This window comes from Moschus berezovskii, chromosome 18 (genome assembly GCF_049115385.1).
Source record: "Moschus berezovskii isolate FMDL1 chromosome 18, NW_MosBer_1.0, whole genome shotgun sequence".
In the NCBI taxonomy this organism is placed as follows: domain Eukaryota; kingdom Metazoa; phylum Chordata; class Mammalia; order Artiodactyla; family Moschidae; genus Moschus; species Moschus berezovskii.
In genome coordinates this window covers 7,673,230-7,745,318 of record NC_142477.1, presented here as the reverse complement: position 1 = coordinate 7,745,318, position 72,089 = coordinate 7,673,230, and positions in this window count along the sequence as shown.

The window sequence follows — 72,089 nt, the reverse complement described above, 5'->3', positions numbered from 1 at the left end:
AAATATTTGATGTATGTATAATGTATATTATTATATGTAGCAATATACATAACATGAATAATATACATACATAAGATATTTATATTAATATAAGCATAGACCTCATTTACATATAATGATTGATGGAAAATTGTGCAAACGATTTCCTCTGCAAGATGCTGGGCTAGTCCATGAAGGGCCTTGCCCACTCATCTGACATCTTAGTGAAGGACAGGCCCACATCGTCTGCAGAGGGAAGAACTGACTCCTAACAAGCAGTTGGAGGCAAACCCTGTTGGCCTGGAGACAGAGAAGGGAAGTGACCCCAGTGTGGAGTGACGCCAAACCAAGCTTCAAAGCTTCAAGCTTCTGATCCAGGAGTCTGAGAGTCTGCCCCCTGCCTCCCAGCAAGAAACTCCAGAAGCTTCTTGTTCTAAAAGCAGATGATCAGACCTCGTGCTCCTCGTGGTCCAACCTCACAACAGCTCCTAACTGGAAACTTGACAGCCATAAAGAAACACCCAACCCTGACACCAGCTCGGCCCCTGAGACTTCACGTCAAGCCCGGAGTTGCAGGATCCACAGGTGGAGGCCTCCAATCTCAAAGGTCCCTGCAGAAGCAGCAGAGAGCCCTGCTGGCCAGGTGCCACCCAGAAGGCCACTGTTTCTCTCCAGTTTTGTGTGTCACAAGGCATTCTTGCACACAATTCCTACAGCCTCATGATTCCTTGCATGCTTTCATGTAAATCTGTATTGACGCTACACTCATCTCAGATACTTTAACGTTGGTGAAAAGCAGTTCTAAAATGATCTTTAGAATTATAAGAAGTGTCTTCCCGTGGTTCACCCATCTAGTCTTTTCTGCATAGTTTTCTCACACCATTTTCTGAGCGGTATAAATAAAAAAATATTAATGAACCTAGTTCATCAACCCGCAAGTCAGGCTGATAGAAACACACCCCCAACCCTCGCCCGTCACACCCAGTCATGCACTTTACCATGGACAGAGCTCCACAGCTGATATCCCACTGGAGTCCAGAATTAGATGAGGCTTCCCTGATGGCTCAGAGGGTAAGAATCCAGCTGCAATGCGGGAGACCCGGCTTCGACCCCTGGGTTGGGAAGATTTCCTATAGGAAGGCAGGCCACTCCAGTATTCTTGCCTGAGAAATCCCATGGACAGAGGAGCCTGGCAGGCTACAGTCCATGGGGTGGCAGAGAGCCAGACATAACTGAGTGACTAACACACACATATGCCCCTTGAGAGAGGCCCAGGGGAGTGCTGTTCAGAGGGATGAAGAGTGCAGAGGGGCAGGCATAACGTGGCCCTGTCTTTCCTGCACAGATACATGCTCACATATTCACAGAATGTTCTGGAAAAGAATCAATACCTTATCAGGGCTTAGGAAGATCTTTCACTTGTGCCTTCAATTCTTCTATTTACATCTTCATCAACAGCACTTAATATAGCCCCCTCAAATAAAAACTGGCTAATGAAAAAGCTATATTCCAAATTTGCTAGCCAACAGCAAACAAACAAAGCTTACTGGCTTTGGGTTCTACTTGGGAAGCATGGGTCCCGAGACCCGGGCGCTTCCCCAGACCCGGGCGCTTCCCCGTGCCTGAATCTCCATGCACACCACAGCCCCACGCCGCTCCTCACCCTTCGGTGAACCAGGCGGCAGCACGTGACTTAAAGTCATTTGACAAATGAACTACAACCCAGTATTCTGTGCTATTCAAATAACGTGAAACAGAGCAGGAACTTGGTCTAACTTCCCTCCCCCGAGCTGTCACGCCCAATAGATTTCAACCATCTTATTAAAACCCGGGACTGTTGCTGTGATTTACGCCAGGCAGGCTGATGGAGCTTGTCACCTGGGGGACACGGGGTCGTGTTTAGCTGGAGAAAACCCCGGGGGCGCTCTCGAGAAGGCAGGTGTGATGTGGGGGTGCAAGGGGTCACCCTGTACCCCTGGGAAAGGGGTGCAAGAAACACAACGCCGGTCCAGCCAAGGGGCCAGAGGCTGACCCAAGGATCTTTACACACTGATCTCCGTGCCCGCGCTGGTGTGGCATAAATAATAAACATGTGGTTGGTGGAATGCAATTCTTCCTTTCATTCCCCTGGAATAGAGCTGCTTCTGAATTACGTTATCATTTATTACGAGGCCCAGTGGTGTACAGTCTCCCTTTCTCCTCCCGGCTCCGAAAGTGCGTGCACTTAGCATGGAGAGCGCAGCACATTTTTAATCACGCACTTAAAAAACTTGGTGCTGCCAGCATGCACGCAAGTGGACACACAATTCCGGATAATGCCTGGGAACCATGGTTGGTTTCAGGAATGACCTGAAGCCGCCAAATCAAATGCATTCTGCGATTGACCTACTTAGAGGAAAGAAGAGTCACTGAGCAGCAGCGAGCTCCGTCAAGGGTTAATAATTTTACGTGCTATTCTCTTTTGAAAAGGCTTATTTAAATGTTTATCAGTTGTGCGAAGTGGAGCCGTGCCGGTGACTCGCTGGGGAAGGCTCATCATTGCCTATGCATGGAAGCGTTGTAGGAAGATTAAAATAACATTGAGTATATTCTGTAAATGAAGGAGAGAACTAACAGAAGCCTCTGGAGTCCATTATAAATTTTAATAATACATCAAGGTAATGTAACTGAATAACCGATCTCTAAGGGAAGAAACACAACATTTGGCTAATATTACAATTTAAATTATGAAAACAAAAAGAGCTTTTAGTTAATCTTGTCTTTCTGCTTTTATTCTTCGGGCTCTTTTTTATTTTCCCTGAATCCAAAACACCATGTAAACAAATAAAAGTCGGGAGAAAATAAACAGTTTGGCATCTCAGTAGATTAATTAATGCGCTTCAGCCTTGGCACCAGTAGGCGAAAATTATGTGCATAAATAATATCACTAATTAAAAAGATGCAGATTAACATGCAAATAATGTTAATGAGAACCTGCCATTCCAGAGTGGATTCGCATAACATCAACAATTTAATGGGTTGGAAGGCTTGTGTTTGCATTACATTAATAAATTTCAAAGACCTTGCATAAAAAAGTTCTGTCTGGGCCTCTGTTTCCCACTTGTGAGTTGTAAATTCTGTGGGCAGTAGCAAGCGCGCGTCGGCAGATGCCAAAGTCATTATCTAAAAGACTGTTGAGAGGATGCCACGTGCCAGCGTGACCAGCTGTTGGGAACTGGGCAGTAGGTGCTCTTCCGTGCCAATTATTCATATTATTTGGGCAGTCTTGATATTTATTTAAACTGATTAATATTTTGTGCTCTGCATCTTGATCTGGAGGGAAATCATTTTAAGCAAGCAAAATTAAAAAAAAAAAAAGACATTATCGGCCTTTGATGTGTTGTGGAAGTTGACGGCATAAAAATGGGATTGATTAGGCAGACATCATTCTGAACCACAGACAAAAACAACAGCAAGTGTCTCTAATGATGTCATATGATGTTGAAATGGAGTGTTATGCCATTAAATTCCAAGTGGGCCATAGCGCGTCGGGCTCTTTGAAAATGAAAAGGCATGTGCGCCGCAAAATGCCGCGGCCCTGCTCCCGGCTGCGAGCGTGATGGTGTTTCTGCGGGTGGATTTCTACGAGTGAAAGCCAACAGTGAGGGAGCCCACGGCAAATGTCTTCCTAAGTGCCCACTGCCCTCACTGGTCTCCGCCAAGGTCCCGGTCCCCGGTCCTCGGCTGAGGCCCCCGGACTGATATGGCCGTATCGTGGTCGTGGCACGCATGCAGAGAGGAATCCCAGTTCAAACAGATGTTCATCTTCTGCCAGCGAGCTGCCATCCACACCCACTCTTGTCTAGAGGGTGGGGAAATGTCCTTTCCCTGGACTAGCCCAGGTTGCGTGGGAACAGCCTGGGTGCTGGGTAGCTGGGTCAGTGTCTGTGTGGCTGGATCGGGAGAGCATTAACCGAGGGAAGTCTCCTCGGCAGGCCAGTGTGGGGAGAGGAGCAGCTGGTGATGCTCTGAGCACAGCTCTGCAAGCCCAGCCCGTGAAGGCGGAAAACCTGACCTGCCTGCACTTACGTGGCCTGTCCCTAGAGCAGGACCAGGCCCACGTGGGGCCAAGCCTGTGAAGGATCACTCTCAGACACGCATGTCCAGGGATCTTGTGCATGTTCCCGGGAGGACACACAGGTCTGGTGCCAGGACTCCCCGTCCTACAGAGGGCTCCCTCCCCGCCTCTGCTGCAGCCATCAGTCCAGTTCCGCGCATCTGTGAGTGTGTGCAGGCTTCCTTAGGAGACCGGGAAGCCTCCTTAGTTGCAGATGTCATCTCTGCTCTCCATCCTGCTGATTAGACACCCTCAGGGAGAAACAAACTCAAAGCTAGCACTTCTGCAGCTTGAAATGCAGGGTAGTGTGGCCCCCTCCTCCCCGCTGCCCCCAGGACACTGTGGTCCCCCCAGTCAGCCCACACCCTGCCTGAGACGTGGGCACCAAGAGGGGTCCCCACACCCGGGACCTCGGCCCAGCTGAACACAGCTCTGCCTGCGGGCACCACTGATGAAGTCCCTTCTGGAAGCAGCGATGTTCACATCTCTGCGAGGCCATGGCTGTGCCATTACCTCTCCCTGGACAGTGAGCACTGGGCCAGGAAACACAGCTTCTTCACTTCGGATCCACAGGATCAAACAACAGCCAGGCTCTTAGCACGTGCTCAGGGCGCTGATGGCTGGCAAAAAGGGTCCAGCCAGACCATCGTACCCGGGACACAGCAGTCAATATCTGTAAGTCTTGACCATCTCGGCCACTCACTGAGTGTGTGCTGTGGGCCGGGCACTGGATGGGAACCTCTGAAGCATCAGCTCACAATTCCCACAGCAACGTCGGGGGTGGGGTGGGGGGCACGTTTTCCCAGGACCCACAAAAAGACTCGCTTACCTGGACAACCTGCTCCCTTCTCCAGGCCACACAAGCTGCTGTGACGTGGAACCTGATGGCAAAAGCAAGAGGGGTTAAGAGCTCAAGGACATAGTCCCATGCCAGTTCCAGGTAAATGTTATCCCCATGGCTGGCTAGTAGAGCTGCACAGTCAGCCGTTTCCTAAACTTGATTAAGAGAGATGCTCATTTACCTTCCATGCCCCAGATTATCAACCTGGATTTACAATTTCACACCTAATGTTGAGGGAATCCTGGGCCTTTTGTCATTGCTTCCAACTGAACATACATAAAAGAGCCACAAATCTATAAGGGAAAAGAATCTGAAAAAAATATCAGTTCAGTTCAGTTGCTCAGTTGTGTCTGACTCTTTGTGACCCCATGGACTGCAGCACACCAAGCCTCCCTGTCCATCACCAACGCCTGGAGTTCACGCAAACTCATGTTCATTGAGCTGGTGATGCCATCCAACCATCTCATCCTCTGTCATCCCCTTCTCCTCCCACCTTCGGTCTTTGCCAGCATCAGGATCTTTTCCAGTGAGTCAGTTCTTCGCATCAGGTGGCCAAAGTATTGGAGTTTCAGCTTCAACATCAGTCCTTCCAATGAATATTCAGGTCTGGTTTCCTTTAGGATGGACTGGTTGGATCTCCTTGCAGTCCCAAGGACTCTCAAGAGTCTTCTCCAGCACCACAGTTCAAACGCATCAATTCAGTTACATGTGTATATAACTGAGTCACTGCACACCTGAAACTAACAGAACCTTGTAAATCAACCCTACTTCTACAAAATGAAAGTTAAAAAGCCTAAGCAAGGAAAAGAAAAGTACACGCTTTTCTGAGGTACATGTTTTGTTTACCCTGGTAGAAAGTCCCACACTGTTCTAAAGTCTGGAGTTGAATGGTTGAGGGCTTCTCTTTGTGCTCAGCAAAGGCGGACTGATGAGATAAAGACGGACACCGTGTACATCTACAGCCCTTCGGAAGACAGCCCTTGTCCATCCTGCTGCGCATGCAGGTAGGTTTCCATCGCACCCTGTGAGCATCTGGGGAGATGGGAGAAAGCAGGCAATCCTCGTGAAAGAGCTGCTTTGTATGGGGGGGCAGGGACAAACCCGGGTGAGGAGAGGGGACCGCAGAGCCAGGCGGGGCAGGAGGGACAGGGTGTGGGGCAGTGTCGGGGGCACCGCTCCCAGCTGCATCACAGTGGGAGGCACGTGTGTCACGGGACGGCCAGCTGGTCTCTCTGTGGCTCCAGTGTCTTGCCACTTGTGATGACCTGATCGATGGCTCTGCCCTTTGTACTCTGAGACTGTTGAGGGCAGCTGTGCTGCCCGAGCATCTCGTGCCTGGGAAGGATGAAGATGAGGAAGGGACCCCTGGGCACGGCCCTGAGAGCACCAGCTCCCTGGCCCTTGACCTGCACCGGCCTCCAGTGTGGCCAGACTCCTACTTCACAGGGTGCTGCCCCTGGAGGCCCCAGAGCAGGTGCAGGAGAAACCGGTTACTGGCCCTTCCATCCCCACGGCCTCCGCTCACCGTTCCTCACAGGTGTCTTCGGCCCTTCCCAACTCAGCACTGCACGTCCAGGCGATCATGGTATGCGGACAGATGGATCCCATGGCAGAACTGCTCCCAGGAAGGCCCTTTGGTCATCTGAGAGCCCATTCTGTCTGCCCTCTGTCTGGGGCAGGGTCCCCGCAATGGGAGCAGTGGCCACACCTTCCTCAGCTGTCCCCAGGGGAGCCGGGTGCCAGCACTCACAGGCATTGCCCTGCCCTGCACATTCTGTCTTGGGTTTTCTTCAGTAGTTCAGGAACCATGTCATCAGACTTTTGGATCTGATGTCGAAAACACTCACTAACCATATGTGTTTGGAAACACAGATGCCTCGTTTTCATCCAGAAAACCCAACCAACTGGGGCAGTGATGAAACAGTCAGAGACTGTTCAAGTCAATGTCAATGACTTGACAACCTGTCAATGGGGAGAGGTCGAGGAACGCTCTTCCCGCTTCAAAAACGAGTGGATGTGATGAGGTCCTGACTAAGGACTCTCGTTTATCCTGAGTGGGTTTCTGTCCATGAATCTACCTTCCAGGCTGCCCAGAAATGCCACCTCCTCAGGGAAGCCTTCCCTAGCCACCCTCCTAGACCAGGTGGCCATGCTGTGGATGCCCATCCTGTTGCACTTCCTACCTGGGGACTGGAGTGATGATTCCCCAAAACAATGCCCCTGAGGCTCATACCATTTTCCTGAAACTCATCTTTCCTTATACACTTTTCTAAAAATAAAAACAATGAAAAAAACCCTCAGAGTAGAAAACTTCTACTGCAAATTTTGTCTATTTTGTAGTTATCATCATCCTGCTTCCGTGTGTGCCGGCAGTGGAAAAACAAAGTTGGAAATGATCTGCTGGTCTTGAACATGAAGTGATTCAGGGTAATTAAGGACTGAAATTTCCCTTAAAAATTTCAATTATCTCAATTGGCCATCAACACATCCCGAGTCAGCTAGATAATTCTCAACACTTCATTTCACTACCTACTTTCCAATAGGGCTTAATAAGGTTGGAGCTCTCCAAACCAGGCACTCCCCTCAATGCCAGCACCAGGCAGTGCTTCTGGGCACTGTCCCCTGCCCAGCACTCCTGGGTCATGGGTACCATCCACACCATGAGCCACTGAAACTGCTGCCAACATCCACTACTGCTGGATGGCCGGGAACTCATCCGCTGAGAGATCGCCTCCCTAGGGCTCCTCTGCCTGCTTTCTGGGGAGCCAAGTGAGACCAGTAAGGATCTGAGACAATCCCAGCCTGACTGGAGAAACAATTCCAGACGTAAAGAGTGATGTTCGAAGGCCTGCTCTCTTGGTGCCATGTTAGTTCTGCTGACTGTATTTTTCCACTCCTGCTCTTGCTGCCCAGCACTGAAAGGTTGGAGGTCCTGGCAGCGTACTTATAGTTCATATTAGACAATCCTGAGTTGCAGTTTGTCATAAATTGCACTTGAAGTTAATATTCTTAATGTTAACACAACTAGCTACCATTTGCTAGCATTTCCCATGTTCCAGCTGTGCACTAAGCATCACAGAGCCGTTGATAGTAAACCTCTGAGGGTGGAGGGGTTGACTGCCTTTTAGAGATGAGAAAACATGACAGAGAGTTTCAAGGGCCCCCCAGGGAGGGTTGTGAATGGTACCTGAGGGACAGCTGGTGCTGGAAGTGACATCAGGAGGAGACAACCAGGGACTCAGTCCCAGCAAGGCTGGACTCCCATCATTGGCTCAAGCCCTTCTGAAGCCAGCGGGCTCCAGGCAGCCACAGAGAACATGCGTTCTGCAGAGTGTAGAGAGGAGCCCCGGGTGTGCGTGTCACCAAGGCATCTCCGGCGCCGGCCCACGCCTGCCCCTTGACCCTCTGCCTGGAGTCAGTGCTGGTTCCACCTGGAGATGTTCTCCAAGTCTCTGCTCATGGCATCCACTTCAGCCAAAGCTCACAAGTCCCAGCCCCTCCAGTCCCCATCCTCTCCAGCAGATGTGCCCTCATCAAAGGCCAGCCCTCCCCTGAGGCCTCAGAGGCACCTGGACGTCTGTGTCCTGGGACTCAGCGCCTCCTCCATCACTCTGGGGCCCCTGGACCGCAGTGTCTCATGTCATCATTGCTGTCCTTCTCTCAATCCATCGCAGCAGGTGTGTCCCGGGTGCCGTGGGGACAAAGGATGGAGGAAAAAGCAAATCCAGTCGCCCAGGGACCTCGACTGTGAGACGGGTCATTCCGGCACACACCTGTGGTCACAGATGGCACCCCTGACAAGTCCTGCCACTCGTCCTCCAGATGTGTGATGGGCAGAGCTTCCCTGGAGTGCCAGCATCCCAAGAAAGGTTTGGCTGAGGGAGGCGGAGAGTCTGCCCTAAGTACACCAGGAAAAAGCCAGGAGCCGGGGACTTGAGGGTGCTGGAGAAGGGTGCAGAACTCAGGGCTCCTGTTATCGGCCCCAGAGGCATCCTGAGGGTGATAAAAGCCCTGGGAACTTTGGGGGTGTCGTTCCCAAGTCAGATTTCCATTGAAAAGGTTCCCCAGTCCCGCCTTCGGCGGGGAGCCTGGGTGACTCACCTGATGGGTCTACCAGTCCCACCCGGGGAGGAATGACACCCTTCTCGCCTCAGCTGTGACTGCAGCCTCCGTCCCCGCGCCATCCAGTTTGGTCAAAGAGTCTGGAAAAGTGCCGCGGAGGATTGTGGGTGACGGAGGTGCCGCGGAAGATTGTGGGTGACGGAGGTGCCCCGGAGGATTGTGGGTGACGGAGGTGCCGCGGAGGATTGTGGGTGACGGAGGTGCCCCGGAGGATTGTGGGTGACGGAGGTGCCGCGGAGGATTGTGGGTGACGGAGGTGGCCCGGAGGATTGTGGGTGACGGAGGTGCCGCGGAGGATTGTGGGTGATGGAGGTCACCGTCTGGGCTCCCTGAAGGTCGGGAGCTCCCGGCTTGCACACGACCCCCCGAAGCCCATGTTAAGCTCCCCAGCGTGGTTCTCACAGGTGAACCTCACCCCTGCCCCTCGTCCTGGAGCCGGGGGACCCCAGCCCTGCGACAGCATCTCCTCGGAGCAGCCTGGTGAGGAGCAGCAGCCCCTCCCCGGGGGTCCCGGGCGACAGACCTCGGCCTGCAGTTGGTGTCCGGCTCCACCCCCTGGTCCGGGGCCTTTGATCTCCCTTCCCCTCTTCCCCGTCACTGTTTCACCATCTGCCCCAAGACCGGGCGTTTCCACTCCACTTAGCCCGGCCATCCCCTTCCTGAGCTTCACTACCCATATGGCAGCACATCAGCGCTGTCACTCTGGGGTCTTTGTCAGGGTGTTCAACGCCACTTTGTGAGACAAAGCCCGTATTTAGGCAAAAATCCTCCCCCCACCCAAGTACATATTCTGCGGTAGTTGATGAGGCCCCTGGGGACCCAGCTGCTGCTCAGGCTGTGTGTGCAATTGGGTCCTGCAGGGCCTTCACCCCACCACCCCAGGCTGGCTGAGCTCACCCCAGCGGGTGATGAGGTAGGGGGCACCTAAGGTTGGGAGCGCGTTTGTGTGTTTCACAGGGGAGCCTTCTCCACTTCATTGTTGTCGGGGTGAGGGCTGCTCTGAGTCAGTTTAGTTCAGTTCAGTAGCTCAGTCGTGTCCAACTCCTCGCAACTCCATGGACCACAGCACACCAGGCCTCCCTGTCCATCACCAACTCCCAGAGCTTATTCAAACTCATCTCCATTGAGTAAGTGATGCCATCCAGCCATCTCATCCTCTGTTCCCCGTCTCCTCCCACCTTCAGTCTTTCCCAGCATCAGGGTCTTTTCCAGTGAGTCAGCCCTTCACATCAGGAGGCCAAAGTATTGGAGTTTCAGCTTCAGCATCAATCCTTCCAATGAACACTCAGGACTGATCTCCTTTAGGATGGACTGGTTGGATCTCCTTGCAGTCCAAGGGACTCTCAAGAGTCTTCTCCAATACCACAGTTCAAAAGCATCTGAGTCAGGGGTTTATTTAAAATGGTAAAATAGGGTCACGTGATAGCCATGGATGGATGACACCTGGACCTCCTGGGACTCCAGGAAGGAGTTGGGGAGGAGGCTCACTGCCCACCCAATGTCTGCCCAACCAGGAGAACTCCTGGAGCCTGGGGTCCGTGTGGAATAGGACTTCTGGTCTGCAATCCCCCACAGAACCCCGATAAAGTCTTTTCTGCCCCCTCACCCAGGATTAGAATACTAGAAACACCCCAGAATTGATGCTGTGAGGGCCACCGGCAGGTCTGGGAGCGCCCGCCAGCTCAGGCAGGTGGTCTCCATGGAGGATGCATGCGGTCACTGGGAGCCTCGAATGGCCATTCTGGAGCCAGAGGCACGTTGCCGCTATGTCACCCAGACACTCCTGGGAGAACAATTCACAACTTCCAGGTGCCCTGGGAAAAAATCTGTCTCCAAGCCTTCTGTTTAAAAACTACATCATCCAGGACACTGTTTCATAGCAAGTGCACAATTTCAGACTTCTTTCGTACAGGAAAAGTCGCTCAGTCGTGTCCGACTCTTTGCGACTCCATGGACGATACAGCCCATGGAAGTCTCCAGGCCAGATACTGGAGTGAGTAGCCTTGCCCTTCTCCAGGGTATCTTCCCAGCTCAGGGATCAAACCCAGGTCTCCCACACTGTAGGCGGATTCTTTACAAGCTGAGCCTCCAGGGAAGCCCAAGTCTTGCAGTACTCCTTATAATAATTCTGCACGAACAACCCAGACCTTTGAACTCTTAAAGTCATGTAAGTAGGAAAAAAGGTATTCAGAGGAGCACCACATAAGCAAGTAAAATAATAATAATAATAGTATTCACATTTGAAATAAAACTAAACAATCACATAGGCAAAAAATGATAGTATTCACATTTAAAATAAAAGTAAACAATCACATAAGCAGGCAAAAAATAATAATATTGACATTTAAAATAAACACAAGCAGAAAAGGTGTGTATACTTAAAGGTTGCCACATTAAAGGTAGAGAACACAGCCCTGAAAACCAGAAATCCTAACTTTTTGTCTTCATGCTTCCAATGACCTTCCCTGGCACTTCCCGAAAGCCAAGTTGGTCATCTGATGCATAAATTAAACAATGCATAAAATTCACTTTTTTATTAATTTATATTCCTTAAGTGATACAAATATTTGGAAAAAATTTCCATAGAACCCAAGCCTCTTTTCCTCTTTGTCCAGTTTTTATAAAATAAAGTTCTACTCTCATCATCTTCGTAATTTGTTCTGATTAATCAACAAGTTTTATTTGGACCACGGATCCCATAATCTACAGCATGACACAACTGGAGTAATCCTCTTTGAAAAGAGATTAAAGCTCAGACTTACGTTTGATCAAGCACACCACACAACACTTTATGTAAACCTGTTTTAGGGCTCACCACTTTGAAGTTGAATTAGAGGTAAAGATTTGCCCCTGAACCCAGTGTTGGGTGCCCACCGTTGTGTGGCTGAAGCGGGCGGTCATGCCATGGCCAGGGCGTACTTAGCCACTTACTCCCGAGGAGCACAGGGATCACCTCCTAGGCTGCTGGTCAGAGTCTGCGTGTGTCCGTGTCCTTGCGTTGCTCCTGCTGAGCAGAGCGGCTTCGAAGGCAAGGTCCGAGGAAGCTTTGTGCAGATGGATCTACGTGAAACCACACTGGAGTCCTGTTCACCAGCTTCCTTCCAGTGGGGCCTCTGATGTCATCTGGCCGAGATCGCAGCCTCCCTGAGGTTCTCCCGGGGTGTGATGGGACAGGGGACGGACCGCGGCTTTCTCTCGAGCTACCCCTGCTCCCTTGTAGCTTAGTCGGTAAAGAATCTGCCTGCAGTGCAGGAGACCTGGGTTCAGTTCCCAGGTGGGGAAGATCCCCTGGAGAAGGAAATGGCAACCCACTCCAGTATTCCTGCCTGGAGAATCCCATGGACAGCAGAGCCTGGCGGGCTGCAGTCCATGGGATTGTAAGAGTCAGACATGACTTAGCCACTAAACCACCACCACCACCCTGGCCCCAGAATCCAGGGGAAGGGAGGGGGTCCCCCAGGTAGCCTGGGAAGAAGTGTTTGGGAAGGAGGCACAGTGAGCAAGGCAAGCATCCTCACGCCTGAGACGTGTTGCCCCAGGAAGCTTCACACACATTCCCAGGACCCTCCGCTCCGTTGGTAAGAGAGGAAAAAGGGAGCCCTTCTGTCACCTGCTCTGCTCTTGTGACAGCGTGGTGCTCAACCAGCAGAACTTTCCCCTCTGCTGCTTGGAATGGAATCTGCTCAGAGGCTGGAGAGGATGCCGTTCGTGATGAGTGGCACTGTGGGGTCTTTCCTTTCCGTGCCAACCCCTCCCAAACTGGGCAGGACCCAGTGACAGATGATGGCAGGCGTGAGACCTGACCCCTGGTTCCTGGAGCCATTTCCGGGACCCGTCTCTCTTCCTCTGCTGCCAAGCCAGTGGGGCTCAGAGGACCGGTGTCTGCAGGGACCCCACAGCAGGGCTGGGGCCGCGCACCAGGAGCCTCGGCCTTCTGCCCATGGCCCAGCTTGCCATCCTGTCTGAGCATCACGGGGAGGGAAAGGGGCTGTCCTCAGGGGGCAGGTGGGCCGAGAGGCAGGGGTCGAGGGGGCACTGCTTCGGCTCCCAAAGGACAGAGGCGCTGGCTGGGGAGGACATGGTGTCTCCCGTTTCAGGAAGAGTGGACACCAGGGTCGACAGCCGTGCATTCCGCAGGAGGCTGCACCCACAGACAGGGTGCCGAGAAGCCTGGCCCTCAGTGGACGGGGACCTGTATGACTCCCCTGCCGGCAGGGACAGCAAGGGGACCCTGGTGGAGGTGGAGAAGGGACCATTTGCGAGCAGGTGGAGGATGTGTTGGAGGTTGGCCATGGGCACTCAGGGAGAGTCTTAGAGAAAACAGAGACCCCGGGTGATGCCCGGAGCAGCAAGAGTCAGAACATGGCATGCTGTCTTCGCGTGGCCTTGGGACCCCCAGCCATGGAAATCAAGGAGGCTTCGGAGGCCAGCTGGGTCCCTGGTCCCCAGGTCTCTCAGAAGAGATCCTTCAAGGGGCACATGCCCCTGAGAGGTAGCAAACCAACGTCGGGCTCCCTTGCCCCCAGAGACCACCTCCTGGGTCAGCAGGTTGGGGCCAGGTGATGGTTGGATGGAGCAGACGTGGAAAGGCAGTGGACTGGCTGAAGGGTCGGGGGATCCATCAGCCACCTTGTTGGTCCGTCCTGAACTGTGATCAGGAGGAGAGAGGAGACCCCTGGGAGGGAGACCCCCGCGACCCGGACATGTGCCACGGGTGCGGTTCCAGGCAAGCCTCACCTCAGTTCTGAGCCCACAGATGCCAGGGGAGCCCCGAGCTTCTGTCCGGTGAGCCCAGGGTTGCAAGGCATCTGCCCATCACCGCACAAGTGCTGCCTAGACCGACGCTCCTGCGGCCCCTGCCTCACCCCTGGGGGCTCAGAGAGGAGACGGCTCTGCCTAGGGAATCTGAGACCCTGGCCACGAGACAGTGAACTGAGCAGAGTGAGGGCTTCTTCCTTGTCCTCCCAACCATGCCAGCCAGCCGGGCTATCTCTTTTAGGGCCTTCTTTTAAAAAATCAGCTCTGGAGCTAAAAATAACGAACTCAAAAACCACTCACAGTTGTTTGTCATCACATGATAAACCCTGAAACTGAAGTGAAGTCGCTCAGTTATTTTTGACTCTTTGCGACCCCATGGACTGTAGCCCACCAGGCTCCTCCATCCATGAGATTTTCCAGGCAAGAGTAATGGAGTGGATTGTCGTGCCCCTATCCAGGGGATCTTCCCGACTCAGGGACTGAACTCAGGTCTGCCATGTTGTAGGCAGATGCTTTACCCTCTGAGCCACCAGGGAGGCCAGACGTGGCTCATGATTCTTCAGCGGTCCCCAAGAAAAGGGGGTTTATTGTCCAAAGTCGGGTGAACTCTGAGCCACCATCACATTATATTCCACACGGCGCAGGATTTATTATGAGACAGAGGATGAGATGGTTGGATGGCATCACCGACTCAGTGGACGTGAGTTTGAGCAGGCTCCAGAGATGGCGAAGGACAGGGAAGCCTGGCGTGCTGCAGTTCATGGGGTCGCCAAGAGTTGGACGCAACTTAGCAGCTGAACAACAGCAACAAGACAGAAAGCATTCCAGCAATGTTTCCAGTCCTGACATAAAACGAGATCAGCGTCCTTAGCACACGTGGAGCTGCCCTGGCCGCTCACCGTTTCCTCCAGGCTGCTCTCACCGGGCTCTCCTCCCAGCTGCCGGGATTGGGGTGGTCTCGGGACAACACCTGCTAGAAAAGTTAGGAGTGCAAGGCAAGGGAAACTGGGGACGCCAGTTCGTGTTGTGCTTGGCTGGGAGGCAGGGGGCCGTTGGAAGCATCCAGAAAAAGCACAACAACCTCCTCAGTGGGACACCTCCGCAGCTGGTGGAGACTTGCTCCAAGGTCCTGGGGACTGAGCAGACAGCACTCAGAAGGATGACAGGATGGTGATGCACTGTGGCCACACGTCTCATTCCAGCCATACCGAGAATGAGTATCGAGTTCGTGTGTCAGCATAATCCACCAGTGGAAGGGTGAGCAGGTGGGGTACATTCTAGAACACACCACGTACTTACCCAGAGCGTGCAAGAGTGAGGTGCAAACAGCGACCTGAGAGTCATCTCTGGAAGCCATAAGGATGGACCTCAAGGCACAAAACCTCTGAAAAAAGATGAGGCCAACCATCGGCTTTATTATAGCAGGACCACTTGGTCAAAGGTAAACTCTAAAATAGGAGAAATAATTTCTTTTCGTTTATGTTGAATAGTCACATTCTTTCCTTTCTTTTCCAGGTAACACTTGTTAAAATAATCTGGTGGTTGGTCCTTCTTACAATAAAAGTGCGACGTGCGGCGCGGCACGAGTGAGGGGATAACGCTCTGCGTAACGCACTGCCACACTTAGCGGGGGCGGAAAGACTTAAAAGGCAGGTTTAAAAAGGCCAAAAAGGGGAAATGGGTGGGATGGCTCATACTGTTGAGAATGCTGAACATCATGGAAGCCTTTACAGGATGTGCTGGCATTTGCTTTTTCATCCAGGTGGTAATTACTATGGCCCAACTGTTGAGCTGAGAAGTGAGGCCATGGTGATGACTGTGTCAGCGGCTTCTGCCTCTGAGCATCAGAGCTGCTGGTGAGGACCGAGGAGGTGGGCCTGAGGACCCAGCCCCCAGCAGAGGAGACGGAAGCAGCGAGCAGCGTCACTGGGGCGCCGTGAGCCACGTCAGGGACCACAGGACTCGAGCTCCAGGAGGCCACCCGTCACGGCAGCCAGGCTTCATGGCAACTGTGTCAGCAGGTAACTGCGCCCGATGTGCTGGTCACCTGCCTGCAGAAGACACGCGCCAGGAGGGTCATGGGTGAGGAGGCCTGGGCCATCACCCGGGTGAGAGGAGTGTGAGGGCCAGGGCGATGCTGAGGATAAGATAAGCACACGTGTGGGCCTCCAGGGTCCGAGGCATCTGGCTGGGCGTTATTCTGGGGTGCTTGCGGGGCTGTTTCCAGATGAGATTGGTTTGAATCAATGGACCCAGTAAAGCTGGTGGCCCTCCTGATGCGCACAAAGCCTTCCCGTCCGCTGGGGCCGGAGAGGAGAAAAGACAGAGGGCGCGGGAGCTCACTCCTCTCTCCTGCTGACTGAGAGCTGGGACGTCAGCACGTCCGTCTCCCATCCCAGACTTGGAGGACAACAGCACCAGCGGCCCTGGCTCTCCACCTGAGTGTCAGATCGGGGGACCATTGTGACTGTGTGAGCCAGCTCCTCACAATCAGTAAGGTAACATGACGTACGCGATCTGCAGATCTGCATCTGCACGCTTGTGATAAGTCATTTCAGTGCCGTCCGACTCTCTGTGATTCTAGGGACTGTAGCCTGTCAGGCTCCTCTGTCCGTGGGATCCTCCAGGTAAGAATCCTGGAGTGGGATGCCGTGCCCTCCTCCAGGGGACCTTCCCGACCCGGGGGCCAAACCCGTCTCTCACGTCTCCTGCGCTGGCAGCTGGGTTCTTGCTCACCAGCGCCCCCTGGGAAGCCCCTCTACCTCTGTACCGACATGTGTGCACGACTCTCGTTAGTACCAGTACTATTATGTCTCATATCAGTAAGCTCATTTGATGTACATATAAATACATCCTTTATTATGTATAGATAGACTTGTGTACACTATTCTCCCATTGGTTCTGTTGCTCAGGACCCTCCTGACCGTCCCAGGCACCGTCTTTCTCTGCTGTCTGGGGACACACAGCACACAAAGCACTTCCTGCCATAGACCAGTTTCAGTCAATGAAAGCAGTTAGCGCTGTGCAGATGGAAGAGACGGGCTTGTGCAGAGCCCCGTGCTGTGGACACTGCTGGGAGGTGAACTGCAAAGAGCAGGGAGGGGAACGCCAGGGAAGGGAGTGATCGGGTCAGGATGCACGAGGGAGCGGAGTCATCGTCTGCTGCCTGGGTCAGGGGGTCCCTACACCTGGTGCAGGTGCAGGCCTGGAGGAGGAGCTGGGAAACTCATCTGCCAAAACTCACGCTCCAAACCACCATCCTGAGATGGGCACATGCTGTAAGGACCAAAGGGGCTCAGGGGAGAAGGTGGGGAGGGCTGAGGTTTTGCTGTTTGCAATTAAAATTTCCTCTGTTGCTGTTCGTTTGCTAAGTTGTATCTGACTCTTTGCAACTCCATGGATTGCAGCACGTCAGGCTTCCCTGACCTTCACTGTCTCCTGCATTTGCTCAAACTCATGTCCATTGAGTCAGTGATGACATCTAAGCATCTCATCCTTTGCTGCCTCCTTCTCCTTTTGCCTTCATTCTTTCCCAGCATCAGAATCTTGGTTTGCTTTCCTTGCAGTCCAAGGGACTCTGAAGAGTCTTCTCCAGCACTCCAGCACTGCACTTGGAAAGCATCGATTCTTTGGTGCTCAGCCTTCTTTATGGTCCAACTCTTACATCTGAAAAGCCATAACTCTGACAATATGGAACTTTGTTTTCAAAGTGATGTCTCTGCTTTTTACTATGCTGTCTAGATTTGTCATAGGGTTTCCCTGGTGGCTCAGATGGAAAAGAGACTGCCTGCAATGCAAGAGACCCAGGTTGGATCCAAGGGTTGGGAAGATCCCCTGGAGAAGAGAATGTCAACCCACTCTAGCATTCTTGCCTGGAGAATTCCATAGACAGAGGAGCCTGGCAGGCTACAGTCCATGGAGTGGCAGAGAGTCAGAGTAGACTGAGGGACTAACGCTTCGACTTTCACTTTCGGACTTGTCATAGCTTTCCTTCCAAGGACCAAGCATCTTTTCATTAAAATTTCTTACTTGAAGCTTAGTCATCAGTGTCTTGCCTGGGCTGGTGACAGTGTAGCCCCAGGCACTGAGTAGGTGAGCTGGTCAGGTGCCAAGGTGGTCTGTGGAGAGGCGCCTGAGGCACTTGTGGGTGTGGGCCTACCCCGAGCAGCGTCTGCACGAAGGGATATCAAGGAGCCCAGGTCCAAGGGTAAGCAAAGGAGAAAGCCCAGCCCATGCCGTGCTGGATGCCAGCTGGGGAAATGCCTGCCCTTCGTTCTGGCCACCAGCTGAGCCTCTATGGGTGATGCCCTCATTCACAAACAGGGGTTCCAGGGCCCCCCTGCCTCACCTGACCTCGGTTCAAGGACATCCAGCACTGCCTGGCTTCCAGGTGGCTGGAGGTAGGGCTGGGGCACTTCCCACTTCCACACAGATCTTTCAGATCTCCCCACGGGATGAATAGGAAAGCAGCCATTTAAATACTCTTACTTAATCTGCAATGGATCCACTAAGTCATCAGGATCCAGCTGAGTGCCTCTTACTTCCAAAATGATGTAACATTGTTTTTCTGAAAACTGGTTTACTCAATTTTGTTTTCTAAACCCAGTAATTTTCTTTTCAGGTCACTCAAGCTTACGTTCGGTCACATGCCAGGTTTTCTATGAGATCAATTCAATGTCGTAAAGACAAAAAATACTTCTCCAATGCTCACACTATATTCTTCTTCAAGAAAACGGCATGTGAATTCTAGTCAGATCATGGGTGGGAATTCTGGTGTCAGTTATTTCAGGGAGGCACAGCTCACAGGTAACAGTGACAACAAGCGATGGCTTACTCCTCATCGGATAGAAGAAAAGCTTTTCTCTTTCTGCCATTAGGGCTTAGTTTGCAAACAACAGCAATATCTGTTTATCATATGATGTCCTACAGAAATCATAATATTGGTGATTTTAAATCAATATATTAAAACTAAATTGCATTGTGTAGGTTTTAGGAAATATTTTGCTTCTGAAAGTGTAGTTATTTAAAAATTCAATCCCCATCCCAGATCTACGTGCTCATGTAGTATTTTTCCCCAGTTTTACTGCTTCATTATATGTCACTCCTATGATGGGAACCTCCGCTAACCCCATTTAGGGTTTCTTTTCTCATGGTTGACACTATATGGTCATCAAAATCATACTCATAAAAAAAGTGGTGATTAAACATCTTTCTGTACAAGTATTACATACTGTCACATACCTATTACTAAGAAGGCCTCCTTCCTATGACCAAAGAGAATAACCTAATTTGAACTAGAAGAACGGAACAGAATCGTTACACAATCCTTTGCATTTTAAGCTACATTTAATTAGAAACACACTTTAACCACCAAAATGATAAAAATCCAAGAGATTAAAATTTGAGTGTCAATTATCATAAAATTCATCATTGTAATTCTTATTAAAACTCGGTGTTTAGATAGGTAATGATTTTATAATATGCCAATTTGCATAAGGAGCCCGGAGATGGCTTATTATTTCGAGCCTACACAATTACAATTCTAGCTCCATACATCAGAGCTCTTAGCAATGTAACACCATGGCGCTAATTAATAAGCCATTTCCTGACTGCAGCTAGTTACCGTGGTCCTGACGCTGACCTCTCGGAAGACGAGCCATCTCTGAAGTGCCTCTGTGTAGCGACAAACATAATGATGTGCCAGGAGGGAATCATTAAAAATAATTTACACAAGCCTTCATTCACAAGATCTTTTGATAGCACGCTTCCCCCGGAGTTTAGATCCACAGTGCAACCCCTACCATTTGGAAAGTGCCACGCAGGGGAGTGAAGGAGGGGACCTAAGTGGTTAATTAAGAGCCATTCGGACGCCACGAGAGCCTCCTGAAAAATCCCTCTGATGTCTGTTGTGTCAAATGTCTCTCACAGGCAGAGCCACAAGAGGCAGCAGCCATCACAGGCTAATTACTGGGGACGAGGAGCAGCTGAGAGTGGTCGTCTCCGCAAGCACCCAAGCTCAAGATTGAGCAAAGCAGCCTTTTGTGTGGCCGGATGGAGTGCGAGCCCGGTGAGACGAGCTGAGCGAGGCAGAATCGCAAATGATCCGCTCTCCAGAGAGACAATGGCCGAGCACGGGGACAACATTTGCCTCTCAACTTCCTGACTGTCCCCCTACTTCCTTAAGAAAGTAAATGTGGGGAAGGAAATCACCTCTCAGAACAGGGTATTCTTCAGATTCATCCTTAAGGAAATCAAGTGGACCCAACACCAAATAATGAACAAAAGCCATTGAGAATATCAGAGGCAGAGCCTTGGTGATGTATGCATGCGTGCGCGTGCACACACACACACACACACACACACACGGCACAGCAGAACAAAACAAAACAGAAAATAAAGCTCTAAAGCCCTTATGTCGGGTAAAATATGCACCAGCTGATGTACAAGATAATCACAGAGGACAGCTATGCAATATTGTACAAGAGACAGGACCTGATTAGCAAAACCAGCCAAAGGAGTGTCTTAGAGAACAAGGCATGCATGAGTACTAAATCGGCTCGGTCGTGTCCAACTCTTTGCGACCCATGGACCGTAGCCTGGGAGGCTCCTCCTCCATTGGATTCTCCAGGCAAGAATACTGGAGTGGGCTGCCATGCCCTTCTCTAGGGGATTTTCCCCACCCAGGGATCAAACCAGCATCTCATTATGCTTCCTGCAATGGCAGTAGGGTTCTTTGCCACTAGCACCGCCTGGAAACCCTAGAAAACAATGAGGAGCCGTAAAAAATAGAAAGTGGTTCTTAAGAAGCATGAAGATGGAGGCCAGGGCATCAGACTAGTTAGGATGAAGGTGCTTACACTTAGAAACCATCAGGAATGGTGATAAGACCGTGTCTGGCCATACGAGTTATACATAAATCACCAAATATCTTCATCCTTCGCTTTAGTCTATTTACCCATGTATGAACCAGAGAGTGTAAAAGCATCACTCCTAAAAGATGCATCCCGAAATGGATAAACATTTTCATCTGATTCAGGGACTGTGTTGGGAGCCAATGTGTGGGTTTAGACAGAAGGCCGATCCATAACCACAAAGCTCCATGTGGATGGTGGACTTCAGTCAACATGACACCAAGTTTCAGAAGCAACACTGTTGGGATGGGGAAACCTGGGCCTCCAGAGGCTTTTAGGGTGAGGAAATAAAAAGAGTGTTGTAATAGTCTTTAAATAATGTGTGTGGACTTCTCACGCTAAACTCTAAAAGAAGGTTGTCTTGAAAACGTTGATAGCTTTACATACGTCATTAGCTGTTGTGAAGTTTGTGCAAAGAATAGCTTGGGTATTTAGCTGCAGAACCTTTATTGTAATCCCAGTCTTTTAACACTGGCTTTTGCTGTGGAGAAGCGATTCAGTTTTAAAGCATCCTTTGAAGTCCAGGCAATCACCTCTAAGACAAAAAGAAACAAGACACAAACCAGCCCGTAGCACGGGGGTGATTAGTGCCTCCCCAACCTGGGACAGACTTCACAGGTGGACCCTTTGTTCCTCTGCGGGCCCTGAGAGGTACAGTGGATAGTGGCGCAGTTAATCAATTAGTTGTGTATTCCTCCTCTGAGATAACTGATAGCTGCTCACCTACCTGAAGAATTTTGGGGGTGTGATACCACTTGGGTCTGGTATCAGTTTTGGAATTAAGAAATGGAGGGAAAAAATGGGAACGTTGAGAAATGCTCTCAACTCTGTACCACTTGCCACCCAATACAGAGGATGCTGAGGGAAACACTGCTGAAAGAGACAGTCTTGACTTGAGATGTTGTCCAAGAGTTAAGACAGCCCGCCAGCCCCTCCTGACCTCGCCTGCATGATTTCTAACACAGGAGAATGGAGAGGTGGTTCCCTCAGAAAGGCAGGTTACATAAGGCAAACACCTAGTGAGTGGATTCACACTTTATGTGTGTCAAAGCCACGCTCAATCCAGGGAAAGACTTGAACAGAAACGATTCATCCAGAAACCCAACAAAAGTAAGCAAAGCCAAAGAATTGGAAATTTATGGCAGCTCATGTAAATAATTTTAATTAAGATAATTCCCAAACCAATGGACCCCCTAAGCTATGTGTCTTCTGAGAAAAACACGTTCACACTTAAAAAAAAATTACATACTGTTTTGCTTCAAAGAGCAAATAAAATATTTAACACATTAAGGCTTCTGTCATAATCCTAGATATCAAGCCTTCATGCTTGTACTCAAAAACTATATTTGCTGGTCATCTGATCTACAGTGTTCAGTGACTTTCACAGGCCAAATCTCACTAAATTCACCCACATACTTTGATATTCTTGACAAGAATTTGTAGGCCCACACTGCAGTGTATTTTCATTACATTGAGAAATGAGTTATTGCATATAAATATGAGGGGTTTCCAGGTGTCACTAAAGGTAAAAGATCTACCTGTTACTGTCGGAGATGTAAGAGATGCAGGTTCAATCCCTGGGTTGGGAAGAACCCCTAGAGGAGAGCATGGCAACCCACAGCAGTATTCCCTGGAGAATCCCACGGACAGAGGAGCCCGGTGGGCTACAGACCACGGGGTCACAAAGAGTCAGACACAACTGAAGCGACTTGACATACATACATAGAAACATGAAACCGACCTACGAAATTTTGAGAAAAGCTCAGTGACCGGTGGCTCTCTTCATTGGCGGGCGATTTTACCGATTGGGTTGGAAAAGCTCAGTTCGACACTTATGCGTGTATTTTGAGCAGTTATGGGCCATGAAGACTGCTTCTATGTCATCAAAACAGAGAGGACACCAGCAATGTTTGTTCAGGGGTTTATTTACGGAGCCTAGTAGGGAAATCCAGTCTGGATGAGCTGGGAGGCGCAGAACGGCGCACCTCCCCCTGGGGTCAGAGGTGAGGCCAGCCCTGAGAAGGACACTCTCTGAGACAAACTTTCTGGTTAAAGAAAATGCATGAAACCCTCCCCTCTGTCCCCATCTTCCCCTCTCTCCCCACTCCCCACCACCACCCCACACAGGCCAGCCAGCTGCTCACTGCACGGCTCTCTCTCACAGGAAAAAGTGTTTCAACTCTTTTATTGGCGTTTCCAGACAAGTCCACACTGAACTGTGTATTTTTTCAAAAGCTGAGGTTTTGGGTTTAAAAAAAAATGTCTTTTCCTTTATGACAGCCCACACCCATGCCCAGGCCCTCCCCAGAGGTGGTCTTCCCCAGGGGGCAGCTAACGAGCAGCTGCCCTGAGTGCCAGGCCACTCCCTGGACCGGGATCCCTGGGCAGGCGACCCCTGCCTCCTGGGGAGCCGGGACCACCTGAACAGCGCCTAAGACCAGGGATCCGCCATCCTCAAAGGGGTGTAGACAGACTTCAAAACGTTGCAATTAAGTGGGAGCTGCCAAGCTTACAGGGCGATATTAACTGTCATTAAGCGATTTCTGTGTGAAGGAGGCGAGCGGGCCTTCCCACGTTGCCTGAAAGGGCCTCAGCCCCGCGCATCTTCAGGCACTCGGATAAACGCTGGTCCTTGTTGGGTGTCTGTCTGACAGACTGGCCACATGTATCACCTTTAGGGAGACATAGAGTGGCTACCGCAGGGTCCTCAGGGACGGGCGTCGGCCTGTCTCTCAAAACTTCCGGGTTCACCCCAGGGGAGACAGGCGGCGCCCCCGCGGCCCGACTGCCCAGGAATTATCTCATTTCCCTAAAACAATACACAGAGGCTCCTGGGCTTCAAACTCCTGTTCACTAACAGGGGAGGAGAGCGTTTGATCTGTTGCCTCTTAGGCCCGACTCGACCCAGCAGGGGGACGGGAGGTGCCCCCGGGGCAGGCCCTGCAGAGGGCACCGCGCCTGGTCCGCAGGGAGGGCCGCCGGGAGGGCCCCCCTGCCCTCTCCAGCCCTCACCTGGGCTTGGGTGGGGGCACCATCCCCGGCTGGCAGCCTCATGGAGCACTCAGCACCCAGCCGGCCGTCAGATGCACCCCAGACTCCCCGGGATGCCCGTCTGGGGCCAAGGACACACGCTTATCCCTGCACTGATGTCCAGCGTCCTCCGAAACGATTCGATTCCACTTTTGAGAGAAAAGCAATCTATTTGCAGAACTGCGCGACTTGCCGCAATTGTTTGGGGATTTAGATAGCTGGCTTCACGACTGGCGCAAGGCACTCCTGAAACTCTTCACAGCCACGAGCTCTCCTAAGTGCGGTCTCGGGATAAGGCACGGTCCCCATCCTCGCACGGAGTCGTTTCAGCCAGCCACTAGCAGGGTACTCACTAAACCCATGTCCTGAAATCCTTGCTTTTGGGAGGAACGCGGCCAAAGAGGAACCGGCTTCACTGGACCACCAGGAGAAGCCGTTTTTACTTTAGGTCTGTGTTCTCATTAGTATTCGACCCATGCCCTCCTAATGAGATGAAAATGAAAGTTTCCACGGTGAATACTGTGTTCTCATGCTCGCCACGCCTCAGGAGCTTCGGTGAATAAACAGCGCTATCAATGGGCCTCCAGGAAGGGCTACCTTCGGGGGCACGGGGTTTGTTGACAAAGGTCCTCTTGCGGCCCGTCCCTGGAGACGGGAGGAGAGGCAGCCGGGCCTCAAGAGGGCCCCTGGCAGCCCCACTGCCTCCCGAAGCAAACCCAGAGCAGTCGGGGCACAGTCATCAGTCGCAGCCCCAGACTGGCTCCTTCTGCGATTTTCACTGAAAATTGATGAAGTGTATTTTCAGTCCCTTAATAGCCCCGTTTTCACTGAAGAAAAGCTCTAACCCAGAAGCACCAACATTACCCTGTAAATCCATGATTGATTCTGGAAAAGGCACCCTTCCTCCTTGGGCTCTGCTGCTGCTGCTGCTGCTAAGTCACTTAAGTCGTGTCCGACTCTGTGCGACCGCATAGACGGCAGCCCACCAGGCTCCTCCGTCCCTGGGATTCTCCAGGCAAGAACACTGGAGTGGGTTGCCATTTCCTTCTCCCCTTGGCCTCTGAGTCCCCATAAACAGACACGCTTGCTTTGACATCTGCGAAAAGAGGCACACAACCCCCTTCCAGGACTCCCCCCACCCCGCCATGGTGGGAAAGCTATCGTTCTTGGAATTGTGTGAGTAAACCAAACCAACTTTAAAACTATTTTCTTCCTCTTCAAGTCTACATAAAATCTGTATGTAGTTGAAGGAAACAGAGCTGCCCGGCCGCGTAAACTCAGACAAGACTTGAGATTCTGTGGTTTCATTTTCCAGGCAAGAGCTCCCGTGGGAGGCCGAGAGGGAGCCGGACACAGGGACGATGGTCTGGAAGCACAAGGTTGAGCGCGGGCAGGTGGTGGGGGTGCTTTTCTCCCTAATGAGCAGGAAGCACGCTCTCATTTTCGGGAGCCAGCCTCTTGCCCGGAGGCCCCGGCCGTGCTCAAGCCAGCCTCACTCACCCAGCTTCCCGTTTGCTCCCGGCTTGAGAAAACCGAAAAGGTCACATCCAATTATCTCAAACCTGTTTCGAACATCCCGTCTGTCAGTAAGACAGCCGTGCAGACAGCTCTCCGTCCGTGCTCTGGTGGGGACGGGCCAGGCCTCCCTCCTCAGTTCCAGGTCCCTCCTGTCTGTCCTGAGCTGCCTTGGCCACGACACAGCAAGAAAAGCAAGAAGGGACACATGGGACAGCCGTGTCGGTGACAGTTTTGCTAAAGACGAGTCTTCCTTCACTGTAAGTTGTAACAGCATCGCCAGGGTCCTCCTGAGCCCCGACAACGCCCTTTGTGCACGTTTTCATGGCAGAGGCACCTTCTCTTCTTCATACAGTTGCTGAGTGAACAGTTACTGATGGGGGTGCTGTCTCAGGAGATTAATTCAAAGATGATGTTCTAAACTGCTCTCAGTCACAGCACCATGTGAAAAAATACGCTAGATGTTTCTCTTGTGATAAGTATTTTAAGAAATGAAACTTTCAATTCTTCATGCAGATAAAAGGCATTTCTTCATCTCGGGGAGAGATGCAAAGCTAACCCAGCCACGAGGGGATGATTGCAAAGGCAGGTGAGTTTATTTAGACATGTGACGAGCTTGCGTGCTCAGTCGCATCAGACTCTGCAACCCCATGGACTGTAACCCACCGGGCTCCTCTCTCCATGGAACTTCCCATGGAAGGAGGCCAGAATACTGGAGTGGATTGCCATTTCCTCTTCCAGGGGATCTTCCTGACCCAGGAATTGAACCCACGTCTCTTGCGTCTCCTCTATTACAAGGATTTCTTTACTGCTTGAGTCGTGAGGGGAGCCCCTTGTTTAGTCAAAAAGTATACACGTTTCCTGAGAATGCTGGTCTATCCAATGACTTCACATGGCATGCACAAAGTAACTGTGCTTTCTATTTCCAGACAATTAAGAAGTCACTGTGTTAAAAAAAAATATTGGAAGACTTTAAATCTGCTTTGTCTGCATTTATGTAACAGCTATCTATAGAGAAGATCCCAAAAGCCCGTGCCACTGTGTTGAGCGTTAGCTGGGACACAGACTTGGACAAGCTGTGTTTCCTCCCCCATCAGAATACAAAATCATACGAACACACACACACACACGCTCATGGAACCATGTATGTCGACCATACGAGTCTACACATGTAAGCGCCAGCAGACGTTATTTCTGAGTTTGGAATTATGGGTGGTTTTCATTTTCTTTGTTTTCCCTTTCCTTGTTTTATTACTTCCCACGAAGAATAGTTAATAAGTTATTTGAAGTGAAAGACCTTATATTTTAATTGTTCACCAGCACGAGGAACCGTTAATAAACACTGCCCAGCAGTTACAATCGATCCCGTCATAACCCAGCCCAGCACGGAATGGACCTACACATAAAACGAGGCAGATCATTATCTTGGAAACACACATAAACTGCACTGACGTATTTAACCTAGGAGACCTCTTTCTTTCAATGCCAGCCTGATAACTGAATTGCAGCATAGTCCTAAAAAATATTAGGATAAATTGAAATCAATTATATCCATCAAGGGATGAGCAGAATATAGGTGGGAAAAAAGCACATTTTAAGAGGAGAGTAAAGAGGAAAACAGCACAATAAACAGTGCCTTAGGCGTGTGGTTCTGTGCCAGTGAGAGTGGGAGGCTGGAGATGCAGGCAAGGAGGGGCAGTGTGACCCGAGGCCCTCGGGGTGCCACCCAGAGATGGCGTCACGGGCCCAAAGCCCGTTGGAAAGCGGTACCAGACAGCAGGATACTGGACACTGGGCCTGTTGGACAGAGGGCCTGGGTACGGAGCCAAGGGATTCGGAGTGAGGGTGACCTTGTAGAGGTTACAGAGCTAGTGAGGGCCACCACATCCATAGGCAGTTTCTTCTTAGAACCGTCCTCTTCCTCCATTATCTCTGAGCCTATTGATGACTTTATTTTCCAATTTAACTTTCAAATGTTCCTTAAGTATTAAGTCCTGACAGAGAACAAGGCTCACCAACTTCAGAAAAAAGTAACTGAAATTCCTAAACCAAGTTAAAATGATCAGTCACCAAACGTGATCTGAATAAGCTGATTCTCTTTTCTCATATTTAAGAATATTCTTAATGCACGTGAGCGTCATACACTTGTGCTTAAATATGTTCCTCATTTTCTTTCTTTCATTTAAGTGTGTTCTCTCTTCTCCGTTTTGATCCCTCTATCTACTTGGATTCTGGAGGGAAAAAAAATAAACAGTTTGGAGGGAAAGACCTTGTATTTTAATTGCTCACCAAACCAGGAAATATTAATAAAGCTTGTCCAGCACTTATAGTCGAGCTCATCACGACCCAGCCCAACACAGAGTGGACCTACACTAAAGCCAGGCAAGTCAGCCCTCTCCCAATGCCAGCCTGATGACTGGGTCTCATATAATCCTACAAGCAAGTTAGGATGAACTGAATTTGGCTGCATCAGGCAGAGGATGAGCAGCACACGGGGAAAAGGTCACTTTAAGAAGCAGAACTACTGGGGCACCAAACCTTCCAGACACTGAGCTCGGCTTAACAACAAAAAACCCAGTTCTAAAAATGTCAGTTCTAGGAAAGTGCACCTTCACGTTAAGCAGGTCTACATGCTGACGTTCACGGACAGCTTGACGTTGGCCCCAGGTACAGAGAGCGAAAATGATTGTTTCAAAGTAGAAATTCAAGGTACCTTTGAGATATCTGTAAAAATCTCCCTGGGGACCTGCCCTATGGGGCCAGACTGTCAGGAAAATTCCAAAGGACAAGCTCCCTTCGTTTGGTTGCCCCTGGTGGCTTTCCTCTGCCCCACCACCTACGTTACTTTCAATCCAGTCAAAAGGTTTCTAATCCCTTTTACTTCTAGATGTTCTTAGAGGAAAATCACATATTTATACAAGCTTTATATAGCTTTAAAACTCAATGCATAATGCATGTTGAAATGAATAAGTTGCAATTTTACAAAAGAATAACCTAAAAGACGTACGGGGTATTTAAATATTGTTGTTTAATCACAAAGTACGGTGTATTCTATGCTGTAATCTCATTTAAATCATATAATGAATGCAATAATGAAAATTAAAATCCCAGTTTGCACGACTGTGCATGTGATTTTAATCCACACATGATTTTAAATAGTATTTCCTAGGAATCTATTCTTTCATTTGGTGAAACTTGTTTGAAGGCGCAAAACTAAGTATTTGGTTTCATGGTGTCAAATGTTTTCCTTGTTAGAAGAGGACTTATCACCTCCCCCATTCTCACAGGCTATATAAATAGTAATAATTTTTAAAGGGCAGAGATCGTGCTAATAAGTTGTGCAACATTTCTCCTTTCACATAAAAGTCTGATTCTTGGAGTCAGGCCGAGAATAACAAAGAATAACTGAAAATAATTCTGGCAAATAAAGCAACAGATTCAGACTGAAGTAACAAGGAAATAAAGTCCTGGCAGTTTACGCTGAGGTCAGGTATCTTGCCCTGCACATTTGGTTTCACGTTGCCACTATTTTAGCCACATTCCTGCTGGAAAACCAGGAACTACAAATTTGAGCATTAACAAAGCAACAGCAGTAAGCTTCTGGGGACATGAGTGACCAGCCCATCCACACCTCTCTAGAAGTGGAGCCATTCAAGGCCGTATTTATCATCTCTTAATTGTAAACCATTAGCTGAACACCTATTATGTTCAAATCATTTTAGTAGACATTATGGAAGATTGAGGCCACCCCTTTTTCATGAGCATAAAATAAGCTGCTTGTGCCAAAGAATGGGCTCGAATCATGTGGTCAACAATCGAGTTACACAACTTTCGGTATTTTTCAGGCAGAGAGGAAAATTCAGTCATAAATCTATGGTCTGACAATTTTGAGAAATAAAATGATGGAGTCATTCTCTTTTACTGTTTTTATTTTTCTTCTCTTTTAGGTACACATAGCATCCACCCATTCAGAATACAATTTCTCTCTTTTCTTCAGCTTCAGAGAATAAATAATTTCCTTGCCACGATCAGACTGGACTTTCCAGCCCCAGAGGGGAATCGGCGTCGTTCTGAATGATGCTCCCAGATGAACAGAGGGGTGTCCACGCTTTATCCGCATCCTCTACATGTCCATGCAGGGCCCCACACAGCGGGCGCTGGCAAAGATGCCAGCCAAGGGCACAAGGTTCAGGGAGGCGCCCCTCCCTCCTCTCATTCTTGCAGTGGTTATTGGCAACATCAAGGCCATTTTGGAGGGGGAAAAAAAAAACAGAGCAAACACTTCAGAGCGTATGGTGATGCAGGTGTATAAGATTTTCAGTGTTAGCTACACACCAGGCTGATGCTTCTAGTGAGGTTAAGCTTGGGTTTTGTTCATTTATCTTTCGTTTTAAGAACACAGGGGGCTAGGGGTGTGGGGGTGGGTCCTGGGTAACTTGGCTGAAGGACAGTGAGTAAATAACAAAGCCTCTGATTGCCTCCTCCTGTCCCAGCCCAGTGCAAGGGACAGGAAAGAGACAGCACAGTCTCCGATCAATTCTGTGAGCTGGAGAAGAGGGAGGAAAATAAAAGTTTGACAGGAATTTATAAATACAGCCTTGGTTAAGTAGATCATCACTCATAATACCATTAAATCTATTTCAATAAACAAAAACATGCTTTCCTTATTCTAGGAATTCTTGGTGAAAGGAAAACATTATGTGAAAAATAAAGTGTTATTGCAAACACAGTTAAAATCTGGAGTGAGGTTTTGAATAAACAAATTAAATTGCAATGGAATATAGTGTGCCTTCGAGCCATTTCTTGACAAAACAGTCATCTTATTTACACGCTTCACAATACCCCACCATGGATGTCGAAGGGAAAAAAAAAATAAGGAGAAAAATAATTAGCATATTAATCTTTTTTATGCCGCCATCTTTCAGATCCAGAAGACCATGGTGTAATTTAAATCTAAACGCCCTCCTGGCATTAGGATTCATTCTGGATGGGTCAATTGTTCCATAATAAAGGGTGGAAGGTGTACTTCATGCAGGAGATTTATGTTTGCCATTTGTTCATATTCACGAGCTACTGAATACCTCAATTCAAATGGTGATGGCTGCTGCTATCAGCTGAGCGCCAGCCACACAGATCACTAACCGGCAGCAATGAATTTCATTTGCAGGACAAAAAATACGGCGAAATTAACTCCAACAGTTTATTGATTTTTGCTTAACAGAAGCCAGTATAACAGCTCTATTGCCCTCATAATGATTAGTGACAAAAGTTTAATTAAGCAATTATGAAGCCAATAATAGAGTTGTCTGGCCCGCGCAGCGCCCGTCCGCGCAGGACTTATCTCCCTCCTGCACATCAGAGCAGCTGGAATGTGCTTGAGGAGATTAATGCGGGAGAACACAGACGCCTACTTTAATTCTGCTTCGCGATGCCGTTTGAATGGAGACGGGAACACAAGCTCCCCTTTATCAAATTACAAGTCCGCTTTTCATGAATATGTAGTCTAAAAAAAAAAATCGAGTTGTGGCTTCAAGGTGTAATTATAAAGACATACAACAAAAATGACACACAATTCTGTCTTAGTAATCCCTGCTATGAAATATGCATGATAATGTATTACTGAATAAAGACTTAACAACGTTCTAAGAGGCTTTGCCATTGTACCGTTATCCAAACAATTGGCAGCCTTTTCCAAATGTTATGGGAGATACTGTCTGACCTTACATCTTTGTATTTTTTTTTCTTCCTCTTAAACGTATTGTTTCAAGCTTATAGCCCGGTGATTCGTCCAGAATGCCATGAAACCCATCTTATCTGTTTGTAAGGGTGCCCAATTTATTATGTAGGCTTAAATATGTTAATGTAAAAATGTGAGCTCCTGGCGCATTCATCATCTCATGAAATGTACGCTCTGTCCCGGGCACCTGGAGACCCGGACGCATCTCTGTCCGGAGACTCGTGCCTTCACCCCCTGCAAGAATCTTGCTTCACGCACATTCAGAATACCTTCACTCCAGAGAAGGGATCGTGGTTTTTTCCCCCCTGCCTCTGAAGCACCAGAGGCTCTTGACCGATTGTCTCTCCTTTTTCCTCTTTCTCCAGAACAAGAAAAGGCCTTGCCGTCTCCCTAAAGAAAGGAGTCACTTATCTTCACGCCCCCTCTCAGAGACTCGCTTTAGATGTGGAAGTAAAACCAACACATACGTATGTAGGTAAATACAAGGGGCTGTAAATCCCATTTTCAGACTTTACATGCGACAACCTGCGTCGCGACAGTCACCCATGGGTTTCTGCCACTAATAGAATGTGCCTTGTCCCAACAAGGGCGAGTGATCTGATCAAAACCCCCCCTGAAAAAAGACATTCGTCTTTTTGGGAACTGCCAGCACAAAGGCGGCTGCTGGAGGAAAAGTCAGCGAGACGTTTCCGGGCCCCTCTCCCACTGCTCAGCAGCTGCCTGAGTGGACGGCCTCGATCCCCAAGACAAGCCAGGGCCGCCCCTGGGGAGCTCGGCAGTGTGGCGGGGTCCACCCCTGCCCCGAGCTCGGGGCCGAGGCACGCTCGGGGGCAACCCCCACCAGCACGCAGCAGGGATGAAGGTGCTGGATGAGATCCCTGGGGGGTCTCCATGCCCAGGGTCTTCTCTTCCCCGAGGAAGAGCGAGTGAGTGTCTTTTATCTGCATCGGTCATCAAGGATGGGGGGTGGGGGGCGGACAGTGTGAGTCTGTAAGCGCATCCAGGGATGGATGGGGACAGAAGCTCCTGATGGCAGCCAGAGAAGGGCATCAGAGGACAGGCTCCTCTTGCCCCCCAACCCCAACCAGCCAAGTTGGAGTGGTTTCAACCTCCCGGAAGATGAAGCCGTTTGGAAGCTGCTCCGGGTCAGTATGAAGCTCCCTGCCACCCTCAGAGAGGGTGTCTGTGTTTGAGCCAGCCAGTCCAAAGGTCCAGGGTAAATGCAGACAGTGCAGAGCTCACCTCTCCATTTTTCACCTCCTCCCAGTTTTTAACCAGGAAGCTCTTCCTTTCCCAATCCCACTGTTACCAAGGAGGTGAGTTTTTAGGCTGTTTCTATCGCTCACTCCATCCCCACCCTCCCGGACGGGAATATCCAAAGACTTAACTAAAAAAGAAGGCTTAAAAACAAACACAAAAAACTGTCCCCTTGACATTCATTAAAGATGGTTCCACCTGTAAAAAAAAAAAAAAAAAAAAAACTGAAAGAAAAGCCCAGGATATTAGAAAGAAAATGTTATTCTTCTGTGTGGTTAATTGCCAGAAATTTCAAAATCAGTCCCACAATAGCTCAGCCTTTGAAAGCCTAGCAGAGCCTTTTCTTAAAAAAAGGGGGAATAGAAGTATCCTCCCGCTGCCCACATGAAGGCCTTCCCCCAGGACAATTAGTAATAGTCCCTTACATGGATGAATTTTAGGGACAAAGATTAAATTAGAATAAGCTTTGAGATCCTGCCTACTCAAAATAACTGTGGTGCATTTTCATGGAATATCAAGAACGAACGGTCCTCCCGTGTCTGTGACTTTTGCTCAGCTTCCGATGGCTGGCTCCGTTCATTTGTTGGATTTGGAGAAATGAAATAATATATCTGCTCTCCTGAAGCCTGACCTGCAGCATGGTGGATCAAACTTTCCGTGCTTTCTGAAGCTTCTGTGGGCTGGGGCAGCCTTGTTTTAAGCGCAGTTGGCTTCCATGGTGCTGCACACACATCTCCACCCCCCCGCCCCGACCCCCCACCCCAGAACCAGTGTTTAACCATTTCATAATTAGCTCAGCCCTACCTGTGACAAGGTGTGAACTGTTCAGCTACAGAATGCCATCTTAATTCTTCTTTCCTGAGAAGCCTAGATAATTCACTTGTTCTGGAGACCCAAAATGATGTCAGTAATTAGGTCAAGGAAGCTCTCACAGGAGCATGTTGTTTTGACAACAATACGGAAAAAAGCGGGTGCCTGTGATGTGGAGTTTGCTGGGGGCATTTTAGGAACAAACGCGGGAGTCCTGCACACAATGGGGAGGCAACCAGGCCCTTTGCAAAGTGCCACCGAGCACAAACACCAGTCAGGTACCAGGGCGTCAGAGCACAATTAAAAACCCAGGCGCATCCATCTCAAAATGAGATCGCCTGTCATGTGATAAAATTGTCCTTTCTTCCCGATGCATCTGTTTCTCTCTGATTTAGCTGGGAAATAGCGTGAAGGCCTTCTGCCCCACTGCTGGAATCAACAAAGAGCTCTTTCTGGCATTCTGGGTGTGGGCGAGACATCTATCTAGCAAACTTGTTCTGTGCCTGCCTGGTTTTGTCCCCCCTGCCTCTTTTTACACATATTTTTGTTTGTTTGTTTGAGGTTCAGGGTTGCCAAGTGATGATTAATGGCAATTTGCCCTTATTAGCAAAGGCTTCTGAAAGCAGAACGACAGTCTTAATTTTACATATTCCACCCATCACTATGCCAGATGAAACGCAAAAACCGTTCACCTGTGCATATTCACTGAATTTTGCACCCTGTGGTTCGGATGGTAAGATGAGCTTTAAATCTGCAAATTAAATATTAGATGCCCCCTCTAGTAATACATTAAGTGTGATTGGCTTAGGGGGTGCCGACAAGGATGTGACAGAAATGATATCAACCCCATATGCCTGCTCTGAGGTTTGCTCACCCATATTTTATTGTGGAGATTCGCGGGTGAAAAATACAACTGTTTGCTAATAGGACTCTCATCCCGTTCTGGGGCCTGATTTCCCGTTTTCCTAACTCACCGTGATTACTTTTTTAGCAGCGCTCACTTTCCAGCTGATCCTCCTCTAGTTAGACAGCATTAATGACACTTCAGTCATCCCGGCTTTCAAGCCGAGTCCTTCCACAGCGAACAGAGAGTTGACATTTCCTGACATTTTCCCAACTAATTACAGGACAAATAATTAAGCATGTTCTCGTATGTAACAAATGAAGGCAAAAGCGTGTGTCAGGCTGCGTGATTGATGACACTCCGGGAGACTTTATCTGATGGGTCCTGCCATGCGGTGGTGGGGAAGCAAATTTATTAGAATGAACAATGCAAATTCCGAGTCATCCTATCCAGTTACGCGCCAAAGCTATATCCATGTCAAGGTGAATGTGACAATGAAAGCAAAATATTTGCATTTTGTGGAGCAGGTTGAAGGGGAAATCAGAGCGGGGAGATGACAGGCCTAATTATTTTGGCTCATACAGGCTGGGACAGCTGTTTCTGGTGTCCTGAACAAGGCTGTCACACAGGTAACTAAATAGGTCTGCATATAAGTCTGTATCCAGCACTACTGAGATGTCTGCCACTAATGACCAACGCTAATGTTACTGCCATCCCAGAAAAACAGAAAATGTGTCACCATGCACCCTCTGTATGGCAGTCAACATTCCGCAACATAATTACTTGTTAGTGAATTAATTCCTATCTGTCAGTGTCTATGCTGGTGTCATTTTTAGACCATTACAAAATTATGCCATCTCTATAGCAACTGCAAGCACAGTTAAAAGGGAAAGAGTTCAGACACCCAGGAAAAGTGCCTAGTGAGGCAGGAGACAATAACATAAAGCCTGAGCCCTCACGTTCCTGCCCACCATCCTAATTTTCTTTCCCCGGATTATGTGTTTGATCAGTGGTGATGAAACAATAATTCCAGGTTTCCCATTTTAATCTGCGATTTACATTTTCGGTAATTAAAACCGCAGTCTGCCTGAGCAACTCTGAAAGGAGGGAGCTCCCCGAACTCGAGTCGATTAATTGGGCGCTCAAGGTGCCGGGGGACCCGCGTCCCAGGCCGGAGCCGTGTGCCCAGGGGCGCACGCGAGGGAGCATCGCACTCCTCCTTCCGGTCGGCAAGGGGTTTCCACCGAGTCTGCATCTGGACGTCTTCCTGCGTCCTTCTGCTTTTCTTTGTGCGGTTCCTGTGCTCCTCCGCGGCCATACTGGGCTTTCAGCTTCCTCCCCACTTAGCAATTCAAGATGCCGTCACATTAGTGCAACAACTCCTGACTTTATTCAAATCAAGACCCTACAGGATTCAGTTACTGTCTGAGAACAGTCAGCAGCCTTTTGGACCCTAAATGCCCCTGGAGAAAGACATTTTAAGACACACACACACACGCATGAGCTATTATGTAACCAACAACAAAAAAATGAAATAATATTCTAAAACCCTTGGAATTTTAAAGAGGGAGTGGTAAAATCTGAATCTACGGCCACTGATTTTTTAAAAAATTTAATTAATTAAAATGTTGCCAGGCTGCAAGTGAACAGCTCCACTAAGCTACGCACATAAATTCATCATGTTTGTCTGGAAAACAAGGTCACTTCTGTTAAGTGCGAATGTCTCACTGGTAAACTTGAAATGATGCATGGCAGACATACAGCTCAAAATGACATCGCTGGGCCCCCATGATTCAGCAAGAAGTTAACAGACAGAAAGAGACAAATCAAGTAAGAAGTTCTTTAGACACTCTGCTCTTTTGTTAATCGACACCCTAAGTCCTCTGATGGTGTGGGCTTGTTTTGAATGTCCTGTAATGCAGTGGGGCGGCGGGGTCATTGGGACGTGTTTACTTGTGTGTTGTCAGGTGGAATGTTTAATGACACAGAAGGGAAGAGACAGACAGCAGAGGGTAAGGACCGTGCCAACATGCCAACGTGCCAACGGTGACTCTCCGAGCAGGCAAAGAAGGAAGCTGACAAGGAGGTGGATATGCGAGAGGCTGTGCGCATCAGGACAAAAGACGCGAAAAAACAGCATGCCGGCTCCGGCCCTTATAACACATGGTTCGTTCTCAGCTCTCTAAGATCCTTTCTGCAGGATGCCACGTCGCCTGGCCTCCTCTGACATGTCGGGCAGGCCAGCAGCACTCAGGGCGTTTCTGTTAACCAGGGGGCAGCCTGACGTTCGGGGTCATCTCTCCTAAGGGGAGAGGGGAGAGGTTTGATCAGGCTCTACTTAGCAAGGTGAAGCCAGCAGTGAATCCCGAACGGGCAGAAATCAATAATTTCCCCGGAAGGGTCTCTGCAAGCACTCCCTCCCGACAGAGCCATCGACAGCGCTCAGTACAAAGCAACAAAGAACCGCAAGGTCTGTTTCTGCAAGAGCATCCGGTTCTGCATCTTTCTGTGGGCAGGTCAGAGCACCGCAGAGCAGCCGCCTGCCTTCCTAACCCCAGGTCACGGAGCCCTGAGCCCCAGAGCGTGGGCTTCAGAGTGTCCAAAATTTATCTTTCTTAAATCCCACGCATAATAAGCAATCCCAAACCCATCCATTTGAAGCAAAGCTGTCTACCATCTGTCGTTTGTGGAAGAGTTGTTGGGGATGGACATCAAGACGGTGGACGTAGTTGTCCACCCTCTGATTATGCAGTGGGTTTTCGGCCATGCAAATAAAGCCGTATCTTGATAGACACTGTATACAAATTTGATACAAGCCACCAATGAGATAGTTTCTGTCTAATGATCCCAGTCAGTCTAATTAATGTATTCTGCTACATCACATTTTAAGAAGTGACCATTGTGTAATACACTTTGAAATATGCAAGAGCTAATGGGATAAGATACAAAAATTATTATGCTGACAGTAAATCATATTACATTCCTAATAAGCATTAACTAGATAACTAGGTCAAAGCAGTATTATCTTAATTGATTTTTCAAAAGAAACCTGACAGAAAAATGTCAATGCTCGAATATTTCTTCATGCATCATTAAAACAAGATTGGCTTTTAACAAAAGAAGAACCCTTCACAGAATTGATTCTTGCTTCGGGCTGCCTGCAAGTGAGTGTATTACATAAAAATCTATACAGGATATTAAAACAACACCGCTCTGCAAGACAGTTACAATTAAAAGCTGACACCCCCCGACGTGTCGGCCACAGCGGGCTTGCCAGCGAATATGGGAAAGATTCCCTCGCCAGCACAGCCGATGCAGGAGAAACTGACAAATCCGCTCTTGGAGGAAAGAGGCTGGTTAGAGGGGTTTCTAATTAAATCAGGACAGCCATCACTTGTCTGCTTCACAACTGCATAGTTATTAAACAATCACACAGTCGTCTTGGGGAACCCCGTCTGCTTTACCTGGGGTCTTTCACTGGGGCATGCACCTGCGATTCTCCAACTACCCTTGCCACCTGTTACAGAGTGCCAAGCAGGGGCTGGATGGTAAGCGCTGCCTTGGACGAGGAAACGCGCCTCCCACGTCCGGGAGGCCGAGGTGCCTGTGGACTTCGTGGCTCGTAGGGGTTTGCTGTGGGAGGTGATGGCTCTTGCGCATCTCAGGAAGGAAGCAGGGGGCTTACCACCCTGCTCACCCGCCCTCCTCACATTCCCAGTACTTCCTGCCTCCCTTCCCCACTCCCAGTCCCTGTGGGAAGAGCCAGCGGTGAGCCCAGCCCAGGACTTGGGTTCAAGTAATCTGAGCTGAGATCTCACTTTGGACAAACTGCTTTGCCTCCTAGGAAACTGTTTCCATGTTTGAAAAGGAGGAAAGTGGGGCTTAGCTTTAAGGATTGCTGAGGCGGGGTAGGGGTGATGTACAGAGAGTGTGGGCCGCGTGGTTGGACCAGTGCGCGACCCTTCCTGCTGCTTCACAGTGTGGCCCAGTGACTGCATGGATGGGGCACCAATGCCCAGCTTCGCAGGGCAAAACCTCCCAGTTCACCCCCAGGCTCAGTTCCACGTCTCACTTCCCCCTCCACCCGCCGCGTTCCTCCCAAGGCCTCGCTGCCCGTGTGCCCTCACATGGCCCCCAAACCCAGAGTCCTCCCTGACCACTTACCACCCTGTTCATCCTGGTCTGGTCCTCTGTGTCAGGGAAGACTGTCCCCTAACTCCCCAACCCCCAGGTTGGATTCAGTATTGATCATTTAATAGTGATCATTCTTTTCCCCATCACGGAAGGAATTTGGGTCTTGTACAAACATCTACTCATCCTCAAGAGTCTGCCTGTAACAGCCAGGACTCAGAAGTTTGGCAAGTTCAAGCACAGGGAAATTTTGGCTTTTATTTCTTAAGGACTTCCAGGTTTTATTTCTAAGGGACTTCCAAGTTTCTTCAATGAAACTGTATTTCAAAAGCATGAAATCTTTTGCAAATCTCTGTCAAGTTTAAATTTGCCTCAAGTAAAATGCAGCAGAGAAAAGTCAAGTATATTTGTACTAAAAATCAAGTGGGTTTTAAATTTATCTGATTTTTAAATTAATACATAGAAATATTGGCAGGTTCTTTATTCCTCAAAGCATATTTGTTGAATAGGGGTCACATATCTTTACTTGTTTTGGGTTTTATTCAAGTACTTTTTGAGTTAGACTTTGAGGAACTTTTTAAAGTACTTGGACTTTAAAAAGGAAAAAGGCCAGTTAAAGAAAGTCTATAGCTTGATCACCTCTGTTTAAAATGTGTATATTTTTAAATGCATATATTATGCACACATATTTATCATATAGTAGAAATATCTGTGGTGTATTGGATACATTATCATCAATTTATCACCCACATGAAGTTTTTTTTTTCCAGTAATGTAGATTTCTAGTTTAATTTTGATTTAATGGAATACCTTCCACATTTGTGAATACCTTCCACATTTGTGAATACCTACCACATTTCTCAGAAAGCTTCAAGAGGTCACATATAACTACAGTAGGCCTGAGTAACTCTGCTGTCCCAAGTGATTAATTCAATTTTATAAGACAAATGAGACCTCTTTACACTAAGAAATTGAGTAGTGATATTTCATATCTAATAAAATATATGGATAAATGATATTAACTTGTACCTGGATTCACACTTCCATTCTTGGATAATTTTTTTCTAATTTTAATGAAAATTTTTTCTAACTTTTTTTCCTAACTTCTAATTTTAATGAAGGGGATTTAACACATGAACATGAGTTGAATAGTCCTAAAAAGTAATCATTTTCACCCAAGGCTAATTGTTACTTTATTTAAACACACTCATAATCTAAAAGCTTCAGTATAAAGCAAATTAGACTGATTGCTTGATAGCTGATGAGTGTTATGTTTGTCTCTTTCAAGGTGACAATAAATATGGGGATTACTGTTGACTTGATGGCAATCTCATGATAAATAGATAAAGCACATTCAGAACAAAAATAAATTGAAGTATTAGTTAATGTTGCATAAACATTCTCCTGCAGTTCCCTGGATACTCTTACCTGTGCTAGACATAGAGTTATGATTTTCATTTATAAATAAGAAAATTCCCATGTTTTAGGTTTTAGACTTTTTGAGTCACATTGTGGAGAATGTTATCCTAAAAAGTCAAAACTGGATTTTGAGAATTTAAGATTAAGTTTCAAAGGATAAATGCATAAATTTTATGAAACAGACAATAGACTGGGGGGTCTGACAAAAAAGTAGTGGAAAATGAATTGGCATCTTCTCATTTTAAACATGAAGCATGGATGAAATACAACTAGATAGACAAATATGGCAGACCTCAAAATAGAAAAAAAGTGAGATCTCCAGGCAATACAAAGTAAATTAAAATGCAAAGCCAGAGTGACAAGTAGGGGGACTTTCGTGGAAATGACCTGGGAAGGCATTAGACTCTGATACAGTTCAGAGCCCAGAGCATGGATTTAACACCCTCCTCCTCCGCCATCGGCACAGGAGAAAAGACCACTCAAAGCAGAGAGCATACTGGACAATCTGTCACTCAACCAGGACCCTGAAAGGACCACTCATTAGATGACCAGGTTGGGGAGGGAGGGAGGGACAGAACTTCCAGTTCACTATTTCAGGAAAGCAGCAAGGAAGCTTGTCATTGCCCCTGGAACTTCTTAGAATCACTTCCTTCCCAAGGAAAAAAAAAAAAAATCCACGTTGTCACCATGAATGAGTGGGTGGAGGCTTAACGTTATACCACTCGTTTTGTGCAAGGTTCCCAAACTGATAAAGTGAAAACACGTTTACATACTGCTACAACTCCCGGAGCCCCGGGGGTACTCATCACTGTCCTGTAAGGATGTTTTCACAATCCAAGCTGTCAGGGAGGAAAAGGAAGGTAAACTCACAGTAAAAATTATAAAACAAACAAACATAATGGCTGAAAGTCAAATGGTGCTCCAAAGTAATTGAAAGAGTCAGTAAATAAGCAGTCTGAAACAGATAAATATACACATAAAACATATATATTCAAAGTTATGATAGGTATAAGAAGGGATGGAACAGTCTTGGAAAAAAGGACACTAAAGAGAAGGAAATGGCTTGAAACAACAAAACTTCTAGAAATTAAAAAAATAATATTTGATAATAAAAACATACTAAAGACAACTTTAAATTGGTCCCTGAATGAGTAAAGGTGACTAGGCCTCGCTCTCTCCCTGTCAAAGGAAAGAAGAAATGATCTAAAGAGAAATGCAAATCGTTCAGAGTCTCCACAATGGTTAACGCGCAGGATCAGGTATTCACTCAGAAAGTACAAAGAATGCAGGAAATGAATGTTATGGAAAAGAAAAAAAAGCTTATGAGCAAAAAGATCACAAGACTCAAAAGTAATCAAGACCTTGAAGCTGTCACTTAGGGACTCTGAGATAAATATACGTAACATCTTCAATAAAATTGTAATGGACAAAAATATGATCAATAAATGAAAAGTTTTACTAGAAGGTAAACTCAGAGAAAAAGAAAGAGGAAGAAATTGTATAACTAAAAGCGTAATATTAAATGCTGTTACTGAATTGATGGGTTTAAAGCAGATTAAATGGAAGAAGAGTTAAATAAGATGGGTGAGTGGAAGTACCTGCACTAAAACTCAGAGAAAGAGGATCTAAAATAAATAATAAAACTACAAATAAGACACAGTGACCAGGGCTGACATACATGAAATCAGAGACTTAGAAAGGAGAAAAGAGGCAAAATATATACATATTTGCAGAGATAATGACTAGCTTTTTTTTTCAAACTTAGGACAAACATGAGCCCACATATTCAAAATATCTAAAGACAACAGGCAGGATAAATACCAAGCCATCCATACATGGGAACACCAGAGGCGCACTGCCAGAAAGGATTCAGGGAAAAGTCTTCCTACCGGACCTGTGGCCGACTCCTCACAGAAATGAAGGAAGATGGAGGGCTATGGAATTGTGCATCTAAACTGTCCATCTAAACGGCTGGAAGAAAATAATTGCAAAATTTAAAATTCCACAACCAACCAAAATGACCTGCACAAACTAAAATAAATATATGCACAGATAAACATAGAAAACATAGAAAATTTATCACCAATAGACATATGCAAAAAGAAATACTAAGAAGAGGTTTTTCTTGGTTAAAGAAATACAATCTGAAATGGGAGAATGCCAAAAAGGAATAATGTCAAGAAGGTTATAAATGGGATGAAATATAAATTAATATCACTGATACAATAAAAGATATTGATGGTTATATTATATATATGGTAATAGATGTAGATTTTTTTAAAGTATAATCAATACTTGGTTACGTATGGATAAGTGAGAATTACTACACTGGAGGACAGGAGAAGGAAATTACGGAGAAGTTATCCCAGAAAAATAAGTAGTTGGGGAGTACAAAATAGAAATTGAGAGATTAAAGAATATAATTAAAAATCAAGGCTGAGGAATCTTCACATTGTCTTACCAAGGCTAGGAGGAAATTAATATTTATTACTTCAGTGTAGTAAACTTGAATATAGAAACAAGAAGTGTGATGGGAAAAAATGTTAAGCACATTACTGAATAGATAAATTACTAAAAATCATTTATTTTAATTCAATTATTATTTATAGAATTAGTCACGTGTGAGTTAAAAAACAATGTAGAAATAGCATAACAAACAAAACATCTTTGGAGATAAAAGAAATGATCAGTTAAATATTAAACATTTGTTAATGAAAGAAATGACGAAGTTAATCATAAAATTAACATAAAACTACTGATCAATTTTATATACTAAGAAAATATTTTCATTTTTTATATAAGTGGAACTCAAAACTTCCAAATTAACAAGAAGGAGAAAATGAATAAATAACTCTAGCACAATGTGCAAAGTAGAAATAGACCTCAAAAAAGAAGAAAAAATACATGGTAAATGAAAAATTAGCATTATTTGGCAGAAATTATGCCAAATATGGTAGCAACTAAAATTGATAAAAAATAATAAATGGCCTCGTTTGAGATAGATATTATCAGGAGAAACAAATGAAAATAATCCATGTCCTATTTAAAAATGAGGAAACACTAAAAGATGTAAACAGAGAAAATACAAGCCAGTCAAAGGGAACAGCACTAATACCAAACAATGAAAACAGTAATAATAAAAAATAAGAAGAAGGTCATTTCTTAATTATAAAGAGAATAATTCACCAAAAGCCTGCAAAAGTGCTTATCTTAAATGCACATAGTAACATAGTTCAGAACATATACTGACAAAATAAATGCAAGGATGAGATTAACAAGTCCGTCACCATAATTGGTGAATTTACTAAGATATCCAGAAAATGAAGCAAGCAAATAAAAGTAGCTATCATCTTTAAAAGCTGAATATATGAACCATAACCCTTGATCACGGAAATCCGTAGAACTCTGCACCCAATGACCAGAGACTTCGCATTCTCCTTTAAAGACATTTAGGTACTAAAAATTTAATATGCAATAAAATTTTTTTAAAAATTTAAAGGTCAAGCATTTTTACATCAGGCTGTTTTCTACTGACAAAAACATACCATTGGAAAGGAACACAAAACAATAACCAATCAAAGCACTTAGAAATTAAAATCTGGACATAATAATTTATGTTCTGAAGAGAAATTATAACATAAATTGAAATATTTCAAAAAATAATAGGGAAAACACTTTAAGTCACACCAACACAATATTGAGAGAGAAAGTTGTTACTAATATTCAAGTACTACCAAAGGATAGCAAGTAAGCATTAATCAACTCAAATAGCTAAAAAAATGAGTAATAGCAAAGTTCAAAAAAAGTGATTTGAAAAATGCTTCAGCTCAGTTCAGTCGCTCAGTCATGTCCAACTCTTTGCGACCCCATGAATCACAGTACGCCAGGCCTCCCTGTCCATCACCAACTCCCGGAGTTAACTCAAACTCATGTCCATCGAGTCGGTGATGCCATCCAGCCATCTCATTCTCTGTCGTCCCCTTCTCCTCCTGCCCCCAATCCCTCCCAGCATCAGAGTCTTTTCCAGTGAGTCAACTCGTCGCATGAGGTGGCCAAAGTATTGGAGCTTCAGCTTTAGCATCGGTCCTTCCAACGAACACCCAGGGTTGATCTCCTTTAGAATGGACTGGTTGGATCTCCTTGCAGTCCAAGGGACTCTCAACAGTCTTCTCCAGCACCACAGTTCAAAAGCATCAATTCTTCAGCGATCAGCTTTCTTCACAATCCAACTCTCACATCCATACATGACCACGGGAAAAACCATAGCCTTGACTAGACGGACATTTGTTGGCAAAGTAATGTCTCTGCTTTTTAACATACTATCTAGGTTGGTCATAACTTTCCTTCCAAGAAGTAAGCGTCTTTTTATTTCATGGCTGCAAGCAGCATCTTCAGTGATTTTGGAGCCCAAAAAAATAAAGTCTGACACTGTTTCCACTGTTTCCCCATCTATTTCCCATGAAGTGATGGGACCAGATGCCGTGATCTTTGTTTTCTGAATGTTGAGCTTCAAGCCAACCTTTTCACTCTCCTCTTTCACTTTCATCAAGAGGCTCTTTAGTTCCTCTTCACTTTCTGCCATGAGGGTGGCGTCATCTGCAAGTCTGAGGTTATTGATATTTCTCCTGACGATCTTGATTCCACCTGTGCTTCATCCAGCCCAGCATTTTGCAAGACGTACTCTTCATAGGAGTTAAAAATAAGCAGGGTGACTATAATATAGAGTCTTGAAATATTCCTTTCCTGATTTGGAACCAGTCTGTTGTTCCATGCCCATTTCTAACTGTTGCTTCTTGACCTGCGTACAGGTTTTGCGAGAGGTAGGTATGGTGATCTGGTATTACCATCTCTTTAAAATTTTCCACAGTTTGTTGTGATCCACACAGTCAAAGACTTTAGAGTAGTCAATGAAGAAGAAGTAGATGTTTTTCTGAAACTGTCTTTTTTGATGAGCCAATGGATGTTGGCAATTTGATCTCTGGTTTCTCTGCCTTTTCTAAATCCAACTTGAACATCTGGAAGTTCTCAGTTCACGTACTGTTGAAGCCTAGTTTGGAGAATTTTGAGCATTATTTTGCTAACATGTGAAATGAGTGCAATTGTGCAGTAGTTTGAACATTCTTTGGCATTGCCTTTCTTTGGGGTTGGAATGAAAACTGACCTTTTCCAGTCCTGTGGCCAGTGCTGAGTTTTCCAAATTTTCTGGCCTATTGAGTTCAGCACTTTAACAGCATCATCTTTAGCACATCTTTTGTGTGATCTTTCAAAAATCTCAAGATGAAATATAACTAGAATTTTTTTAAATCACATAAAAATAAAATGTGTGCCACTTTATAATGTCATAATAACCTTCACACCAAAACCAAAAGACAGTAAAAAAAAAAAAAAAAGTAATTATCGTAAAATTATTTAACAGCTTTGTAATACCTGCCATTTTGTTCTAAGCACCTTACTTCTATAGTCTCATTTGATGCTGACATCTACACAGGGATGAATACTATAATCTCTACCTTACGAATGAGGCAACCGAAGCAGAGTGTTGGAATACCTCACGCAGGGCCTTACACTCGAACAGTGGGGGGAGAAACTGCATAGGTTAATCACTCTTGTAACATACATTCTTGCATACACTATTTTACAATATATTACCCAATATTATAGTACGTTCATATTTTATAATCTGTGACTGATATTGATATTATCAATTGATATTGATATTATATATGTACATATTCCTAAATAAAATGTCTGCAAATAAAATCTAACAAGATAGAAGGTAATCATAAGAATTTCTTGAATGAGAAAAATATATATATATTTGAATCATAGAGACTATTATTAATTAATCTGGCTTCATTATCATTTGCAACTTTTTCATGACGAAAAAGAACATAATCAAAATTAAAATATAAGCTGAGTGTGTGTATGTGTATGTGTGTGCTCAATTTTGTCCAACTCTTTGTGACCCCATGGACTCTAACCCCCCAGGCTCTTCTGTCCATGGAATTTTCCAGGCAAGAATAGTAGAGTGGGTTTCCATTTCCTCCTCCAGGGGATCTTTCCAACCCAGTAATTGAACCCACATCTCTTGTATCTGCAGACAGGTTCTTTACCACTTCACCACCTGGGAAGCCTTATACAAATAGAATATATTTTATGACCAAAAATGAAAATGTTTTAGGATTTGAAATAGTTAAGCTGGAATTCCATCACCTCCACTAGCTTAGTTCATTGTGGTGCTTCCTAAGGCCCACTAGAGTTCGCACTTCAAGATGTCTGGCTCTAGGTGAGTGACCACACCATCATTTTTATCTGGGTCATGAAGATCTTTTTTGTACAGTTCTTCGGCGTATTCTTGCCACCTCTTCTTAATATCTTCTGCTTCTGTTAGGTCCACACCGTTTCTGTCCTTTATTGTGCCCATCTTTGCATGAAATGTTCCCTTGGTATCTCTAACTTTCTTGAAGAGATCTCTAGTCTTTCCCATTCTATTGTTTTCCTCTTTTTCTTTGCATTGATCACTGAGGAAAGCTTTCTTATCTCTCCTTGCTTTTCTTTGGAACTCTGCATTGAAATGGGTATATCTTCCCTTTTCTCCTTTGCCTTTCACTTCTCTTCTTTTCATAGATATTTGTAAGGTCTCCTATGACAACCATTTTGCCTTTTTGCATTCTTTTTCTTGGGGATAGTCTTGATCTCTGCCTCCTATACAGTGTCACAAACCTCCGTCCATAATTCTTCAGGCACTCTATCAGATCTAATCCCTTGAATCTATTTGTCACTTCCACTGTATAATCATAAGGGATTTGATTTAGGTCATACTTGAATGGTCTAATGGTTTTCTCTATTTTCTTCAATTTAAGTCTGAACTTTGTAATAAGGTTTTCATGATCTGAGACACAGCTCCCGGTCTTGTTTTTGCTGACCTCCATCTTTGGCTGCAAAAAATATAATCAATCTGGTTTCAGTGTTGACCATCTGGTGATGTCCATGTGTAGAGTCTTCTCTTGTGTTGTTGGAAAAGGGTGTTTGCTGTGACCAGTGTGTTCTCTTGGCAAAACTGTTAGCCTTTGCCCTGCTTCATTCTGTTCTCCAAGGCCAAACTTGCCTGTTACTCCAGGGATCTCTTGACTTCCTACTTTTGCCATCCAGTTGCTTTTGATGAAAAGGACTTCTTTTTTAGTGCTAGTTCCAGAAGGTTTTGTGGGTCACCATAGAACCTTTCAACTTCAGCTTCTTTGGCATTAGTGGTTGGGACACAGACGTGGATTACTGTGATATTGAGTGGTTGGCCTTAGAAACGAACAGAGATTGTTCTGTTGTTCTTGAGATTGCACCCATGTACTGCATGTTGAACTCTTTTGTTGACCATGATGGCTACTCCATTTCTTCTAAGGGATTCTTGCCCACAGTAGTAGATATCATGGTCATCTGAATTAAATTCACCCATTCTGGTTTATTTTAGTTCACTAGTTGTTAAAATGTCAATGTTCCAACTTGCCATCTCCTGTTTTGACCACTTCCAATTTACTTTGATTCATGGACCTAACATTCCAGGTCCCTATGCAATATTGTTCTTTAGAGCACCAGACTTTACTTCCATCACCAGTCACATCCACAACTGGGCATTGTTTTTGCTTTGGCTCCATCTCTTCATTCTTTCTGGAGCTATTTCTCCACTCTTCTCCAGTGGCATATTGGACGTCTATCCACCTGGGGAGTTCATCTTTCAGTGCCCTATCTTTTTGCCTTTTCATACTGCTCACCAGGCTCTCAAGGCAGGGATGCTGAAGTGGTTGCCATACCTTCTCCAGTGGACCACATTTTGTCAGAACTCTCCCTTGTGTGTTGATGTGTGCCAGAAATCAAAACAATATTGTAAAGCAATTATCCTTTATTTAAAAATAAATTGAAATTACAAATTAAAATATCTTTTCAATTAATTGTCAAAATTTAAATATGTTTATATATAGGGTTTTTGTGATTCAAGTCATGTCACAAGTTTCATGTTTTTAATCTCATTTAGTCTATGACGCTCTTCTCCACTTCCTAGTCTTTATTAGTTTAATCATATTTTATACTCAACCTTTTGATACACAATTTTCTTGAGAATTATTGTTTGCGTTTGCATTAATTTTGAAACCATAGTGATCATGTCACTGTGCCTAGTCATTTATTCATAATTATATAAATGTATTATTATTATGTTCTTAAGTTTGTGATTTTGATTTTTATAATTGGAGTATTCTTTCAAAACTTTTTTGCAATAATTACATAGAATTTTCTAATTCTTTAATTGGTAACAATGCATTGCTTCTGCATTTGAGTGATGAGTGCAGTGAGTACAGAATTCTTGAGAAAAAACCCCCGTCCTTGTTCGCTCTTGTTGATTTAGACCCTCTCCCTCCTCCTTCCCAAGGCCCTGGCTCCATATCACCCCTGTCTCCTGCCATGGTCTGGGGAGAAGTCTGAGAGCAGCCTGATTTAGGCTTTATTTTTAATTTTCTCTGAAAGTTCATAGGATTTTTCTCTTTATACTTGAAAATAAAAAGGGCAGAAAAAAATGAGACCTAAACGTAATACTTTTCCTTTGATACAATTATCCTGAGAAGAGATCTGGAGTGGAGACCTCTCAAGGCCACAGGCGGGGAGCTCAGAAGCAAGGTCACCTCTGGAACTGACCACGACCCACTGTGAAGGTTGCCAAGAGCGCCCCTGCTCCTTCCCTGCCAGCTTCCTGACCCCATATTAGGCAAAATACCCAGCCTGCTGCTCACTCTACAGCAGCCTAACTGGTCACCTAATGCTGCCCTTCCTGCAAGAATCTTCTTTGTCTTGAAGCTGTGTAAACTGGCTACCAACCCGTGGAAAGTGTCAGCTGTCCCTGGCCTGTCAGGAGGTCAGCCCAATGTGCTTGCAGGGCTCACGTTATCTCTGCTCTTTGTTCTTCGTAAGCTCACTCCTTTCTGAAATGCTCTTTGTCTGGAAAATCTTTCCCAACCCACACTCAGACTGTTTTAACAACAGAGAGAAAACACTATTTTTCAGTCCAGGAAAGTTTTCTAGACAATTTATTGACTATTGATGTCAATGTTATCAGCAGTGTGCATGCTTAGTTGCTTCTGTTGTTCTGGTGGGACTATAGCCCACCAGGCTTCTCTGTCCATGGGATTCTCAGGCAAAAATACTTGAGCGGGCTGCCACTTTCTATCCAGGGGATCTTCCTGACCTGGGGATCCAATCTAGATCTCCTGCACTGCAGGGGGATCCTTTAGTGCTGAGCCAGCAGAAGCCCTATGAATACTGATGTGCTGGTAGTTTATTCTACTCTGTAGGTGTGATTTCTAACAGTCACGGGTACTTGCGCGACAGAAATGCCCACTCTGTCCTTGCCACCTATTGTTTCTCGAGTCTTTGGAGTTTTTTCCTGAAAGAATTTAAGTCCCTCCTTCAGAACACTGATTCAGCATTCTGCCCTAGGAGCTTTCTTTTTTATGTGTTGAGTAGGAATTTAATTGCATGATTAGTTTGGGGGTTCTTTTTTTCTCTCCTTCAGTTTAGATTTTTTCATACGAATGTGTCCACCTGGCCTCTCTCCTCCTGTGGCAGCCTGCTCCATTCCTCAGCAACTGTGGTCTCTGCCCACTGCCAAAGGAAATGGACAAATCAGGGGAAGGACGCTTTCCAACTTGTCTTTCACTGCCTACAAAAAAAAAAAAAAAGAAATTTTTTTAGAGGTAGAGAAGGAAATGGCACCCCACTCCAATACTCTTGCCTGGAAAATCCCATGGACGGAGGAGCCTGGTAGCCTGCAGTCCATGGGGTCGCTAGGAGTTGGACACTACTGAGCAACTTCACTTTCACTTTTCACTTTCATGCATTGGAGGAGGAAAAGGCAACCCACTCTAGTATTCTTGCCTGGAGAATCCCAGGGCCGGGGGAGCCTGGTGGGCTGCCGTCTATGGGGTCGCACAGAGTCGGACACGATTGAAGCGACTTAATAGCAGCAGTTGCAGCTTCCTCTAAAAAATGGAACATTTTTGTGAGAATAGAGTCTGCCCACTGTTGGGAGTATGTGCTGACCTCTTGTTGGGTTTATCCACCTTGAACACTGGTGGGTGGATGGAAGCCCGCTGTCTGCAGCCTCGTGGGGCGTGGTGTAACTCCGCCCCTTCTGTCCTGGAGCACCCTTGGCACTCAATCCAGAGCAGAGGCAGTTAAGCACACTCGGTGCCTTAAACGTGCTCGCTCCCACCGGGGCCTTAGTGGCCAGAAGTGAAATCTGTTCGCACTCCCATGCGTTTCTCTTCTGACGCTGGGGGACCGTAAAGAACCACGCCTCCCTCTGCCCGACCCCCACCCGCGGCACGCATGGCAAGGCTGATCCCGTCCTGTATGCCCAGATTCCCTGCCGGCCTTGGCGTGTCGGGGCGGGGAGGGCAGGACCCTGGCTGCCCCAGGTCACAGTCCCGGGAGAAGGGAGTGCTGGACAGCCACCTGTCTTCTGAGCAGGGCTATGTCCAGGAACCAGGGCTCAGAGGAGGTGTTTGGGTGAGGGCAGCCCTTCAGGTTTCCCTGGGCAACAAATTTGGATCTGTGTTCAGGACAGGTTGTCACCAGGCCATGTGGCCAATGACACAGCTCTGGAAACCTCTGCAGAATGGGCTTGCTGTCCCCCTTCATTTTAACTGCCTCCTTGTATGTCATCTTGATGATTTCGGTAGCATTTTAGAAAAGAAAATATCAGGCTCTGACAGTTAAATGCCAAATTTATTCAACTTCTTTCTTATTATTTTTATTTTTCTTAACAGCAGCAGAAATTCTTTTGGAGGAGCCTCTGTATGTTTAAACAGATCACACCATCATTTCCCAGGTTACTATCCTGACTTTATTTCTTAAAATAAAACACCAACAAAAATGTGAAATCATTATTTCAGAAGCACAAAAGTGGAAATGCATTTGCTAGGCAAGGGTGCTGCAGCTTCGGAGAGCTGTCTCTGTTCACCCCCGGGAGCGGCGCCCAGCCCTCCTCCCTCAGCGGCCCACCCCCAGCGCACGCGCTCTCAGGCTGCCCGCGTTCTTGGCGGTGCAGCAGCAAGGCCGCTGCTAAGACCCCTGGTCTCTCCGAGACGCAGTCCACCAATCAGGCTGGCCGGGTCCCTGTTGTCTGGTTTCAGTGTCCTAAGAATCAGAAACAGATTCTTGATGCTGGATCACACATATTGTTTTGTTTGTTTTGTCAGTCCATGTATTACATCCAAGTACGCAAATGTGCTGGATTTCTGACCATCCCGGCCTTTGTGTTGGTACAAACGAGAACCTCTCCCACTGAAGCCCTTGGCTCATCTGGAGCCCTGAGGATAAACCTGAGTATATGCCCCAACAGCTGGTCTCCTACCAGCAGCTTCTGAAATTTTAATTTTCCCCCTAAAATTATTAACCCATTATTTTAATCTCTTTTGCTTAACTTTCTCTTAGAAATCCAGAGCCATCCTGTGTGAAAATATATCTCATGGACGCCTCAGTGGTGGGGTGTTTGGCTATTAGTCATGGAATAAGATGTAATTTCTATCCAACTGTAAAAAAAAATACATATACATATATGCAGAGTGAACAATATGTCATAAAATTGCATGTATGACTTTAGATTGTGTAATATCTGAGTGCATAAGTTACGTCATAGTTCTATATGAATATATTTAAGGGACTACTATTGAAATCCTTCTTCTAAATCAATCATTGTAAATCAAAGATTTATTTTAAAAATATGATTCTCAAAATATGTATGCACAGTGAAGTGCATTCTATAGGATTCAGCAAGTGAAAATTTACCTCCTCAATATATACTACTTATAAATTATATTCATCTACATATTGAGATAATAAAATGTGAGTACACAGAGTCGGACACGACTGAAGTGACTTAGCAGCAGCAGCAGCAGGGCTTCATTATCAGTGATTTATTTAGCCAAGTCAAACATCATAACAGCTTTTGAAAGAAACTATTTTTTATGTGATTTATTATAATTCTAGGTGTTTCCCCAAAATGACCAGACTGCTCTGCTACTAATGTGGCAGCAAGCGCCAAACTCCACATTCCCAGCATCGCTGGGTATCTGTGTCTCTCGTGGTCCCCATGTTGGGACAAATGCCAAGAAAGAGCATGTGTGGCTGTTCTATAACCTGAGTCTCGGGCCTTTCTTTCCTAAAGAGACATCCATTTGAGGCAGAGTCTCTTTGAGTTAGAGGGTCTGTGTGGGTGACTTCAGCCTTTGCTCACCCCTGTATGCGTGCCTTATAAATCCTCCGTGAAACAGTAGATTCATAGCAGCGCTATTTAGAAGACCCACGACATGGAAGCAACCTAAACGCCCATTAACAGAGGACTGGATGGAGAAGGTGTGGTATGTATATGTAATGGAATATTACTCGGCAGTGAAAAAGAAAGAAATATTGTCAACTGCAGCAACACAGATGTACCCACAGATATCACACTGAGTGGAGTTAAGTCAGAGAAGGACAAGTGTTATGGAACAGTGCTCATATGTGGAGTCTTTAAAAAGGCTGCAAGTGAATTTATCTATAAGACAAACAGTCACAGGTGCAGAAAACAATCATGGTTCCTGGGGAGAGGGGGTAGGAATAGATTGGCAGACTGGGCTTGACGTGTATACACCACTACACATGGAATAGGTAACTAATAAGGACCTACTTTGTAAGCACAGGGGACTCTACTCAGTACTTTGTGATGACCTATATGGGAAAAGAAAATAGATAGCATATTAAAAAGCAGAGACATTACTTTGCCAACAAAGGTCCGTCTAGTCAAGGCTATGGTTTTTCCCATGGTCATGTATGGAGGTGAGAGGGACTGTGAAGAAAGCTGTTAGCCGAAGAATTGATGCTTTTGAACTGTGGTGCTGGAGAAGACTCCTGAGAGTCCCCTGGACTGCAAGGAGATCCAACCAGTCCATTCTAAAGGAGATCAACCCTGGGTGTTCGTTGGAAGGACTGATGCTAAAGCTGAAGCTCCAATACTTTGGCCCCCTCATGCGACGAGTTGACTCACTGGAAAAGAGTCTGATGCTGGGAGGGATTGGGGGTGGGAGGAGACGGGGACGACAGAGAATGAGATGGCTGGATGGCATCACTGAGTCGATGGACATGAGTTTGAGTGTACTCCGGGAGTTGGTGATGGACAGGGAGGACTGGCGTGCTGGGATTCATGGGGTCACAAAGAGTAAACACGACTGAGCAACTGAACTGAACTGATATGGGAAAAGACTCTAAAAAGGGGTGAATATAAGTGTATGCATCACTGAGTCACTTTGCTGTACAGCAGAAACTAACACAGTAAATCATTACTCCAATAAAAATTAATTTAAAATGGAGTGGGGCCTCTTTCTCTCCTCCCAGTTCAGCGTCTGAGTTACTGGGCTCATGGTATGCGAGATGACGGATATAGGGGTCTGAAAAGCGCAGGTGGCGGGAGGTGTTGGGGGAAGAATGCTGGCTTCCTGTCTGCTCCTGCAGGAAGAACACACCCGTGAGGGCCAACTAGAGGACAACACACAGGCAGCAGAGCTGAGTCACCCATGCCCCAGCCAGGCCACCCTAGAACAGCCCAATGGTGGGCAAGCCCAGTACATAACGGTAACACCACTTAACCACGTGACCCGGACCAGAGACGCTCATGCCAGCAAGATCGGCGCTCCCTAGTCTGGTCAGACTCAGGACTCAGGGCTGAGTTACTGTTCGCCTGTCTGCCCCGAGGGTCTGGGGGTGACTCCATGCAGCACACCGGATAGAGATGACCCCTTGCCCGGTATGCACAGTATCATCAGTCACTCTGTGAGCGCACACAAAGCAAGTCCCTGGTGCTCTCCTGCAGGGACCTGAGTCCTGGGTGGAGTCTGCAAGGACAGTACATGCAGCAAGGCGATCCAACCAGTCCATCCTAAAGGAAATCAGTCCTGAGTATTCAATGGAAGGACTGATGCTGAACCTGAAACTCCAATACTTTGGCCACCTGATGCGAACAGCCGGCTCATTGGAAAGACCCTGATGCTGGGAGGACTGAGGACAGAAGGAGAAGGGGAGACAGAGGATGAGTTGGTTGGATGGCATCACTGATCCAATGGACAGGAGTTTCATGAAATTGTGGGAGATCATGAATGATGGGGAATCTTGACGTGTTGCAGTTTACGGGCTCTCAAAGAGTCGCAACAGAACAATAAAAACTTCTTGTAGGTTTGCACTTTACCAATTACATTAAATAATTCAGTCGTGTAAGCAATCGAGTTTCACCGAAACAATCTTTTTTCTCCATTTAACTCCCTGCTGCCCCAAGGTACAAGACAGAATTTGGAAGATTCAGTTCAGTTCAGTCACTCAGTCATGTCTGACTCTTTGCAACCCCATGGACTGCAGCACGCCAGGCCTCCCTGTCCATCACCAACTCCTTGAGTTTACTCAAACTCATGTTCATTGAGTCGGTGATGCCATCCAGCCATCTCATTCTCTGTAATCCCCTTCTCCTCCTGCCTTCAATCTTTCCCATAATCAGGGTCTTTTCAGATGAGTAAGTTCTTCTAATAATGTGACCAAAGTATTGGAGTTTCAGCTTCAGCATCAGTCCTTCCAGTGAATATTCAGTACCAGTTTCCTTTAGGATGGATTGGTTGAATCTCCTTGCAGTGCAAGTGGATTTCAAGAGTCTTCTCCAACACCATAGTTCAGAAGTCAGTGCTCAGCTTTCTTCACAGTCCAACTCTCACATCCATGAAAGACTACTGGAAAAACCATAGCCTTGACTAGATGGACCTTGGTTGGCAAAGTAATGTCTCTGTTTTTTAATATGCTGTCTAAGTTGGTCATAACTTTTCTTCCAAGGAGCAAGTGCCTTTTAATTTCATGGCTGCAATCATCATCTGCAGTGATTTTGGAGCCCAAGGAAATAAAATATGTCACTGTTTCCCCATCTATTTGCTTAGAGGTGATGTGACCAGATGCGATGATCGTAGTTTTCTGAATGTTGCACTTTAAGCCAACTTTTCACTCTACTCTTTCACTTTCATCAGGAATCTCTTTAGCTCTTCTTCACTTTCTGCCATAAGGGTGGTATTATCTGCATATCTGAGGTTATTGATATTTCTCCCGGCAATCTTGATTCCAGTTTGTGGTTCATCCAGCCCAGCGTTTCTCATGATGTACTCTGCATGTAAGTTAAATAAGCAGGATGACAATATACAGCCTTGATGCACTCCTTTCCCGATTTGGAACCAGTCTGTTGTTCCATGTCCAGTTCCAAATGTTGCTTCTTGACCTGCATACAGATTTCTCAGGAGGCAGGTCAGGTGGTCTGGTATTCCCATCACTTTCAGAATTTTCCACAGTTTGTCATGATCTGCACAGCCAAAGGCTTTGGTGTAGTCAATAAAGCAGATCTTTTTCTGGAATTCTCTTGCTTTTTTGATGGATCCAACATAGGTTGGCAATTTGATCTCTGGTTCCTCTGCCTTTTCTAAATCCAGCTTGAACATCTGGAAGTTAACGGTTCACGTATTGCTGAAGCGTGGCTTGGAGAATTTTGAGCATTACTTTGCTGGCGTGTGAGATGAGTGCAATTGTGCATTAGTTTGAACATTCTTTGGCATTGCCTTTCTTTGGGATTGGAATGAAAACTGACATTTTCCAGTCCTGTGGCCACTGCTGAGTTTTCCAAAGTTGCTGGCCTATTGAATGCAACACTTTCACAGCATCATCTTTCAGGCTTTGAAATAGCTCAGCTGGAATTCCATCACCTCCACTAGCTTTGTTCATTGTGATGCTAGGCCCACTTGACTTCGCATTCCAGGATGTCTGGCTCTAGATGAGTGATCACATCATTGTGGCTATCTGGGCCATGAAGATCTTTTTTGTACAGTTCTTCTGTGTATTCTTGCCACCTCTTCTTAGTATCTTCTGCTTAGTATCTTCTGTTCTGGTATGAAAAGGTCCACACCATTTCTGTCCTTTATTGTGCCCATCTTTGCATGCAATGTTCCCTTGGTATCTCTAATTTTCTTGAAGAGATCTCTCGTCTTTCCCATTCTATTGTTTCCTCTATCTCTTTGCACTGATCACTGAGGGAGGCTTTCTTATCTCTCCTTGTTATTCCTTGGAACTCTCCATCAAATGTGTATATCTTTCCTTTTCTCCTTTGCCTTTCACTTATCTTCTTTTCATAGCTATTTGTAAGGCCTTCTAAGACAACCATTTTGCCTTTTTGCATTTCTTTTTCTTGGGGATGGTCTTAATCACTGCCTCCTGTACAAATATCATGAACCTCCATCCATAGTTCTTCAGACACTCTGTCTATCACATCTAATCCCTTGAATCTATTTGTCACTTCCACTGTATAATCACAAGTGATTTGATTTAGGTCATATCTGAATGCTCTAGTGGTTTTCCGTACTTTCTTCAATTTAAGTCTGAGCAGTATGAAAAGACAAGAAGATAGGACACTGAAAGATGAACGCCCTAGGTCAGTAGGTGCCCAATATGCTACTGGAGATCAGTGGAGAAATAACTCCAGAAAGAATGAAGAGACGGAGCCAAAGTAAAAACAATACCCAGTTGTGGATGTGACTGGTGATGGAAGCAAGGTCCAATGCTGTAAAGAGCAATATTGCATAGGAACCTGGAATGTTAGGTCCATAAATCAAGGCAAATTCAAAGTCGTCAAACAGGAGATGGCAAGAGTGAGCATCAATATTTTAGGAATCAGTGAACTAAGATGGACTGGAATGGGTGAATTTAACTCAGATGACCATTATATCTGCTACTGTGGGCAGGAATCCCTCAGAAGACGTGGAGTAGTCATTACAGTCAAAAAACAGTCTGAAATGCAGTACATGGATACAATCTCAAAAATGACAGAATGATCTCTGTTCGTTTCTAAGGCAAACCATTCAATATCACAGTAATCCAAGTCTATGCCCCGACCAGTAATGCTGAAAAAGCTGAAGTTGAATGGTTCTAGGAAGATCCACAAGACCTTCTAGAACTAACACCCAAAATAGATGTCCTTTTCATTATAGGGGACAGGAATGCAAAAGCAGAAAGCCAAGAAATACCTGGAGTAACAGGCAAATTTGGCCTTGGCATGCAGAATAAAGCAGGGCAAAAGTTAACAGTTTTGTCAAGAGAATGCACTGGTCACAGCAAACACAGTCTTCCAACAACACAAGAGATGACTCTACATATGGACGTCACCAGATGGTCAACACTGAAATCAGATTGATTATATTCTTTGCAGCCAAAGAAAGAGAAACTCTATACAGTCAGCAAAAACAAGACCAGGAGCTGACTATGGCTCAGATCATGAACTCCTTATTGCCAAATTCAGACTTAAATTGATGAAAGTAGGGAAAACCACTGGACCATTCAGTTCAGTTCAGTTCAGTTCAGTCGCTCAGTCGTGTCTGACTCTTAGCGACCCCATGAACCACAGCACTCCAGGCCTTCCTGTCCATCACCAACTCCCAGAGTTCACTCAAACTCATGTCGACCAAATCGGTGATGCCATCCAGCCATCTCATTCTCTGTCGTCCCCACCTCCTCCTACCCCCAATCACTCCCAGCATCAGAGTCTTTTCCAGTGAGTCAACTCGTCCCATGAGGTGGCCAAAGTATTGGAGTTTCAGCTTTAGCATCAGTCCTTCCAATGAACACCCAGGATTGATCACCTCTAGAATGGACTGGTTGGATCTCCTTGCAGTCCAAGGGACTCTCAACAGTCTTCTCCAGCACCACAGTTCAAAAGCATCAATTCTTCGGCGATCAGCTTTCTTCACAGTCCAACTCTCACATCCATACATGACCACGGGAAAAACCATAGCCTTGACTAGACGGACCTTGGTTGGCAAAGTAATGTCTCTGTTTTTTAACATGCTGTCTAGGCTGGTCATAACGTTCCTTCCAAGGAGTAAGCGTCTTTTAATTTCATGGCTGCAATCAGCATCCACAGTGATTTTGGAGCCCAAAAAAATAAAGTCTGACACGGTTTCCACTGTTTCCCCAGACATCTTGGAATGTGAAGTCAAGTGGGCCTTAGAGAGCATCACGACGAACAAAGCTAGTGGAGGTGATGGAATTCCGATTGAGCTATTTCAAATCATGAAAGATGATGCTGTGAAAGTGCTGCACTCAATATGCCAGCAAATTTGGAAAACTCAGCAATGGCCACAGGACTGGAGGAGGACCATTCAGGTATGACCTAAATCAAATCCCTTATGATCATACAGTTGAAAGATTATTGAGTGCCAATAGCGCTTAATGCATCCACCCCACCCAGACTGCAAGGTGATCCCAACAGCTCCCAGTCAGCAGGACTTGCACCCTGGTTGTTGGGCCAGAAGGGCTCAGGCGTGTTGGAAATTGTGGTGGATGCTGGCTGTTTCTGTACTGGTTTGGCTCCAGGAGCTGGACTTGCAGTAGACAGACTGAGTCCCTCTGTGGGGGACAGAGCTCAGTTTTCACCATCAGACTGCAATGTTCCTTCAATTATGCAACCGATGTATGTAAATAAATTCTGCATGCTCTGTTTTATGTATGATGCATATTATGCATTTTATGTATAATAGACGTGTACTTTTGCTTCCAAGGGTCATCTTATTTGCATATCATGGGATAAGTTGTGATTTATGTAAATATATCCCCAACTTATCCAATGATATGCAAATAATAGGACCCTTGGGAACAAAATTATATGTTTATTATACATGGGCTACTACAGAGACAATATGGAAAATGGTCAGTAGGATCTATTAGGAGATGATCGATGTTTCTTTTCTTATTAAATCCAGTTTCTTGTATTTTGACTTTTCCACTTGATCTTTCATTCAAAATATGCCATTTCTGCATCAGATTTTAAACTTCTACACAGTGTTGATTGAAATAGACCACAAGGAAATCAGGGGGGATGGCAATGTTCTAAGTCTCTTTTATGGTAATTATCTGAGTTTAAACATTTGTCAAAACTCATCTAATTGTACACTTAAAGTGAGTACATTTTATTATGTACAAATTATAGCTCAAGAGGGCTTCCCTGATAGCTCAGTTGGTAAAGAATCCACCTGAAATGCAGGAGACCCTGGTTTGATTCCTGGGTTGGAAAGATCCCCTGGAGAAGGGATAGGCTACCCACTCCAGTATTCTTGGGCTTCCCTTGTGGCTCAGCTGGTAAACAATCCACCTGTAATGCAGGAGACCTGGGTTCAATCCCTGGGTTGGGAAGATCCCCTGGAGAAGGAAAAGGCTACCCACTGCAGTATTCTGGCCTGAAGAATTTCATGGACAGTCCATGGGGTCACAAAGAGTCGGACACAACTGAGTGACTTTCACTTCTACTTTCACTTTTCATAGCTCAAGATGTTGATTTTTAAAAATCTCAATGGCTATCTAGTTGATTTTTGAAACTTACCAGAAGTAATTTTAGAAGATTCCAAAATTTAGCCAAACTCAGTTTTTTGTTTTGTTTTTATTTTCCCTAAGGAAAACTTTACTTTGAGTTTAAAAGTCCACCCATGAGATGGAGTCATTTATATCAATAGCATTTGGCATCTCCTGCACTTTCTCCATGCCCTGAAGAGGGGGAGAAGGATTGCAGAGAATCATCTCTGATGAGAATACCTCCTGTTTGGTCTGTAAATGCCTGCCTTCCATGGCCCCGTAGAGGTCAGAAAATCTGGCTTTCCCATCAGATGCCAAGACCGATGCTCTAAAGGGGTGAGTCACAGCACCGCCTCTATCACCAGGGTGGGGCGGGAGCACTAGACCGTGGGGGAGGGGTGGCAGCGGCAGATCAGGCCGTGGGCCTGGGAGCTGGTCTCGTGAACTCAGGGTGTGGACACCACCTCCACCCCATGCCTCTGCACCCCCCTCCCTCCGACTCGCTCCCCAGCCCAGGGAAGCAGGCACCCATCCTTGGGCCTGGCCTTCTGCTTCAAAGATGCTTTTCTGACCTGGACACCAAGCATCCTCTGGCTCAAGTCCTGCTTGACTTTGACTCATCCCCAACCACCAACTTTTCCTAATCCTGGCCTCAGGTAACTCAACTGCCATCTCAGCCTGATGTCTGTCCGACACACGCCTACTGACCCCTGAGGTTCTGAAAGGTGTTCGGGAGTTTGTCCTGACCCACATCTTGGAAGGACCAGGCACAGGGAAGCCGAGGCATCACCCGTCAAGCTTATCCGGGTGAGGGGGCAGGAAGGCAGTGCCTGTCTCCCCTATTCTTCGGCACATCAGGCTGAACCCCTGCCCTCACTGCAGCCTGAGTCACCACCTCCCCTGGCTTTTATGAACAGCCTTCTAAGCTGTTTTCTCTGCCTTTGCCAACACGGCTTCCCTTCTTCTCCAGGCACCGACTAGAGAGGCATTTTCAGGATGGTCTGAGCTTTCCTTTTTCTTGCTTAAAACTCTTCCACAGGCCTCCACTGCCCTTGGGGAAAGCTAAAATGCCGGGCTGACTGTCAGCTGGCCTCAGGAGAGCGCCTCCTTAGCTCTCTCATCTCCTCTCAAGTCACTCCCCTCCTTAGTTGATGGCTCAGTTTCATGACCCCTTTCCCACCTGGCCTGCACCTGGTCAAGGTTCCTGGCCTCAGGGCCTTTGCACATGCTTTCCCCGCTTCCTGGGTGGCTGTCACAACCCTCAGAATAAAACAGCAAAATTCTGTAGAGCAATTATCCTTCAATTAAAATATACGTAAATTATTTTTTTAAAAACCAAAGGGTTGGTTTCTCATCCTCCAGGTCTCAGTTTGAGTCTCAGGACCTCAGGGAGCCTTCTCGGTTCCCAACCAGGAAACAGGCCCCAGTGTGCCTTCGTCACAACCTTCACAGAGGCGCCGTGCACAGCGGCACCTTATTCACCACGTGGGTAACTGTGGTCTCCCCACCTGTCTGTCCCACGTTAAATGCCTCCACAGGAGTCCTTCCCCTGACGTCCAGAGGCCAAGTGGGCTCCTTCTTAGAATCTGTTGAATGGGTAGAATATGCCGTTTCTTTTGCAACAACACTTGAAGTTTGGCTAGTCTCTTGAATGTTTTTGTCAGTTTTAGTAAGCCCTGATGCAGGGAAGATTGAGGGCAGGAGGAGAAGGGGACGACAGAGGATGAGACGGTCAGAGGGCATCACCGACTCAACAGACGTGAGTTTGAGACAGCTCCAGGAGACGGTGAAGGACAGGGAAGCCTGGCGTGCGGTAGTCCACGGGGTTGCAAAGAGTCGGACACAACAGCAGTTGAAAACAGCATGAGTCTTTTGCCACTTTTGCAGAGTTTTATTAGCTTCCTGATACAGAAATACTTGATGCTTTATTCCATTTGGTGGCTGAATGCAAAAGACCTCACAGTCAGGCTGGTTGCTGCTCAAAACTGGAATTTCTCGGAATTCAAGGGGGACAGATTTCTCACCTGCCCACCGTTGTCGTTTGGGGCTGGGTCGCTTGTCCTGGGGGCTGCTCTGCTGCAAGAGGCCACCTCGTAGCAGCCGTGATTTCCACCCACTCAATGCCAGTGGAAGTGTGAAAGTGTCAATTACCCCACGAATTCCATGGGGTCCACCAGGCTCCTGTCCATGGGATTTCCCAGCCAAGAACACAGGAATTGCCACTTCCTTCTGCAGGGGATCTTTCTGATCCAGGGATCAAACCCATGTCTCCTGCACTGCAGGCAGATTCTTTATCAGGGAAGTCCGATGCCAGTGGTCACCAACAAGATATCTCTATTTAGGCAGTGCCAAGGCTGCCCAGGGTGGGGGCAGAGCTGCCCTGGGAAGAATTCCACCTAACAGTTCTGCCTTGGGTACCAAGCCCTGCAGTCTTCCGCTACCCAGAGTTGACAAAGCTGTCTGCACTGCACACAGACAGACACACACGTTTTAACCATCACCCTGTTGGACTTTCTGTACTCCTGGTAAATATTAGGGGTTATGCCTTATATGTTTTTCTTGCTGGGGTATTTGAATGCTTCTAAATTTACACAGCTTGGAAACTCATATCCTGAAGGAGCCGTCAAGTCCTTCCCCTGAGGTGACTGGTGTTGTTGTGTCTACACGGACGCGGTTTCCCTGTTTCCCTGATGGCCTGAGAACTTTTAAACTGAACTGATCAGTGCTGCTTTCACCTCCCTGGTCATCCAAAATGACTCCTGGAACCTAGCGGAGTACTACACTTGTTTGGAAAGGAAGGGGTTTAAGGAGATAAACCTTTCAGGTTAATAAAGGAGAGGGGGTGGTGAGACGCGCAGGCGGGCCCAGGGGAGGGGCTGTCGGGCAGTTTGATCAATGTGGGGCTCAGGGGGCCGAGCTGTTTGTTTAGGGCTCTAGTTCTGCTTCAACCGCACACAAAACTGCCATTGACGTGTCTGCCCTGCAAACACAGCACAGCCCAGACAGCCCGCAGGGCCTGGCCTGGGGAGAGCCTCGCTGTTCCTCCGGGCCTGGGACCAGAACCAGCCTGAGAGGGGCCGCCGAGCAAAGCCTGGGGAGACTGTGCAGGATGTTGGGTGGGAGCAGGCAGCTTCCCATCTGTCCAGGCCTGAGCATCAGGTTGGGACCTCAGTCCGGCACCCTCAGCCTACACCTTGGTCCTTCTTTCTCCTCCTGAAACCCTGGGAAGGTGCCCAGAACTTACCGACCTGCCGCTGTGGGTATGAAATGCCGGGCACACCTCTGAGCCTGCTCATTTAGAGTCAGCTCTTGGCAGCATCAGAACTTCATTTCCCAAATCCGGGAATGACCACAACCTTGCTCACAACTGGCCTTTAGGCATTCAGGTTACATACATACACCAGCTCCCCAAGCTGGTGACCTGGGACTGTGCTCATGATCTAACAGTGCACTTTCTACTTCTAAGGAGAAGGAGCATTGCAAATGTCACTAAAGATGCTATGCATGCATGCTAAATCACTTCAGTCCTGTCCGACTCTTTGCCACCTCATGGGTTGCAGCCCGCCAGGCTCCTCTGTCCATGGGATTCTCCAGGCAAGAATACTGGAGTGGGTTGCCATGCCCTCTTCTAGGGGATTTTTCCCCACCCAGCGATCAAACTCACATCTCTTGTTAAGCTGGTTCTTTACCACAAGTGCTAAGTGGGAAGTCCATCACCAAAGGTACTTCATTAATTTATATTTTAAACAGAGGCAACTAGGAAAATTAGTGTTAAATTATTGCATGAGATGCCAATCAGAAGGTTGAAGATTTTTGTGGATAAACAATATGTTGGACCTTCATGGATTTTAGCAAATTTTACTCTGTGAACATCCTGTGTTTGGATTGTGACAGGATTATATGAATGTATCAGTATTCAATTTCCCATCATTTTCAACACCATTTCCCCCTCTTATGACCTTGACACCTTTATTATTATTAATCCTGGCAAAATACACATGACATAAAAAGCACTCCTCTAAAACCATTTATCCGTGTACAGATCAGGAGTATTTGGTGTATTCACATTGCTGGACAGCCATCACTCCCTCTACCTCCAGAACACATTTTATTTTGCACAATTGAAACTCTGCCCCACTGTTGAGATTTCTATTTTTTCCCCCCACTGTTTCAAAGATGGTTTTAATTGCTGAAGTAATGTTATGATGACTGCTCTAAAATGTTCGTCAGATAATTCTAGCATCTCAATCATTTATCTTGATACTGGGATCTGTTGGTTATAGGTTTCATTCAGTTAGGGGTCCTCCTGGTTCTGGGTGTGATCGGTGAGTGTTTATTGATAGAAGCCTGAGCATTTGGGTGTTTTGTTATGAGGCTGAATTTTAGTTAAGCCCTCAAGGTGGGAGGTGGGTTTTTCTGACACCGGGAAGAGCAGGCTCCGCATTGGTTCTGCCTGGTGGGGGCCATCCAGCTTCCGCACTTGGTCTCCAAGGGCACACGGGGTGGTAGCTCCACGTAAGAGTCCTGGGTCCCCCCAGAGCTCCCCTGATGCCTCCTCATTGAGGAAGACTAGCAATGCCTCACTGTTGCCCTCACTGGTCTTCACCAGTGTGTGGGGAGGGGTCATCACCCCTGCGGTGAGGGTAGTCTGGGCTTGGCCACCACTGCCTTGTTACAGACTCCTGGGCTCTGGCCTTTGCCCACATAGGTGCGATGGGGCCACAGGTTTGTTGCTGTGTCGTGTCTGGCTGGATGGAGCGATTACTGTCTACATGTGGTCTCTCATGCGAAGATGCCCCTCTCCTAGATCTGTGACCACAGACAGCAGGTTTTTGCTGAGATTTCTTTGTCTGCTGCCCCTGGGATTTCCATCCGGACCACCTCTATCCCCAAGCCTGGGGTGTTTGAGGCCGAAAGACATCTGGAGATCTCACCCCTGGGTCCATCTTTTATCCCCAGGACTCAAGCTGGATTGCAATTTTCGGTGGACTGTGCCTTCCAGAATCTTCTTGTTAGTCTTGTACGTGATGCACAGGGTTTTCAGCTGTGTTTTGGGGAATAGGAAGAACTGCATCTCTTCCATGATTCTGGAAGCAAAACAGAGATGTTACGGTTGTTCCCTAATGCCCATTTCTTCTAAGTCCTTCAGACGCTTTCTGCAGGTTCACTGGGCGTCCACACGTTGCCTCATTTGTTTCATCTTCTCTATTTGCAGATGTGCGTTTCTTGTCCTGAACTATGTGTGAGTCAGCTGGAGACACTTTGATCTTTTACTCAAAATACTTCAATGTCTGCTTCCTATTCTGTTGCAAAAACCACAGGGTAGTTTTCAAAATCAAAAAAATTAACATGGATACAACGCTAGAACTTAATTTATATTAAAATTTCAGTCATTGTCTCAATTATGTCCTTTATCAGTCAGTTCAGTTCAGTCGCTCAGTCGTGTCCAACTCTCCGCGACCCCATGAATCACAGCACGCCAGGCCTCCCTGTCCATCACCAACTCCCGGAGTACACTCAAACTCATGTCCACAGAGTCGGTGATGCCATCCAGCCATCTCATTCTCCGTCGTCCCCTTCTCCTCCCGCCCCCAACCTTTCCCAGCATCAGAGTCTTTTCCAGTGAGTCAACTCGTCGCATGAGGTGGCCAAAGTATTGCAGTTTCAGCTTTAGCATCAGTCCCTCCAATGAACATCCAGGATTGATCTCCTTTAGAATGGACTGGTTGGATCTCCTTGCAGTATAAGGGACTCTCAAGAGTCTTCTCCAACACCACAGTTCAAAAGCATCGATTCTTCGGCGATCAGCTTTCTTCACAGTCCAACTCTCACATCCATACATGACCACGGGAAAAACCATTGCCTTGACTAGACGGACCTTGGTCGGCAAAGTAATGTCTCTGCTTTTTAATATACTATCAAGGTTGGTCATAACTTTCCTTCCAAGGAGCAAGCGTCTTTTAATTTCATGGCTGCAATCAGCATCTGCAGTGATTTTGGAGCCCAAAAAAACAAAGTCTGACACTGTTTCCACTGTTTTTCCATCTATTTCCCATGAAGTGATGGGACCAGATGCCATGATCTTTGTTTTCTGAATGTTGAGCTTCAAGCCAACCTTTTCACTCTCCTCTTTCACTTTCATCAAGAGGCTTTTGAGTTCCTCTTCACTTTCTGCCATAAGGGTAGTGTCATCTGCATATCTGAGGTTATTGATATTTCTCCCAGCAATCTTGATTCCAGCTTGTGCTTCTTCCAGCCCAGCGTTCCTCATGATGTACTCTGCATATAAGTTAAATAAGCAAGGTGACAATATACAACCTTGACGCACTCCTTTTCCTATTTGGAACCAGTCTGTTGTTCCATGACCGGTTCTAACTGTTGCTTCCTGACCTGCATACAGGTTTCTCAAGAGGCAGGTCAGGTGGTCTGGGATTCCCATCTCTTTCAGAATGTTCCACAGTTTATTGTGATCCACACAGTCAAAGGCTTTGGCATAGTCAATGAAGCAGAAATAGATGTTTTTCTGAAACTCTCTTGCTTTCTCCATGATCCAGCGGATGTTGGCAATTTGATCTCTGGTGCCTCTGCCTTTTCTAAAACCTGCTTGAACATCTGGGAGTTCACGGTTTACATACTGCTGAAGCCTGGCTTGGAGAATTTTGAGCATGACTTTACTAGCGTGTGAGATGAGTGCAATTGTGCGGTAGTTTGAGCATTCTTTGGCATTGCCTTTCTTTGGGATTGGAATGAAGACTGACCTCTTCCAGTCCTGTGGCCACTGCTGAGTTTTCCAAATCTGCTGGCATATTGAGTGCAGCACTTTCACAGCATCATCTTTCAAGACTTGAAATAGCTCAACTGGAATTCCATCACCACCACTAGCTTTGTTAGTAGTGATGCTTTCTAAGGCCCACTTGACTTCACATTCCAAGTTGTCTGGCTCTAGGTCAGTGATCACATTATCGTGACTATCTTGGTCGTGAAGATCTTTTTTGTACAGTTCTTCTGTGTATTCCTGCCACCTCTTCTTAATATCTTCTGCTTCTGTTAGGTCCATACCATTTCTGTCCTTTATCGAGCTCATCTTTGCATGAAAAGTTCCCTTGGAATCTCTAATTTTCTTGAAGAGGTCTCTTGTTTTTCCTTTTCTGTTGTTTTCCTCTATTTCTTTGCATTGATCACTGAGGAAGGCTTTCTTATCTCTCCTTGCTATTCTTTGGAACTCTGCATTCAGATGCTTATATCTTTCCTTTTCTCCTTTGCTTTTCGCCTCTCTTCTTTTTACAGCTATTTGTAAGGCCTCCTCAGACAGCCATTTCGCTCTTTTGCATTTCTTTTCCATGGGGATGGTCTTGGTCCCTGTCTCCTGTACAATGTCACGAACCTCCGTCCAGAGTTCATCAGGCACTCTATCAATCAGATCCAGTCCCTTAAATCTATTTCTCACTTCCACTGCATAATCATAAGGGATTTGATTGAGGTCATATCTGAATGGTCTAGTGGTTTTCCCTACTTTCTTCAATTTAAGTCTGAACTTCGCAATAAGGAGTTCATGATCCGAGCCACAGTCAGCTCCTGGTCTTGTTTTCGCTAACTGTATACAGCTTCTCCATCTTTGGTTGCAAAGAATATAATCAATCTGATTTCGGTGTTGACCATCTGGTGATGTCCATGTGTAGAGTCTTCTCTTGTGTTGTTGGAAGAGGGTGTTTGCTATGACCAGTGCATTCTCTTGACAAAACTCTATTAGCCTTTGCCCTGCTTCATTCCGTGCTCCAAGGCCAAATTTGCCAGTTACTCCAGGTGTTTCTTGACTTCCTACTTTTGCATTCCAGTCCCCTATAATGAAAAGGACATCTTTTTTGGGTGTTAGTTCTAAAAGGTCTTGTAGGTCTTCATAGAACCGATTAACTTCGGCTTCTTCAGCATTACTGGTTGGGGCATAGGCCTGGATTACTGTAATATTGAATGGTTTGCCTTGGAAACGAACAGAAATCATCCTGTCATTTTTAAGATTGCATCCAAGTACTGCATTTCGGACTCTTTTGTTTACCATGATGGCTACTCCATTTCTTCTAAGGGATTCCTGCCCACAGTAGTAGATATAATGGTCATCCGAGTTAAATTCACCCATTCCAGTCCATTTTAGTTCACTGATTCCTAGAATGTCGACATTCACTCTTGCCATCTCCTGTTTGACCACTTCCAATTTGCCTTGATTCATGGACCTAACATTCCAGGTTCCTATGCAATATTGCTCTTTACAGCACCGGACCTTGTTTCTATCATTGGTCACATCCACAACTGGGTATTGGTTTTGCTTTTGCTCCATCCCTTTATTCCTTCTATAGTTATTTCTCCACTGAGCTCCAGTAGCATACTGGGCACCTACCGACCTGGGGAATTCCTCATTCAGTATCCTATCATTTTGCCCTTTGTTACCGTTCACGGGGTTCTCAAGGCAAGTATACTGAAGTGGTTTGCCATTCCCTTCTCCAGGGGACCACATTCGGCTGTGGTCCATGTGATTAGATCAGCTAGTTTCCTGTGATTATGATTTCAGTTTGTCTGCCCTCTGGTGCCCCCTAGTAATACCTACCGTCTTATTTCGGTTTCTCTTACCTTGGTCGTGGAAAATCTCTTCACAGCCGCTCCAGCAAAGTGCAGCTGCTGTACCTTACCTTGGACGAGGGGTATCTCCTCAAGGCCCCCCCTCCTGACCTTGAACGCGGAGTAGCTCCTCTCGGCCCTCCTGCGCCCGCGCAGCCACCGCCTGTTGGACGTGGGGTAGCTCCTCTCGGCCGCCGGCCCTGGCCTCAGGCGTGGGGTAGCTCCTCACAGCTTTTACTTTATTTTTTTTAAAGAAAAAGATACTCTTGAGAGTGAAACGGGCACAAACAAGTCATAAACAAGAATCATCAAGGCAAACTCAGATGTCAAGTGCCCCATGATTCAGGGCCCAAGAGGGAACAGCCTTAGCTAGGAGGAGAAAGTCCATCCTGGGCCGAGAAGGAGACGTGATGCTTACAGCCTGGAGAGTTGGGTGGTGGGAGGGCACAGGCACTCTTTCTGCTCAGATTTTTTCAGAAACACAATAAGCACGGCGCTCAGTAGGAAGAGGAGCAAGTCCGGCGGTCTGAGGAAGACACAGATTTGTCTAGGGGATGGGGGGCCCCCTACAAAGTCTGGCATGGTGTCAGAACTCTTTATTTTTTCTTTCTGAAATCATTAAGCATTTTCAAGCAGAACTAGCATGGTAAAATTTTCCACTAATTAATTCATCTTGCTGGACCTCAAATCCTGAATTTGTCTCAGGTTTTAAGAAATCCTTTTTCCGCTGTCACTGAATGTCTGGTCTGTGTCTGGTACCCAGGGTGCAGCATCCAGAAGAACTGGCCAAGCCCTGCCCTCAGTGAGCTAATCGTCTGCAAGAGAAGGCATAACACTAACAAGAAACAAATAAGATCAGTAAACGCTGTCCAAGGAAGAACATGGCAAACGCTTTGGAGAAAACCAGAGCAGGACTGAGGTGGTAAGGAGGGGTGGGGGAATTTGATTGCAGTTTTAACTGGCTGGGCAGGGAAGAGTTTCTGGACATGATGGCGTGTGAGAGAAAAGCTAAAGTCAGGCTCACCAGTCTTCTCTGTGTGGAGTATTCCTGGCAGAGGGAATGGCCAGGGCAAAGACCCCGAGGTGGGAACATGCCTCGGATGCTGGGAAATCCTTGGAGCCAGAGGAACTGGCAGGGAGCGAGGTGGGAAGATGAGATCAGGGAGGAAGTCAGACTGGCAGTGCTCCTGCTAGCAGACGGCCACCCGGGGGCCGTGGGAACCTTGGGCAGGGCAGAGCAGGCTGGCTTATGTGCAGAAGGCCACAGCTGGTGGGTCACTGGGAGACAGGAGATCACAAGGGGACCACGCCCAGATAGGGAGGCCAGGCCAGTGGTTAGGGCAGAGAAACCATCAATCCAGGTGGCAAGAGGGGAGGGCAGAGAGCAGTAGTTGGCTTCTGGAACATCTTGAACATAAAGCTGAGAGAATTTGTTGAGGAATTCTGTGGAGTTTGGGGATTTAACATGAGCCACGAAGAAGGTATGGTTTTCACCTCTGAGATGGAGGCCTGAACTGGTCCAGGCAGGGTCCCAAGGGGCCAGTTAGACATCCATGTGGGCAGTTGGGATTGACAATGGAGGTCTGGGCTAAACAGAGGATTCAAGAGTCATGAGCATGTAGAAGGCCCTTATGACTGTGAGACTGGGGTGGGACTTTTGTCCCAGCTAGCAGGTGTGTACAGCGGCACAGCCTCACCTGGGAGCCTGTTAGAAGTCTGGAATGAACAGATGCACACTACTGCATGTAAGATATATATAGTAATGTGTAGTAGAACTATATATAAGATAACAAACAAGGCTCTACTGTAATATTCTGTGATACCCCAAGATCATGGCACCTGGTCCCATCACTTTATGGCAAACAGATGCTGAAAAATGGAGGGACAGACTTTATTTTGGGGGCTCCAAGATCACTGCTGAGTGCCATAAAGAAAGCTGAGCACCAAAGAATTGATGCTTTTGAACTATGGTGTTGGAGAAGACTCAGGAAAACCCCTTGGACTGCAAGGAGATCCAACCAGTCAATCCTATAGAAAATTGGTCCAGAATATTCATTGGAAGGACTGATGCTGAAGCTGAAACTCCAATACTTAGGCCACCTGATGTGAAGAACTGACTCCTCGGAAAAGACACTAATGGCGGGAAAGATTGAGGGCAGGGGGAGAAGGGAATGACAGAGAGTGAGATGGTTGGATGGCATCACCGACTCGATGGACGTGAGTTTGAGTGAACTCCGGGAGTTGGTGATGGACAGGGAAGCCTGGTGTGCTGCAGTAAATGGGGTCACACACAACTGAGTGACTGAACTGAACTGGCTGAAAATCACTGCAGATGGCCAGTGCATCCATGAAATTAAAAGACACTTGCTCCTTGGAAGAAAAGCCATGACAAATGTAGACAGTATATTAAAAAGTATGCTGCTGACAAAGATCCATATAGTCAAAACTATAGTTTTTCCAGTATTCATGTATGGATGTGACAGTTGGACCATAAAGAAGGCTGAGCACCGAAGACTTGATGCTTTCGAATTGTGGTGCCTGGAAGACTCTTGAGAGTCCCTTGGACTGCTAGTAGATCAAACCAGTCAGTCCTAAAGGAAATCAATCCTGAATATTCATTGCAAGGACTGATATTGAAGCTCAGCAAGAGATTGAGGACAGGCAGAGAAGAATGTGACAGAGGACCAGATAGCTGAATGGCATCATTGACACAATGGACACATGTTTGAACAAACTCTGAAAGATAGTGAAAGATGGAGAAGCCTGGTGTGCTGCAGTCCATGGATTGCATAGAGTCAGACATGACTTAGTGACTGAACAACAATATATGTATAATGGAATCACTTTGCTGTACACCTGAAATGAACCCAGCATTGTAAATCAACTATATCCCAAAATAATAAAAAGTTTTTAAAAGTTTGCCTAAAAAGAAAAAAAAAAGAAATACAGGACATCAGCATCACCCCACCAGGTCAGAACTCACGTGTTAACAAGCTCCCTTCCCTGGTTGAGGTTTCTGTGTAGACAGAAGAGAAGAGGACCCTTTGACCTTCCAAGCTCAAAAGAAGACCGAGCAGGAATGTGGGAGATTGTGAAGGAATGTTTCACATGATTGGGAAAAAATATAACTAAGAACAAAACTATGAGAGCAGAGTCCTTGCAGCCAAGAAGACAGCGTGGGTGAGGCCAAGGCAGCACAAGTGTGAGGGGTGCTATTTCCAGGATGGAAGACAGAAGATTTACAATTTGGGGAGCGGGGCGAAGCTGCAGGAGGGAAGAAAACTTGGGAGCTGGTATAGATCACCCCTGGAGAAGTCTGGCTACAGGATGAAGCAGAAAAATGGGGTGGAGGCTGGTGGGCCAAGTGAAACCCAGGGAGATTCTTTTCACAGTTGCATTGTTTTATTTCAGAATGAGGAAGGAAGGGTGTATCTAGGCTGATGGAATGACCCTGTAGAGACAGGGAAAGGGAAGCTGCCTGTCTGACCTATGTCCCATGTTAGGATCACTGGTGTGCGTATAATGCACAGCTTTGACAGTGGGATACTGCTGTGCCAAGCTCTGAATCCTCAGAGAAGCTCACAGGAAGCAGTCTGTGAATATTTGTGGGGTTCCATTAAAACCATCTGGTCCCATCACTTCATGGCAAACAGAAGGGAAAGGAATAGAAGCACTGACAGATTTTATTTTGGGGGGCTCCAAAATCACTGAGGATGGTGACTGCAGTCACGAAATTAAAAGATGCTTGCTCCTTAGAAGAAAAGCTATGACAAACCTAGACAGCATACTAGAAAGCAAAGACATCACTTTGCCAGTAAAGATACACATAGTCAAAGCCATAGTTTTTCGGTAGTCATGTACAGATGCAAGCATTGGACTATAAAGAAGGTTGAGCGTAGAAGAATTGATGCTTTTGAACTGTGGTGTTGGAGAAGACTCTTGAGAGCCCCCTGGACTGCAAGGAGATCCAACCAGTCCATCCTAAAGGAGATTAGTCCTGAATATTCATTGGAAGGACTGACGTTGAAGCTGAAACTCCAATACTTTGGCCACCTGATTGAAGAGCCGACTCATTTGAAAAGACCCTGATGCTGGGAAAGATTGAAGGCAGGAGGAGAAAGGGATGACAGAGGATGAGATGGTTGGATGGCATCACCGACTCAACTGACATGAGTTTGGATGAACTACGAGAGTTGGTGATGGACAGGGAAGCCTGGCGTGCTGCAGCCCATGGGGTCCCAAAGAGTCGGACACGACTGAGCGACTGAACTGAACTGAACTGAAAGACCCTCTCCTCCTCTTGGAGAACTCTTTGGACCAAGGGACGAAGTCTTGCCTTCGGAAAATTCATTTTATTGCTCCTCAGCGAGCAGTCATAGCAGCGGGCCCCCAGAATGGGCTCCGGGGAGTGTCCACTGGTCTTGTGCGTTGTAACAAGTTCATGAAAAGAGTCATTAGCCGGCCACCCCTCCCCTGTCTTGGAATTGTGTGGTAAATGTTGTCATGAGGCCAGCAGGAGAGCCGTCCATCCGGCGGCCCCCACTTCCTGTCTCCGGCCGTATTTACGTGCGCACTTCCGGTGGTTGACCGACGTT